This window comes from Anguilla anguilla, chromosome 1 (assembly GCF_013347855.1).
Source record: "Anguilla anguilla isolate fAngAng1 chromosome 1, fAngAng1.pri, whole genome shotgun sequence".
NCBI lineage: Eukaryota > Metazoa > Chordata > Actinopteri > Anguilliformes > Anguillidae > Anguilla > Anguilla anguilla.
Window position 1 is genome coordinate 42713152 of NC_049201.1, and position 72089 is coordinate 42785240.

General features: G+C 37.8%; 1 protein-coding gene across 4 annotated transcripts; it reads left to right on the forward strand.

Moving 5' to 3' along the window:
• The first annotated feature begins 22592 nt into the window (after positions 1–22592).
• On the forward strand, positions 22593–59495 carry slc6a3 (solute carrier family 6 member 3). Of its 4 annotated transcripts, none has more exons than XM_035403225.1 (16): positions 22593–22704; positions 27025–27063; positions 28662–29016; positions 29923–30054; positions 37595–37814; positions 40186–40324; positions 41002–41136; positions 42003–42106; positions 42869–42993; positions 44215–44327; positions 44690–44818; positions 48677–48776; positions 51623–51723; positions 55694–55861; positions 56963–57034; positions 59046–59495. In XM_035403225.1, exons 3-16 carry the CDS (start codon positions 28731–28733, stop codon positions 59067–59069), a joined length of 1848 nt encoding a protein of 615 aa, XP_035259116.1. In that variant the 5' UTR covers positions 22593–22704; positions 27025–27063; positions 28662–28730; the 3' UTR covers positions 59070–59495. The 4 variants fall into 4 exon arrangements, with proteins under 4 accessions (XP_035259116.1, XP_035259126.1, XP_035259108.1 ...); XM_035403235.1 differs by lacking the exon at positions 22593–22704 and adding an exon at positions 26784–26937; XM_035403217.1 differs by lacking the exon at positions 22593–22704 and having other exon boundaries at positions 26784–27063.
• The last annotated feature ends 12594 nt before the right edge of the window (positions 59496–72089 follow it).

Below are 72089 nucleotides of genomic sequence, written 5' to 3' on the forward strand. Positions count from 1 at the left end.
CACAGACACACACACACACAAACGGGAGGGAGTGAGACAGGTTATCGTTACAGAGCCATCCTTTGAAAGGTAACGCACTGCTGTCACCATGGTGAAAACACGGAATCTGCGCCACACCTCCGCAGATTTTCCGCAGATTTTAAACGAATAGAGATTCAATACACTGCACCTACCATTACCTGTGGCTTTCCGCCGAACTCTCAATGGAACCACACTTTTGAAAACATGTTGCTTTCTCAGCCTTCCTTGTCAAAGCTTCCCGACTGTAGAGGTAGATTCGAGAGGTGGCAGGACTTGCATGATCCAAACATTTCCAATAACTTGCGGAGAGTTGTAAAGTTCAAAAATCAAAATTTATTGAAAAAAGACGGATGAAATCATTTCCAAAATTCAAAACATCTTTTTACCAAACAAAATACTCAATCTTTCAATCTTTTCTGTTGGCATTTAGCCTTTCAAAATCATTTTCAAAAACACATTCACTGCAGTCAAAAAACTGTATGCTCTCCCGCTTCCCCAAACGGAGCCGTGCACCTGAATTAAAGGGGCGGTCTAGCAGCCATCAAACAGCACCTATCGCTCTACCGATCCACAATGCTGTCATTCAAATAAAAAATAACTAAATAAATAATACTTAAATATCTCGACCCATATAATGTCTGCATGCAAACAATATAACTAAATTAAATTACATTTACATAACCACAATAGCAAAAAATCTATTTTGGCTCTTGTCGAGATGGCCCAGCAAATAGAAGACGGAATATCCACTTTTCCTCATGCAATGACGAAGCTGGAAAACTTTTCTTTGTGGCTGTCTCTTTATTCACGCAACAAATGCAGTTTTACGCCATTTTTCCTCACCCAAGTTTTTCTCTCTGTCTAATGTCTGGCGCAGTATTTCCCTTCTATTTAAAGGGCACATTATTCAGATAGTAAGATCTCTCTCTCTCTCTCTCTCTCTCTCCACAATTAATAATAAATACAAAATACATTTCCCAGTTTTAATCCTGTGTCCCTGTGTTAATTTTTTATCTCTAGTTACATGCCAAATATGTCAAAAAAATCAGTATCAAAGTATTTTTTATAAATGTTTCTTTTTAGTATTTTTATACACACACACACACATCACATTCAGATGGACAAGAGTGACACTGTGGAGGTCAGTCCTGTGCAGTGGTGGGCCTCCAGGGAGGCCAGGATGCCCACTCTTTCCCCGATAGCAGCTTTGTACCTCCACCTCCCTACTACCTCAGTGGATGTAGAGAGACTTTTCTCCCACTACATGATGCTGCTGACACAGTACAGACGGAGCCTGACTGAAAACAACATTAAGATGATGCTGATTGTCAAGTTCAACTGTAGACACCAAGACTAACCCACCACAAGTCAAAACTCATTCACTCCGTCACATCACTCACTGAGTCATTTGTTCTCTTACTGTACTCTACTGTTGATTCGTTCACTTACTTTTGACTGAATGAATTTTGTAGGATAATTTGCACTTGGATATGTTGATATTTTGACTATCCAAAGAGTTTTTTAATTTTAAGCAGATGCATTATTTTAGAGCATCTGAGAAAGTTTTATGTTTGAGTGTCATGTTTATTTATTTATTTATGTATTTATTTATTTATTCATTCAAGATTTATTTGGCAGGGACAGTACACATCAATCAACATTTTAGTTCACACTTCAATGTAAATGCGTCAGAGTTAGCTAAGAAGCTAATGTTTTCAGCTTTTATTTATGTATTTGTTTATGTGTTGAAGTGGTAATTGTTTGGAAATAATTAATGGTTAATGGTTTCACAAATTAATTTTTGCTGCCTCTCCTCCCCATTGAATCTTGCATTTTAGTGGCCATGTGTCCTACATTTTATCCTGGTTGACTTTTCCAACAAATGTTTGCACTTTGTTTTGAACTCTTGGTGATGAAATAAAATCTCAAATTCAAAAGTTCTACTGAAATCTACTAAATATTTCTTTCAGCCTGCTTTTTTGTGGTTTTAATGCATCGTGTGTGCTTATTTTTGCTCAAAAACTATCTTTGTTATCTTAAATGAATATTATCTATCACATTACAAGCAAAACTTTCCATAGAACTCTGCAGATTTTCATTCTGGATCACCACTGAAAACTGTAAAAAAAAAAATCCACAGATTCCATTTGGACTTGCTTATTACCTATACATTACATCCATTCTATCTTTACATTATACATACCAAGCCGGCCAGCAGAGGATAGGCTCCCCCTCGATGGCGGGTTCCGCCAGAGATTTTTTCCCATCTGGGAGTTTTTTTCTCACCATGGTTAAGGGCTTTTCTCCCCATTGGGGAGTTTTTTTTTTTTACTTCAGGTAATTGCTATATGGGGTTCAGGCCTGGTTTCTGCCCTTTTTTGCCCTTCTGTTACTCTGTAAAGACAATTTTCTGTAAAAAGGGGTATACAAATGTCCAGCCCTGTTTGGTAAGATTGTGTTATTCTCTTTAGGAGAATAACACAATCTTAGTGTTGTAAAAAAAAATAAACAATCTGTTCAGCAGTCAACAGACTCTGTTAGCCACAGTTTTCTAGGACTGCTCTCAAGCTGAAATTTAGTTTGGGAAGCTCATATTAGTTGTGAATTACAATAAAAACATACTTGTTCATGAATACAACTCTTGGTTTTTTTAACACAAAGTTATCAACATACAATTTTATACATGAAATGGTTTTTCCTAGAAACAATCCTCCAAGAAGAAATTTTCTGTGCACTTATAATAGGAGTCAATTATTATATAAAGCCAATTTTGGAAGCGTGTGCTGCAAAGGACTGTCATGACATAGGTCAATCAAGAGTGTTATGATGCCCTAAGATGAACTACCCTGCTTTTTATCATTGTAAACTCTTTGTGTGCGCCCGTTTATTCCTAAAGCACGGGCCACATAGAGTGCCCCCTGTCTGCCCCTGTTTGAGTGGCGGCTCATATCTCGGGCCTGCCTGTGGGTTTGTGGAGGGTTTGTCTGGACCTGGCAGGGCCCAGGAGCGTGAGTACACCCCATCACACGGTCGCATCACGCTGAACTGCTGTCAGACTCTGCAATGTGCCTGACCTACAGGCTTGGTTTGGGCAGAGGGTTGACTTAAACTCCACCTCCCTCATGAGTGTCCTATCTGACAAATTGTGTATTAAAGTTGCCTCGTGTTGCTGGAAGCAGAACTATGATATCATTATCAAAGGATTCATTGTCTTACAGTCTTTTTAAAGAGACTAAACACAAATATGTTAGGAGTTAAACCAGCTCAGCTTTTGATTATCACTTTTTGAATTAAAACAAAAACAAATGGAAGTTTATCTAGTCTGTTTCTCAAAGATGATAAAAATACATATCCCACAAAGAGTATCAGGCAGCTAAACATGAACACGTGTCTAACCATGTCCCTGCCCCAGCCTGTTTTCAGGAGAAAGAAGTAATACATTGACAAACTTTAGATATGATTCCAAGCAAAACAAAACGCAATGTAAGCCATGTGTACTTACTCCTAATGTTTGGCATATTGCAAAACAAGTCTTACTGTGACAAAACACTGGACTTACTTTCCTTAGTTGTTTGCAATCACAGATAATTTCAGTTGTGCCGGCAGTAATTAATAAAAAAGTGACCTATACACAATTTACATATATGTAATGAGTCAGCCAGCTGTGACTGGTTTCTTGTATTGCAGCCAAGTTAGCTTTCATATGAAAACATGACAGCTGGAATGTTTGCTGTATATGAATCAAGTGGTGCTGTTATTCAATTTAAACTGACCTAAAATGTGTGCATGTGGAACAGACATAAACTGGACATTAAGATAGACTAAGGGGGTGTTATAGTTAGTCAGTAAGACATTTTTTGGTAGTTCAGTTGGACATATGCAGGTTATATACAGCAGACCTTTCTTTAAACACCATGTGTGAGGCACAAGTTAATTTGAAGCTGCCTGGGGTTTTTTGTTCTTTTCAGTCATTGGTGATTTCATTTAATATTTTCTGCATGAGAGTGTGTTTTTTTCTTCTTCATATTATTCTATACGATACGTTAGTCATGTGATACTAAGTTATTAGGTGGTACCTTGCATCTTTGTCTCAACCTCGGCAGAGAACCAAACTGACATACTTAGGATGTAGTAGTAGCCTAAATGGGACTTCACTTAACTTCATCCATAAGATTGAAGTGAACGATACAATTTTACATCAGTATGTTTTAATCGAAAGATCCAAACACCTTTTTGAGTCTGTCACTAGATGCAATGACTATCTGACAGATAACTTTACGATCTTTCTTTACGGACATGGCATAAAGCTGCATTACTGAGTCGACTTTGTGCCATTGTGGATCTAAGCCACGTCTTAAGCCTTTTCAGTGTGCTGAAGCTTCTCTCAGCTTCAGCAGAGGAAACAGGGATGACTAATAGCAACCTGACAAGAGCTTCAACGTGACAAAACAAACCTCGAACTTCTACTAGCATGTCTTAGAATGTCAGCAGCCTCTGCACTGGAGTTGTATGTGTATTTTGAGAGACACATGGGCAACTCAACTTTAACCCCTTAGCGCACATTCCAAATCTTGCCAATCCTTGCCCATTTAGGGGGTACCCTATTTAAAGCTTTGTAACTCCAGATGTGAACACCACAGAGACTTGAAAAATGGCTTCAATGAAGCAAGACATTTGTAGAATTTACAATACTAATGCATATTTCTTTATATTCATAATTTTGGAAGAAATAAAGTGCCACAAATGCAATTGTCTAGACAAAAAATCAAAAATGAATTTGCACTTTTTGAGTTTGCAATGAAATACCGAGAGATTGCATATATACAGCAGGTTAAACTATACATGCGCTGGATCAAAATCTTCTTGACCACAAGTTCATAAAATCTAAGGGTGGATTTGTAGAACTACTATAGATTTATGAAGCAAAAACTAAGCAGTGTACCCAGCGTCTCCAAATCTATCTGAAATTATGCATTGCTGTAAATTTTATTTATTTATAAAGCCTTGCCTGGCAAACTTCCTCTCTACCTGACCAGGCTTCTGTCCATCCATCTCAAGATTGGATTACGTTAGAGGCATCCAGAACTAGAACGAATCTTGGTAATACCGCTTTTAGCGCATTTGCACCTTATATGTGGAATAAATGTCAGGATACACTAAAGCTAGATTGCCTTATCACGATCGAGTCCTTCAAGAAACTAGTGATGGATATGATACTAAAAGAGGCCGAATGTACTTGCCTTTAGTGATAAATTAGGACAATCAGATCATTATTCCCTGTTTTTTTGTGTTTTTAAAACAATGTTTTTTCCATATATTTGCGCTTGGTGTATGTGAATTCCTTAGATCTAAACTGTAATTAATGTTTTGTAAAACTATATTGTAATCAGGGCTCCTCTGAAAAAGAGACCTTGGTCTCAGTGGGACTTCCCTGCAATAAAGGTTTCAATCAATCAATCCACAACATATTCACATATTTCACTAAAAACCAACTGTTTTGACTCAAGAAACTCACTGATGCATAATTTTCAAGTGGGAATTACAAGCTTTCCATCAGAACAGTGGTCTAAAATATCTAGGGGTCCAGAAACACATCCAAAATCTCTCCAAAAATGAATAAAATACTTTTTGTCCATTATAAAGCATATAACTGAGCCCCTTATCAAGGTTTAAGATGAAACATTGCTATCAGATTAAAAAATAATGTAAAAATATTGTCACACAATGCAGGGTACAGTACCTAAATGTGTATTATTTAACTCTTGTATGTATTTCTATACTCTGTACTCTCGTATGTTTTTTTGTATGGGGATGGGACGACAGGAAAACAATTTTAAACCGTCCACCACGTTTTCGCAATGTTCCAACTCTCATGTCATCACTGTTGCATGCTTCACAAAAACTATTATACTAACTAACGCTTACATTACAGTGTGAAATATCCACATTATATAATACCACTAACCTATTTAAAAACACTCAATTTCAAAAATAACGTATAACCGAAGTATTTTGAGCAGTAATACTTACATAGCAATGATGAAATCTTATATGGGTTTAGTAGATAGAGTCAGAGATCAATGATACCGTTCTATTCGCTTTGTGCCAGAAAACGATGTCAGCTAGGTCTATCAACATATGGCTTAGCTATGCCCAGAAGTCCTCAATAATAATAGTATTTTCTGTCATTGTTCTGTGTTCCTGTCCGTGTTTCCTTGTTGGGCCGCCAGATGGCGGCACTTCTGTTGTGTGTCCTGCTTGTACCATGTCTAATTGTATTATTATTTTCAATTGTCCAATTATTGTTTGCTGGTTGTCTCGTTTCCCCTTCCCTCTCTGTGGCCTGATTGTTCATGGTGCCCTCCTGTGTCTCGTCAGTGTGTGTCTATTTAAGTTCCCGTCTCCAGGGGCTGGTTCCTAGTTGGTTTGTCGGTGTTGTTGGTCGTTTGGTTGCGTGTCTTTGATCGTGTTCCTGCCCAGTGTGTACCTGCCATGTTCGGTTTCCACGCGCTTTTGGATTTTGGATTTTCTTTGTTCTGTGTTTTGAAGTTTTCCTTTGTTTGGTGAGAGTTGCACTGCGAGGCCTTTTGTTCCCTTGTGTTCCCTTTTTATCAAGTAAAGTCTTTTGTTCTACCCTTTTGGAGTTTGAGTTTTTCCCCCTCCGCATTTGGGTCCTAACCCCACGCACGCACCCTGACAATTTTCCAAGACATTATGAAAAATCGCTGACCACGTTTCGTTAGGTGCAGCGTCTTTTCCTGCTGCGCAGAGTGAATGCGTAAGTGAATGCGATGATAAGAAAACATTTGGTTACGCTGACCTAAAAAATGCTATTCCAAAAGCAAAATTAGACATGTTATACATCGTTAGAAAGCATATACTCTCACCTACTGAATAAGTGAATTGTCAATCAAGCCAGACTGTACTAAAAAGGGCGACAATGTCGTAAACAACAGGTGTGGTATTACACACAGCTATTTTCAAAGGTACCCAGGCATCACAAATGCGCGTATATTTCACAGATTGTCCAAGACAATATATGACCACTCAGTCTCAAAAGGGACATCTCTATGCATAAAACCAACGGTTGGTTGTAAGGTTGTATATTTATTCAATATTTAGTCCCAGATATTGATTGTAGAATGACATGGTATCATTTTTAAAAAACTTTTTCTCGTTTATTTAGTTATTCAGTGAGCAGCGGTTTCACTGCTGTATAGGCATATCTTAGGGCTATTGTCGGGTTTATCTTGTTGCTATGACGGAATATGATTTTTTAGTGGTGAAAGAATATTTTTATGAATGCCAAGATAGACAATATTGTCCATTATGTCATGGGGGGTGTAGTTGTAGATGAGACTGCAGGGAGGGGGTGCGTGTTAAGGGCATCCCTGTTCAGTTCTGAGCATTGGTCAACTGTCTTGTCAATTTCACCTGTAAGGAGAACTCGCTCAAGCTTCTGAAGCACCTCAAGGCTTTCTTGGTTAAACCGATCCCTCAACTGCAAATCTACAGTGTCCAACATCTTAAAGTACTCTATTCTGTAGTAGCCTACTCAATTGAAGATTCTGGCACATGCATAACTGCTCCACCACAGAAGCGCTTGGGTGGTTTTCTGAGATGGGCCATCTGAATTGCCTCAATATTCAGGGAGGTCACCATCCCTGCTGCCTTTTCAAACACATTTTGGAAGGCATCATCATCTCTTTTATGCTGGAGTGTACTTCTTACACATTCGACAGCTGCCTGCATTCCCGCAACTGTTTGTGTCCTCTGTTGCAGAGACATATTGAGACATTCCAGTTCTCCCATTACCTCTGATGCAAGAAGAAGGCCTAGCACAGTTTTACCCTTGTTAAACCTTTCCAAAAGACCATTTGCCTTTGCTGCTGTGTCTGATGAACCTGAGGAGAACCTCTTCTAGACTAGGCAGCACATATTCATACTGACCAATGGCTGAAATAAGGGCCTTGTGCCTTACTATCCACCTTGTTGGGCATAAAGGCTTAAACACTTTGTAATGCACACTTTCTGCTTTTGCTATGCTCTTGAAAACTGTCTTGAATTTTCCTGATTGGTTGAACAGATTTCCCAGCTCATGGACCCACTGTAAGGAATCACGAATCAAAGGAGAAGATGTGCAGGCTGCCTGAGTAATATATTAATACAGTGTGCACCACAATGGAGGTACAGAGCTATGGGCTGATGTTTCTTCAGAAGTGCCTGTGCCCCTAAATTCTTCCCTGCCATGTTGGCTGCCCTATCATATGTCGGTCCTCTCAAACCGGATATCGGCAAGTTTAATCTTGTGAACACATCTAAGGCAAGTCTACAAATGCTTTTTCCTGTAGTTGATGATGTACCATACATCCCAATGAAAGCCTCATGCGGCACCAAATCATAGTCTTCGTATCTTAAACAGATGGATTCCTGCTCCTTTCCGGAGACGTCCTGTGTGCCATCAATTATTACACTAAATCGAAGCACAGGTAGAGACCTGATAGTAGCAGCAATGTTTCGCACAACTGTATTGCCAAGTAATTTCAGAATCTTATTCTGTGCTTGTGGACTGATGTAATCGTGGTTCGCCCACCTCTCAATATTGAGGAAGACAAGTCCCCCCCCCCCCCAAATCTACGCCTATGGGCCTACGTCTAATTTACTCCAGGTGGTAACTGTGACTTAAGTAACTTAGGTAGCTTACAAGTGAATCTAAATGTAAAAAGAGACATGGTTTTAAATCTTACCGTTAGTGTCAGGCATAGGCCTAGCCATATCGTCACCTACTGCAGCAGCTTCTGGTTCATGGCAGTCGCTGTCCAGGGGCACATCCTCCGTTGAAACACCTGACAGAGCCACCTCTCCATTTATGGCACGTATCGTTTCATCGGTCAGCGTAACTGAGACTTGCTCTTGACCCCCTCCTGTAGCAGTCATGCATCGCCTTGCTTTGGCAAGACATTTTTTGGAATCCAATTTCATATCAAACCTTTTTTTGTTTTTTTATTTCTGTGCGGGTATGGACAACAGATGATCCTGCGTTAACAGCATTTGTGATGTTTTCCCATTCCTTGTCTTTAGCAGGTCCCTTTATTCCACTGTTGATGCTGCTAAATAACACATGCTTTCGTTGAGTTATTTCTGACAGCAGGACTTCAATGTCCGAACTTGTGAAGTTCTTCTTTTTGAATCTTGCGGGCAAATGGGGTGGGATGCATTTCCTTATATAGTATCACTGGGCCATTAAGTATGTCAATTCACAGTTCTCGGGAGCGTGCGCTCAATTATGAACGGGTAGAATTCATCATGTTTATGCAGGTGATTTACACCAGTTTTCTGAAGTTACGAGCGTTTGCTGAATCCGATGTGGCACGCTCGTACGAGCCCATCTCACTAAAAAAGTAAGACAAAGTTAAGATAAAAATATGGACATGTTCTTGCATGAGTTGCAATCTCAGACAATCTGAGAGACTCGTCCATGCCTTTCAATGATGTAAGTCTCAAACAAACCAGGATTATAATAATGAATAAATGATTGTTTTTTTTCTTTGTAAATGTGAATTGCTTTGCAATGCTAATAGGGAATATATCATTTATTGATTACTAGTAGTGATTACTACTATAGATCTGTTAAAAAGTCAAGTTTTATTGTGGTTGGTTTGCTGTCGTCAGTAGCCACAGTTCAAAGTGATACCACTGTGTTCCTGCAACCTTGCCATCAATTTCTCCAAATATTGAAAATATAAGGGTAATGAGAGAGCATGACACTTCGATATTTGTTTGTTGAGTCCCAAATTTGTATCTGTATGGATGCAGGTAAATTGTTCTACCAGTGTTCTAACTATTGATTCCATAATATTTAGTTTCTCTCCTTTTCAATATTTAATTTCCTGTTTAGTTCAATATATAGCTCGAAGATGGCGCAATGGACTTCTGCAGGTATGCGATTAGATTATCAGTAGTATGCAAACCAACAAAACTTTTGAAGTAATCAAACTGGCCTTTAAGGTAATTTTCATTTCACACAAATTCAGTTGAGCCTATTAAGAACTTGTATAGGCTGGACTCAATTCAGTTACCAAAAGTTAACCATCTGTGTACTCTTTTCCTAAATTAAATCTATTAGAGCATTCCCAGTACAAACACCATTAGAATAAAATTGCATTATCAAAATTAATGGCAGGGCACATGACAAGATCCAAACAAATAAAAAATAGGCTTTTTATGTTCTTGGATTGTTGGTGTTTATGAAATTGTTTATTTTTTCATCTGGAGTGTTAAAATGTATTTGTATGGTATGTATTAATATCCCGGATGTACATTGCAGTCATGTGTTTGCGAACTGTGGATGCATAACTAAAGAACTTTTTTTTTGTCAGCTTGATAAATTGGGAAAGTAATGTCTGACTGTAAAGTGAATGCTCAAGTGACTGCTGTATCACCTCAGTATATTTAATGCATGTCTTAAGCCCTGTCCAGACAGGATTAGTTTCAATAGGGGTGGTAAAGTAATGCAATTCTTACCAGCATAATTCAGTAATTTTATTTTTGCATCGAAAGACCATGTCAGTGATTTTTACCAGGCACACAAATAACAATTCCGGCTGAAAAAACCTACTATTTTTCAGTGAACTCTGAGTTCCTCTAATAATTCTATTACTGTCCTTATCTACTTTTCAGTATTTAATGCAAATTATAACTATTTTGAGTGGTACATTTTTTTAATACTACCAATTTTTTTTTTTCTGGTAGGTGGAAATGTGTGATGAATACATCCGGGAACAGCCAAACAGACGTGCCACCTGTAATTTTGGCAAGTAATAAAGGGAAAGACTTTTTCCGTGAGGCTCGGCCATTGAAATCACAGGTGTGCAGTGCTAAAAAAAAACATTACCGTCATTGTCCTGCAATACTATTCCCATCCAGACAGGGCTTTACTGTATGACCCATTTTCTATTTTCCTCGTGGAGGTAGTTGGGCACTGGTGATGAAGGAATATTACTGGTTGCCAGGCTTGTCAGTCTTGGTGAAAAATATATAGTTTTGTACAATTGTTTTCATTAGACTTTTTACACATACATTATCAGACAGAAAAAGGGAATTGTTTACCTACTTCCTGACATTGTATACCTAATGTTAATGTTATGTTAATCGCAAAAAACAAAAAATCCAAGTTGACATCAAAGAATGTGAAAAAGAAAAATCAATCAATCAATAGCAATTCCCTAACACAAATACATCTACATCTCCCCATCGACCCCTCCCCCACCACCAAAGACTCACTCATCCACTCACAAATAGACACTGAGCTCTTGACAAACACTCATACCAACACACATATTAAAAAAGGGGGGGTGGGGGGGGGGGGGGGGGGGGCAATCCATCATCTATACCCACTTATCCTGGGGAGGGTTGCGAGGGGTGCTGGAGCCTGTCCCAGCATGCATTGAGCGAGAATAAACTCTGGACAGGCCTCCAATGTATCGCAGAGCACACACACCATTCACTCTTGCACTCATACTTTAGAGTCGCCAATTAGCCTACCTGCATGTCTTTGGACTGTGGGAGGAAACCAGGGTACCCGGAGGAAACCCTCACGGACACAAGGAGAACATGCAAACTCCACACAGAAAGGCCCCAAGTCGAGATTTGAACCCACAACCTTCTTGCTGTGAGGCAACAGTGCTTATTCATTTATTTATTTCAGGAAACTGAAATAATCATTACAAACTGATTGTTTCAGGAGCGTAAATGTTCCAGGTGTAAATCTGCGCCTGCAGTAATAGTTGCCTTTTTGCAAACTACACGTACTGCTTGTAGTAGCTTGTAATCAATAAGCAGAGAATCCCGAGAGACAAAACTGTAGCAGTTCAATTACTGTGTGTGTGTGCATGTGTGCCTGTATGTGTGTGAGTGCGTGTGAGCATGTGTGTGTGCACAATCCTAAGGGTGGTCACTATGTCCGGTGGTGAATAGATGAGACACACAGGAATGTTTGTGGCGTACTGCCTTTATTTACTCCTTCTGTTGGGAAGAACAAAGACAATCCACAGAATGGCACTTCCTCAGTAGCAACCAAAAAGCCACTGAGGCTGGTGGGTCAGGACCACATACGCGGTGCTTGTGTTGCAATAACCCCATCCTCTCACCAGGCCTAAGGGCTAGGCCTTTATACAGCCCATCAATTAGGCAACAAATAGCAGCTGTGATTATTGGCTGTGAGCTCCAACTGCCACCCTGCCGGTGAGTGGGGCCCGGCGCTGTCCATGGTCCTGTAGCATTCCCGAGTTAGTGAAACACCTGAGGTGCTCCATGGACAGTGCCCTAAAACACAGGAGCACCCTCTTTGCTCCTGCTCCACACTTCCTGGCATCAGAGTGGTTACAGCCCTCCCCTTTGGAGTCCCCAAGATGTGCATTTTGTCTGTAATGCAGGCTGTCAAAAGCGTGAGTTCAAACAAAGAAGTGTATGTGGAGTGATGAAAAGAAACTAGACCAAGACGGCTTCCACACTGCTGTAGGAAGCAGTAGTACTATTACCAGACATCACTATTGAACAGTATCAACAAACCATAAATACAACAAATAAAACAAATTTGAACTATATAGTACAGACACTTGAAAGTTAGTTTTATATCCTACTAAGGACATAATCACACTTGAGCGTAGGTAGTTGAAGTGAGAACTGAGAGCATTTACTGCTTTAACAGAGGAGAACAAGAATGATGCAGCCATTCAAGGGAATATTGAAAGTGTCCTGATTGTCCAGTGTCATTGAAGTCACACCCCACTCTGAGTGAATCCATAAAGGCACAGGATAAATTAATGTGGATAATGCAGGCACAGCAACAATGATGCCAAAGGTTTATATGCAGTTAAGACAAAACATGGACTAGACCTGCCTCTCGCACACACAAACCAGTAATTAACACCATCTTGTTTCATGTAACAGTTTTTTTCCTCCTCAGCATTCATCTACATAGGTTGTACCTGTTCTCCCCTTTTTTCTATTGTAAGAGCTTGATATGAAACAGTAGTCTGCCTCTTAGGGTGAACGCACTCGTCAGATGTCTCTTGTGGTTAAACAGTATGACTACAAGTGTAATTTACGGTGTAAACATTGGTGCTCCTGGATTGTGGCTATATCCTTTGCCACTTTCAACTACTACGTGTATTTATCAAAGTCAGTATATTTATTTATATTTTCATGCCATTTTTTTCTCCTTGTCCTTGGTCTATTCTGTACTGGAGACTAAAGACTGACTGAGGATGAAGTCTCATACAAGACCATTTCAAAAACAAACTAAAAAAAAAACAGTCAAGTAAACTGTAATCAATACTCAATCTACTTGCCTTACATATTTCACACTTTGTCCCATTATGTGCAATTTCAGCATCTAAGAATGTATCCAATCCTTTGACAGGAAATAGATATTCTGATGTAGGCAAGTGAAACACACTCACGTTGCACACCGTCTGAGTGTCTGTTTCAGGGTTTTTGGAAAACAAGTCGCTTTCCAGGTTGGTTTGATTGGAGGTAGGTTCAAGTGGACAAAGTCTGAACAAACCTAACAATCGGAGAATAGAACAATCAATTTTATTAGACTGAATGCAATGTTTTATTAGAGTGGCACATTCCACTATGATATTGATGTGCTTCCTCTAAGGGAACCTCTGCACATTGCTACTTTGAGCAGCATTTCAGCCTTTTAAAACAAATCAGGCATTAATGAAATCAGTCCCTTGTTTTTAACCCCTTTGAGCACATGCCAAATCTGGCCAATCCTTGCCCATTAAGGGGGTACCTTATTTAAAGCTTTATAACTCCAGATGTGAGCATCACAGAAACTTGAAAAATGACTTAAACGAAGCAGGCCATTTGTACTATTTACAATACTATCTTAGATTAGTTTATATTCATAAGTTAGGAAGAAATAAAGTGCTCCAAATGCAATTTTTAGTTTGCAATGAAATACTGAAAGATCACATATATAAAACAGGTAAAACTATACATGTCCTGGATCATAAACTCCTTGCATAAAATCTAAAGGTGGATATGCAGAACTACTAAAGATCTAAGAATCAAAAAGTAAGCAGTGTACCCAGTGTCTCCAAATCTATCCAAAATGTCTAAATTGTGCATTGTTGCATTTATTTCACTACAAATCAACTGTTTTGACTCAAGAAACTCACTGTTGCATCATTTTCAAGTGGGAATTACAAGCTTTCCATCAGTACAGTGGCCTAAAACATCTAGGGGTCCTGAAACATATCCAAAATCTTTCATAAAATGCTTTTTGTCCATTGTAAAGCATATAAATGTGCTTGTGAAGTTTTAAGATGAAACATTGATATCAGATAAAATATAACGCAAAAACATTATCACACAATTGTGGTACAGTACCTAAATGTGTAATAATTAACTCTTGAATGTATTTCTATACTCACTACTCTCGTATGTTTTCTTGCATGGGGGTGGGACGATATTAAAACTATTTTTAACTGTCCACCATGTTTTGGCAATGTTCCAGTTGAGGTCGCATCTGGTGCGTTAAACACAAACACTACCAACGAACGCTTACGTTACAGTGTAAAATATCCTCATTAATAAATACCACTAGCCTATTTAAAGACTCTCAATTTCAAAAATAACATACATAACCAAAATGTTTTCAGCAGTCACACTTACATTTGAACGATGAAATCTTATTTGTCATCAGTAGGTAGAAACAGAGACAGAATCAATGTTGTCGTTCCCCAGTTCTGGCTTAGTCCAGAAAACAGTATATCAGCTAGGTCTATCAGCAAACATATGCCTTAGTCATGCTCAGACATTCTCAAGAATAATAATATTTTCCAAGAAATGAGGAAAGTCATCGATAAAGTTTCGCCAGGTGCAGTGTCTTTTACTGCTACCACAGACAAAATGTGTAATGCAGTGATAATGACACAAAACCTTTGGTTATGATGAGCTATAAAACGCTATTCCAGAAGTAAAATTACACATATTGTACATTGTTACAAATATTATTCTGTCACCTATTGATTGGATTGATTGTCGATCAAGCCAGATTGTACTACAAAGGGTGACAACCTCGTACAAAATGTGTGGTATTACGCACAGCTATTTTGGAAGGTACCCAGGCATTTCAAATTATTGTATATTTCATAAATGGATTGTCCAAGACAATATATGACCACTCCGTCTGGAAAGGGACATCTCTACGCGTAAGACTAATGATAAGGTTGTATATTTATTCCATATTTAGTCACAGATATTGACAGTAGAATTATGTGGTATAATTTTTCTTTTTTTATTCTTGTTTATTTCAGTGAGCAGTGTTTTTCACAGCTGTACTGGCATAGCTTCGGCTATTGTTGGCTTTATCTTGTTGCAACGGAATACAAATTTTTAGTCATAAAAGAATGTTTTCATGTATGCCCAGATAGACACTATTGTCCAGTGTGTCATGTGGTGTAGTTACAGATGAGACTGCTGGGAAGGGGTGCTTGGTAAATGGACGACTAGCATGACAGTGGTGGCGCTTATAAACTCCATCCTTGGCATAGTTGTCGTGAATCGTCTACCAATAAAGCTAGAACACAGAGTTTGTGTTTTCAACTCATAATTTGGTCGCAGGAGCACAGAATGTCTAAATTGAGCCATCTAGGCGTGCCATCGTGCCAACCACTAGGGGCACTGCGCAAAGGGGTTAACGAACGTTTTTAAAATTTTGGAACTGCCAAATGTGTCTCTTTCGTCACTGTACCGCCATTAATGCCAATGCAAGAATGGCTGCAGCTAAAACATTAGTTTTATGATGCACTTCTCTACAATCTAAGGAATGCAGCAGTTTGTTATTTGCTGCTCACAGTGTTAATGCTTAAGGCTTTCATACAGCACTATCTGTATATAGAGGAAAAGTACACTTGTTGCAGCTGAAGAATTTTAAGGCTGCAATTTTGGTCAGAATCAGTTGATAGTCATGCTATTGGGTGAACAAGGATTAGACAGATGGATGAATTGATGGATGGATAGATAAATGATAAATCAGCTTTCTACATAATTGCTTGAATTATATTTTAGCTAACTCACTAGCTTGAAAGATTCAACCAATGGGACGGACATGCCTTTGTAATGAATTAAAAAAAATAATTCTTTAATGTCATCTTTTGCTCATTCTTTTCTTTTAAAGAAGGTAACTACCGGTTCAGGTTTCAAAAATATTCTTTTAGCAGGGGTATTACATTTATTTATTTGCCGTTTATTTATGGTAAATTAATTTGCAATCCATTTATGGTAAAGGAAAAATGACTGAATCCATGCCTATGTGTTTCTTTGAGCTAGAATGTATGTGTGTTTGCATGTATGTCCAGTATGAGTATGCATGGCTCTCTCATAGCCTACGTTTATATGCATTACTATTATCAGTTACTCATAATACAGAACAAAAAGAAATGACATCTGAAGAAAAACACATCAAAAGTTACTCACACATACAAAGCACGGTCAATAGGTCATTCATTTAAACTTACAAAATCTGTTTTTCTTCAGATAAAAGATTACCAACAAGCTAAAAACAGGAATAATAAATAATAATGACACAGACCCCTCTTCAGACTGTTCCACAGCTTTCCTGACCCTCTAAATCTAAATAAGTACACATGAATGTGATGCTTAGGTGAAATGTAGTGTATACACATGTATCTATACACAGCCATACCTATAACAATATTATCATAGAAGGAAAAGAAAAGGCAAAGATTTGTCCATTAGACTGCCAGATAGTGAAGCCTGAATCAGTCAAAAAAGTTGTGCCACGCACAACCTACAAGTGGCAGCAGCTAATTTTCGGCAAACGTAGAGGAACCATCCAAGCCTATTGACGTAAACAGAAGTGAATGAGAGCGCCTGGAGCACGAGAGAAAAGGACATAAATGGGATAGTGTGACAGACTGCACTGTTAAGCAAGCCACGTTTGAAAAGAAATCGGTTGACTGGAACATAGCTTATTATATAACTTAGCCTACTTTATGGTAGGAAAGGACTGATCCAGCCAAAACATGATTTGGCTCTCATTTTGCCATAGTTTTGAGTTAATAAACTCAGCCGTGTGTTTTTTATAAAAACGTTTTCTTTCTATTTTAGATCACTTAGATGCCAGCTAGCTAACTTGCTAGCACTGAACCCAATGACGGAGGGCTAGCATCCAAGGATTTTAAACACATTTTGAAAGAAACAATAAACGTTGATCAGATAAATACTAAAGCAAATGTGTTTCTTGGTCACTAGCTCATTATGTGCACCAAAACAGTAACCAAACCCTGATTTTACATGTTTACGCTCTGATTAAAAGAATGAAACTCAGCCTACCTTACAATTAAAGATTGACTCTCCTGGTCCCTGTTGCGTCAAACTGCCTCAGATCTCTCCGTATCGATTTCAAAGTCTTTATGAATACTCATTAGAGCCAATCCTTGATTTTTTTTTTTTTTTTTGGCGTTAAAAAGTTCTATTAAACTACATTGCTTTCTTTTTGGAATTTTAGACATTTCAACTAGGGCTGCCCTGCCCCCTAGTCGACCAAATTGTTAGTCGATGAGAAGAGTCTCGACCAAGTTTTCATTGGCCAGTTAGTCGCAGGGAAAAAAAACCCCTCAAACTCAATTCGGGAGCTGCGCCTTGTCGGTAAAAAGTTATTAGACTATGTTGGGCAGGAAATCATCCAAAGTGTGGGATCATTTCAAGTGTGTAAAGGATGACCCCAAGAAGGTGACATGCAAACTCTGCATGCAAAGATGTGTTTGCAATGTAGGTGTTTTTTTACTCTGTCTCGTAGCTTCAGTTCGGTCCCTGGAGTCCGGTTTGCTGGCAGATGTCCACTCGCCATGTAGCCTACAAAGCATGCGTGCACTTAACGTGGTAGTAGAACGAATTGAAAAACCAGCAATCTTCTGCACGGCCGTCTAATCCACAAATGACATAGGAAGACTAGGAAAATCTAGGAAAATCTTTGGTCGGGGGCAACCCTAATTTTGACTTTATTTCAATTTACTTTCCACTAATTCCGCTTAATCAAATAATCAAAACCGATCAAACCTGCCAGCCAGCCTTGTGCCACTGCTAGGGTACGCAGTGTGCGTATTTGACATACAGGTGGGGGTGCCACTGGCATGAATCATCACTCCAGAGAACATGTTTCCACTGCTCCGGAGTCCAGTGGTGGCCTGTGTGGCCTACCATTTCATGGTTGAGCTGTTGTTTTCCTCCTATATGTTTCCACTTCACAATAACAGCAATTCCAGTTGACTGGCGCAGCTCTAGCAGCTCTTGAGTACAACCCATTCTACTGCCAATGTTTGTCAATGGAGATTGCCTGACTGTATGCTTGATTTTATTCACCTGTTAGTAATGGGTGTGACTGAAACCACTAATTAGAAGGAGTGTCCACATACTTTTGGAAAAGTAGTGTATATTAGCCGTGTTGTGGCATTGACATTTACAAAAAAAATGTATTTACTTATTTTAAATAAGCTTTCTATGCCTTATTGGTGTTATATCACACTTTGGTATTCCTGAATACTGAAATGCTCCCTTTTGAAAGTCTTTCTGAATAAGAATGTATTTTAACTGAGTTTTATGTAATCTAACAAATAGGCATTTATCTGGCTAGAAAGTCAAGGTAATAAGAATATGGGAAACCTTGAAGAGCTAGTCTTTGGTTGTTACTGTAAATGAAAAAAAGTCCAAAGCAGCCAGTCAATCCAGGAGGCCCAATTAACAGTATTTAAAAAATAAAAAAAACCTTCTGTGTGTCTAAGAACACCTCATGGGCTGACTGGGATGATATTAGCCAACACCTCTTCCATCAACATGTTTGGCTGTGGAATTGCAAAGGCCAAACAGATGATAAAAAATTGCTGAAGTCCCTTGTCACTGGTGAATGTCATAAAAACCAGGCCTGAAAGGCAGCCTATAAATTGTTCAAAGCTATAGCAAGTTGAATCAATGGGATCTGCCTATTCTTTTCAAATATTTGTCAGCTTGGAAGAGGGAGCATTACCCATTTTGCAGTACTTCTGTAGTTTTCTACAGTCTACATATAAATGTGGTGAAATACTGTCACAGTACAGTTTGAATTATATTTACCAAGTGATTACATCACATTGCCAATGGCAGGGTAACAAATTGTGAGTTTTCTTCCAATTGTTCCATGTTCTTTTTGGGTCTTTTACTTCACTACTTAATTTTTATATAAATTTGATATGCTGACTAATTTCAACAAGTGTTCACAAATGTACAGATACTGTATTTTGTGTGTGTGTGAGTAACTTTGAAAACACTTTTCAGAGATATACACCTTATACTCACACCTTAGAGCTAATGATAAACACCTTATGAGTTATCCCATTGTATCTCATTCAACGTACAAAAATGCCAAGTTACTCTCATATACAAAGCACTGTCGATAACTCATTCATTCAAACTGGCAAAATCTAGGCCTGCCGTTAAAGGTACTGATACCCAAATGACACCAAGTTACTGTACTACAAACAATATAGGCTATCTTGCCTCACAGAAATTAAAGAAGCTTTATTCCAAAGTAATGCTACCCAATGTCTCCTAAATTGTTTCCACAATGCTGAACAAATCCTGGTTTAAATGTGATGACAATTTTGCCAAGAAATTAGCATTTTGCATGTTCTTTTCTTTTCTTTTTCCTGAGCTATGTTTTGGCAGGTTTCCAAAATCCATTTGGAGACATCAAAAGAACAGCTGGTAACCAAATGATATTATTGGTTATTAGAGGTGTAACATTACATATACTTCATACTACAGAATACAGTATGCTTATGGAAGAAGAAGTGGCTTGCTTTCCCCCTGCCTGTCACCCTCCCCTCCCTGTCCCTTTCCTTGCTCCCGCCTTGCAACCTCTGGCAGCAGCAAGTCGGAAAGACTGCAGAAAATATATATATAGCTATCTAGTTTACTAATCCATTGACTGAGGTCAATTGATTGAAGTTTATGTTCAATGCCCCGCCCCATGAACATGTCAAAATATTTTCAATTCTCAATATTCTGAAAATATTTTTTATCATTATTCAGTATGCCTACTCCTTATTAATAAGTGTACTGAATAATACTATATAAACTATTTTGAGAATGTATGTAGATGCTCACTGATATACAATGGGATCAAGTCCTTCATTGAACATGCCCTCTGCTGTGGAGTCAATGCCATTTTCACTGTACTCCTACAATATTCACTCAGACCAGTGATTTCTTCCAAGACCTCCAAATGCTGAGTCTTCTGTTCAACTTAGGCATTGCAAAATGCATTTCTGTTGTAAAATAATCTTTGTAGGAATAAATCTGAATGACTCTATCCTGGTTAAATAAAGGTAAAATAAAAAAATTTAAACAATGTTTTCACAGCATGCGCACTGAAAAAAATATGGTTTCTTTACACAGGAGAAACAATGTGTGTCCTTTTATGCACATAAAACAATTGATACAGCCTTAGAAATGTCACTTCATTATCTGAAATGCTTCTCAGGTGTGATTAAAACAGCATGCCGCTGGCTGGCAGTGTACTGGGCAGCATTCATACTGTCTGTGTTGAGTTGTTGTGGGTCCCTTTGGTTATACTGAGGGACTGTTTGGCCAGTACTGGTCAGAGAAGCTTATAGGTGGGCTCGTTTTGTTCCAGAGAATCTATACAAATGGCGATAACAACCTTTTTTGTACACAATACTTTCGGCATGTATACAATGGTAAAACAGACAAAAATTATCCAGAGCAATTGTCACTGTTAAGTAAACAATGGACATTCTGTCGAGGTTTCTCTGAGTTAGCTATGGATTTTGTTCACTTGCCGTGGCAAGCATACCAATTTTATTGTGATGCATATCATCTGTGGATTTCCAAAAAGCAAAGAAAGTGAGGGCCCCCGAACTTGTTTTGCCACCCCACATACTACAAAATAAGAAACTGTTATCACTAAAACATTGGCATTGCAAAATACTTTATAGATATAGAACCATGAGATTCTTAACACTTTCAAATAGTGTATTGTGTGACCAGATTGACTGAAAATTTCACTGTGGAAAAAAAAAACCTAGAATGAATGCAAATAAACTCACTTAATTTGTATTTTTGTACATAGTTCAGCATGTTGCCTTGTGCCCTTCTTTAAGAAGGCATACGTTTTGAGCAACATAGCACAGATTGTATAGACACATTATGTTTCTGCTTTTAGCCAACCAACCTTAAAATAAAGAAGCAGTCTAATTTTGATCATGACAGCATAAAAAGAGAAAGTTCTCGAGGCTTGGCTAGTTTCAGAGACATGCCTCTAAGCATGATAGCTCTCATTTAACTCTTAAGCCCAAATGTTCCAGGAATGCTAAGAACTTTTCTCACTACATTAACAGTTTCTCAATATTCCAGCAGGTCTGAATCAGAGGAGATGGAAGGGAGAGATGAGTAAACATTTGTCTTGTTTGGTACTAAACAAAATACTGTCAAGCCCCATAAAAATATGCATATAAGATTATGCTTGAAATTAATGTTAGCTCAGTGAAATGGGGTGGGAAAAAAGCCAGCTAAACAAGTTCTCTAGCAAATGTCGGTTAGCTTCTCATTACGTTTTCCGCTTCCTGCATTGGGAGAAGCTTGCTTCTGCAGTGTTCTTTGTTCTTGTAGTTCAGGATTTTATAGTTTGCTTGCTGTCAGGTGCTGCTGCCAGGTACTTCAGCACATGGTTCTGTCACCAGGTGAACAACCATCTGGTCAAGATGTGTCTGAGGGTTGCTGGAGTTGAACTAAAGGGGTGTGTTAAATATTTTCTTAGTGACTGGTAGAGATTTAGGGGTGATAGCAGCACCTAATTGTTTAATCTGATGAGAAAGCTAACTCTGCTTGCTCCCATACTCCACAGGTGATTCCAGCTGATTTTTCTCCTTTCTGCACTTTCCTAGGTCATTCACTTCCCCTGACCAGCCTAGGAAATTGCTGTGGGATACCTCCTCCCACTTAAAGTTAATTTCAAAACCAATATAACTGTTAATTTTGCATACAACAATGGGTGCTGCTTCCAGAAATGTGCAATCATAGTCAATGTAGTTCCAACTATGGCAAACATTGTTCTCAAGCACCATTTATAGATCCGGTGATCCACATTTAACATTTTTTCACATATTTTTTTCCACGTTATTCCCACACCACACTCAATGGGGGGAATTTGGGTTCTCCTCCTGTCATTACCCATATATTCAGTTGTTTGCAAAGCTGCACCCTTGTGTTCTGTATACATGTGGTGTGACCTCAGGATTTATTCCTGTCCAGCTGATTGTATGATTACAAGCTTGTTGGTTGATCAGTCAATCAGCAAAAACCCATCAACAAGTGTCAGCTGTATGTTGTTCTAATTAAAATATGAGACTGCGGTGTCTGTCCAATTATGAAATGTTCAGATCCTACAGAACCTTTGGTCTGCACTTGTGGACCATTTAAACCATACGTTTCCAATTTGGTTCAATTATGGATACTAGATGACCATTGCAAAGTGGTGATTTTGTGCCTAGTTAACCATTCTCTTCTCAGTAGCTTTTCAGAAATAAGTCAAAAGGATTGAGTTCACTTATGATCACTTTTCTGCTAGCCAACAACCTCACACAAAAGGTAAAAGCTGTCTTTGTGAGAAGAGATCTTGCATTGGCAGGAGGCACTAGCCTTGCAATGACAAAATGGTGAAAGAATGTGTGTTTGTTGAATTGTGGTTGTAGCAACCAATTTTTAAGTTTACGTTAATCAACCAATTGTTGTCCCCATGTTGTGAGAGAACAATACTGACTTTTATTTCAAAGAGTGCTTTGGACATATGGATGTTGTTAGTTACATAACATTTGCTGTAATATTAGCCAATGTGTGACATTGATTAGTGCCCATTTAACATATCCTCCCCTCAACCATATGTGTTGCTTCGGGAAAATGCTTCACACAACACAGTTTTAGCTATCATCAGTCATAGATACTTTTTGTCATACAATGTATCTGGATACCCCTTGGTCTGGGGCTGTTTTCCATGGTTTGGGTTAGGCCCTTAGTTCCAGTGAAAGCAAATCTTAATGAAACTAATCTGTGCTTCCAACTTTGTGGCAACAGTTTGGGGAAGGCCCTTTCCTGTTTAAGCATGACAATGTCCCTAGGCATACAGCATGGTCCATATAGAAATGGTTTTGTTGAGATTGGTGTTGTAAATTGTAAAGCCAATTGCAAGCCAGGCCTAATCACCCAATCAGACCTCCAATGCTTTTCTGGCCGAATGGAAGTAAATTCTAGTAGCTATGCTCCAACATCTAGTATAAAGCCTTTCCTGAGAAGGTTGTTATAGCAGCAAAAGTGGACCAACTCCTTATTAATGCCCACACTTTTGGATAAGATGTTGGATGTCAGGTGTCCACATTCTTTTGGCTATGTATTGTATAAATAGAATACATTTGCAGGCCACTACTGTCAATTAAAAAATCAGTTTATCCCAAAGAAAGCAGAAATTACTAAAGAATTAGATGTTGGATTCCCCTTTAAGGTTTGGGCACGCCTCAATATTCAAAAGGTTCTCAAGCAACATGTTTGTTCTGCTTTGTGTACATGACAATATGTTCATAAGCTGTTCTGAACATTTTTATTTTTCATTAATCACAATTATGTTTACTTTATAATCAAAACAGATTGAAGTCCCCAGCAGTGCAGTTGATTGAATTATGCCAGGTAGCCTTTAAACATAATGAGATTTCTCCAAAGGGTAGGTGAGAGGGAATGAGAGTGAAAAGGTGGTTGCTCTGGTTGTGAAATGATGAATGTAAACATGAGATTCAATCTGACGTCAGCAAGCTTTGCCCTTAATGGTTTGGAGGATCTTGCTTGTCTCTCTCACAAAAACAGACATACATACTCAGCTTCTCTTTTCTTGTTATGGTGAACACCTTGATGCAACATGCAGGTAATTATCTTCCTTAATTATGTGATAAATGTGCCATCACCCCAAGGAAAGGAGGAGATGGTGATGGAGACAAATTTTGTCTATTGTCTAGTGGTGGCAGTTTTGGAAACCAGTTTTTATTTTATTCCAGCTACATTTCATGTGCAATTAATGCTATTAGTTGAAGCCAAGCTCATAAGTGCTTCATTATATGACAAAGGGGTTCTGGTAACCATTTTATTGGAGGAGCTGGAGTTTCCTGAAGATCAAACTGCTTAAGGGAGTCTGCCATCAAAGATGCCTGGTTGGTCCACCCTACTGGACATGTGACTAGTGTCTTTTAAATGGAGGATCATAACAATAACCTGACTACTGCTCAAGGCCAGAATTGCTAACCATTATATAAAATACATAATAATAATTTAGTGATAGGCAATATATATATATATATATATATATATATATATATATATATATATATATATATATTGCCTATTACTAAACTCGCACAAATGCATTTGGTTTCAATTAGTTATTATGTAACACTGTAAAATATGCAATTGCATCAATGCCATCACACAACTTACAAAGGCTAGTTGCAGTTGTGGAATAGATATTGTGTGGGTCCAGCAAGAAAGACATTTGGGATACTTGAAAATTTGGCAGAATTTCAGTAGCTATCCTCAGATCAAAGATTGTCAGTAAGGCCAACTGTTTTTCTGCCTGATTTTTAGTCAGTAATTATGTCCTCCAGTAACAAGATGCAGATGTATCCTCATTATTGAATTTCCTGTTCAGTAATACTGTAAATACAAAGCAGCACATTTCAGGCTGCCTGAATCATTATAAAATAAAGTGTAGGTGATAATTATGATAATTATGTGTATTCATAATTAGCAGACAGCTAGGGTATGAAGGAAATTGATCAATTATTGATTTATATATTAATACATACCAGTGGATAAATCTGCACAGGTGTAAAGAATAGATGGCTTAAAGATTTAGGAACTGAAATGAACGCATGGTAAACTGCATCTAATGCATGTAGAGTTGTAGAGGAAGCAAGCATCGTTTGGGACAAAGCCATATTTTATTCTTGATTTAAACTGTATAATGCATAATTTTAGATGTTTAGTGTTATTAAACAATTCATATTTGGTTCAATTGCAGATTATCAGCTTTTATAAAAATATATTTTAATACATTTTGGTTTCACCATGTAGAAATAACAATGTTTTTATACATAGCCCCCGGATTTCAGGGAATCATAATGTTTGGGACAAATGGCTTTGTGTGTGTTTTTGATTAGTCAGGTGTGTTCAAGTGCTTATTTACTGAGATCTTTCAGTATCTGGTCTTGACTCTTTGATGGCCTTTTAAGTCTGTTATTGGCATTTGCCAGTATAATGGCCAGAGTTGTGCCAATGAAAATCAAGGAAGCCATTATGAGGCTGAGAAATATGAACAAAAAAGAACAGTCATAGACATAGGGCAAACCTAACCTTCGGCTTATCAAAATCAACTGTTTTGAACATCATTAATAAGAAAGAAAGCATTGGTGAGCTCAGTAAGGGCCTGGTAGGCTAAGGAAGGTCTCTGAATGAATGGAAATGTTATACTCTTTTATACTAATACAATTGTTCAGAGGACAGTCTTATAACAAGCATTTTTCTCAATCAAAAATATAAATGTCAGGATTATTTTATTCCCATTTCAAAACTTTGTGCTCACTGACTTCGCAAGGATGATGTACTAGATGATGTAAAGAGTCCTCTTCTGTAGTGTTTTATGAGATCACAGTGGGCAAGAGTCCCTATAGGGACCCATTCCTTTATTTAGAATATCAAAATTCTTCCGGTCCATTGGTCTGTACTTATTGATCAGTTTCTAGTCTGGAGACTGAGATTGAGATGGGCATTGCATATCAATTTTGTGGTCAGTTCACCATGTCTTGGTTGATTTTGAGGTATAGTTGAGATTATTGTCTTGTGGACGATCAACTTCAAATAGTAAAGAGTCAAGTTAATATTTTCTTTGTTACAAATCTTCAGATCCCATTAGAAATCATTTTAGCCTTCAAAAACTAACAAACATACTGCACATGATTTTCCCCCATATGACCACCATCCCATCAAAAATCAGTAACTATTCATAGAATTAGGATATTCATTAAATAAAAAATACAGTTGTGTTCTACTGGTTATAATTCAGTTGCACAGTTATTTTTTGAGCTTCAATATTTGTTTTATCTGTGCAGACTGACATGATTTCTGTTCCACAGTTCCCGATAGCCATTACAGAAAGCTATAATGAGCTGCACACTGTGCAGCAATTTTGTTTAAATGCTAAAACAATAACCTGCTCTTTGATCTATAATTGCCCATTCGCACCAACTTCTTTGCAGATCCTCTGAAACAAGTGTCAGCTTCAATTCGTTACTATCATTTGCAGCTTTTGGTGTGAGGACAGAGATGAATATTTCATAATGTTCATTTGTAATCACTTATCCAGAAATCTGAAAACTGGTGAACTATTTTATGCTATGTCATTTGAAACATGGAATATATTGTATGATGTTTTCCTTGTTGTGTATATATCTCATATGTACAAAGAAAGGGAATGTAAGTATAATATGTGATATTTACTGAAAATTTGAGAGAGAGAGAGAGAGAGAGAGACAGGGAGGCTTGGCGGGGGGAGAGAAAGAGGAAAGGGGGAGGGTTCACATGCCTCTTATTTCTAGGGTGGTCCCACAGGTTTCCCTTGCAGACCTCCAGGGTCCAGTGGTCCCTCCATAACTTACCCTTCTGCACCTCTGTGCAGGGCACCCCACTAACCCCCCATCATCCCCAAAGAGTCCCCGTTTTCCAGTCTTCTATTGCAGGCTTGCCAGTTATTCAAGAGTTGGAGACAAGAGTTTACAATAATTTCAGGTCTGCAGAATTTGGCTTCATTTTCGGTATGATGGGGATTGGGAAAGAGCCTCAACACAACTGGAATTAAAACAAATTTTATTTCAGGAAAGACAAGGAACGGAGACTTCACCATTTTGAATAAAGGTGAGATGTTTTAAGAACTTTTGTATGCCATTTTTTATATTTATGAATTTTACTCCTGAAAGTGTGTTTTTAAATGCATAATGAAGAAAAAGATGTTATTCCCCCCATAGTTTCCCTTTGGCATTTTCAGCTGTTTCCAATTTTTGAAATGGATTATACTGTCTTTAAATATATATATACACACACACACACACAATGTACTATGATTTAGTCAGGAACACAGTCATGTTTATATAAACCCATTATGTACTGTCAATTTTATGCTCCATACAATTTATACAAAATATATACTTGCTCTTGTACAGTATTTTTACATTTTGTATGATATGTATATTGCTCAGTAATTGCACAATTCACCTCTCATGTCGAGCTCCCTTCTCTTGCACTTGTTCAGCTCTGAATAGCCTATAACTGAATTGCCTTATAGCAATGGATATTTCTCCCAGCACAGCTTAACTTTTTTTTATTTCTTCATGAGAACACACATATTGTTATGGTACTATTACTATTACAGTACTATTATTACGGAATTATTATCCTTTTAGAATGCTACATTTTATTGTTTGTTTGATTTAATTTTAGTTATTTGTGTAATGTTAGTTTTTTATAGGACTATAAGGCCTTTTGTTTTATGGTGCTACGGTGACATGAATTACCCTTGGGATGAATAAAGTATTATTCATCTATCTATCTATCTATCTATCTATCTGTCTATCCATCCACACACGCACTACGATAAAGGAGACAGCTTAATTTCTGATGGATCAAAGCATTAATTGAGGGGGGAGAAAATACTATGTAGCTCCATTTAGTAAACTTGGTTATAGCAAAATATTGGTTATAGTATAGTATTAAATCTTTCATAAATGACCTTGTAATGTTTAAAAAAATACATATGTTTTTGTATATTGTATATTTTATGAGTACTTAATATCCTGGATAAAGTAAATAAAATATATATTTTATCTGTTAATCTTTTAAATACATCTTTTTTATTTACAAATGCTGTTTCTTGAAGTCAAAAAAAAATAGATCACATATTACAAGTGTATATATTTTATATATACACTTTTATACACTATAACATTTCTTAAAATGTATAAAACAATTTTATTATACAATTTGTTTCTGCTTATAGAAGAGCACGCTCTGACTATTGCATCACCAATAATGTACAAAAGAAATCTATTAATGCTGCATTTATTTCAGGTAATATGAAATCTGTTTTATGAGTTATTTCCATGTTTATACAAAATATTGTCTGTCAGTGTATATCGTTACGGCAATAAAAATAACAACTAGACACCGATATACCAAAATGTCCACCAAAAATGTAACTGCGTACTTTTATTTAATGTGCTCTGAAATGGGAGGAGGTAGCCCTTCATTTGATCTCAGAATAGACACGCTAGCGACTACAGCTGCTGAGGTGCAGTGTTTCCCACTGGTGTTAGGTAGGGCTGGGTTCTGACGGGGCCCCTATCCCCCTCCCTCTCAGTTTCAGGCTTTTCTGTTGTCTGGAGAAGTCTATATGCCCCTCTACAGTTACAGGGTTTTCTGTTGTTTAACAAGTCCCATGTCCTCCTCTTTGGTTTCAGGTGTTCTGGGGTGAATCAGTAGCGACAGGGCGCTGAGTCTCAATCCTCCTCCGTGGGACTGATCTCCTCATGATTAAAGGTAGACTGCTGGTCGGACAGATGTCTTCAGTCGTAGCCCCAGCCACGTCGGCCAACACCATGGGACCCAAGGAGGTGGAGCTGATCCTGGTCAAGGAGCAGAACGGAGTCCAGTTCACCAACTCCACCCTGGTCAGCCCCGCGCAGATTCACCCTTCCGAGGAGGAACGCGAGACCTGGGGAAAGAAGATCGACTTCCTCCTCTCTGTCATCGGGTTCGCCGTAGACTTGGCCAATGTCTGGAGGTTCCCTTATCTGTGCTACAAGAACGGGGGAGGTGAGAGGCTGTATCTGTGTGCGCAGAGAGAGGAGGTCGACTGCTGAATGGCCGGTGCTTGAGAGAAATTAGATTGCACAGCTGTTGAACCGAGAGCTCCTTTTTCTGCGTCAGGGCAGTTGTAAAATGAATCATTGGTTTTTTCCCTAACCATCTTTATCAGATTATCCATTATACCAGCTAAATGTTCAGTGCTCTGTCGGATCTCATTTTCATTTTACAAGAACTAAGCACAAATTTTACCCCTGACATAGGCTGATCAACAATTGCAGTGATCTGTTTAATATTTTCAGAATCATAAACATTTAATTTTTGGATAGCAAGATTATGAAAATACTCACTCTTGAGCACCTGTTATTTAACTGTTTGAAATTTATAATTTGCATACTGGCCTCAGACGTCAAGTATATTTTATCCCAATCAGAGGTGAATGTGTGCAATATTTTTCGTCAAACTTAACCAGTCCATTCTTTAATTAAAGCTACATCCCATAATATAATTTTTAAATTGTTTGATGAAATAATATAGCAGGCTTACCAAAAAATAACAAAATAATTCACTCTGTAGGCTTTTAAGAAAAAGAGAGGAATTATTCCAAAACTTCAAAGGAAATCAGTGAAAACTAAACACAAGACCAAAAGGTTCTGTTGACACTAAAACCATATTGACAGTCCTTTTCACTGTTCAGATCAGCCGGTTACTTCCAATTGTGACCTCGACAACTTTGCCAAAAGGCTCCATGCGCTGATAAGCATTTAAAATGATACACTGTCTGTTTTAATACTTGTGATTGGTGTAATTGAGCCATCCTTTTCTAAATTGAAAAAAATTACATTTACCAACTCAAAAATTGTGGTGTGCATCTTCTGTAAAGGTCTGATTTTAATGTCTTTTTCTCTGCCATAGGAGCCTTCCTTGTACCCTACCTCTTCTTCATGGTGATAGCTGGGATGCCACTCTTTTACATGGAGCTAGCATTAGGACAGTATAATCGGGAAGGAGCAGCTGGGGTGTGGAAAATCTGCCCAATTTTTAAAGGTACATACCCCCTCCTCTGGTCGCAAATTTTCACGCTGTGACAAATCCAAACAATTGCTATTTTGCATTTTATACGAGAAAATTATAATAAAATTATAATTTCTATAGTTGTTTTCACTAAGCCTTAAGTGTCACAATTAAAAATGGGTTGTTTGCAGTAACGGTGGTGTTTTCGCATATAATCTTTATGGTAAGAATGAGTTGAGCTTGTCTTGTTTGGATGAAGGAAATTGGCCATGTTTCTGTACTGTTTCAGCACACAGAAATCCACTTGAATGGGTTATACCTAATTTCATATGCAAATCAACAAGTAGTATTCACACTGAATGTACTATATCAAAAACTATGGGAATTTACTACAAGCTGCCATTTCATGGTGCTTGTTTTCTGAAACTAGTACGGATTGACTTTTAAAAATATAAATATATATTTATTGTTACACTGATGTTTAGTAATTAAAAAATATTATTGGACATATCAAAGCATTAACCAGAGCTGTAAAACAGGTGATTTTGTGTTACTTTGAAATAATGGTATTTCACAGTAAATATAGCAGGAACCTTTAAATTGTGAATTATTATTATGCTGTGTTTGATAATCATACTACAGCCTAACCTTTTATAGAAATTTTGCCGCAAATGTAATTTTTCATAAATTCTGAATGCAAAATATTTATACCAAACCATCTTTAAAAACTATGTATACAGTATAAGTGGCAATCCTAGACATTGAGTGGCCCTTTGATGACTGATAATTGGTATTTTGCACATGCATATCATGAAAACAAGCTTTAGTGGCAAAACATTTACAATACAATTAGGACAGCATGCTACGTGGATACATTACGTATTCCTCAATTGAGTCATCTTTCTGGGTAGTTTTAATAAGCATTAACTGGGGTACGAATGGGCTAGGGTTGAATTAGAGGTAAAAGAACGTGGTTGTACTGCCAGAAAAGGGGACAGACCAGCTGAATAAAATAAATAAACTAACTGGCCACTTGAAGACAAACATTTTCACTCCTGAAATACCAATATTTATGTGTTTTCAAAATGGTACCAGAAAATTGGCTTTCAAAGTGCCTGCTGATTGGTGTCTCCAGTCTGAGGACTCTCTGCATCCCTTCCTGTAGTTTTCAACACGTCAATAAGCAGCACAGTGGGGAAACCATAGGATTAACACGCTATAAGAGCATGTCAGATGAATGTAACCTTTCCCATCAATTCAAAGACGCATCCTTCACCAACGGAGTGCTGTTATTTAGGAGTCCTGATTCTGTCATTAGATATGTGCGGTGAGATGTCCACTCAAAATGAATGCACCAGACTGCTCTACTTCAGTAGCGGACAGGGACTATTATACTGTAGCACTTAGCCTGTGGTCACATTTCTCCCTATCATTTAGAAGGATTTCGTATTCTGAGCAATTCCAGCATCAGTTTGAAAATGCATTAGTTGGAAAAAATAGTGTGGTTGTATTGACCTTTGAAATCATTGATAATATGCAACAGGAGAAAGGACAAGCATATTCTGACTACTCAAGTCAAACTGCTGAAGCTAAGGAATGTTATGCTTAGTTAGAACTGTTGCTTGGTTTGGGGAGCCAGGAGGGGGCAGTCCCAGTAGACAAAATATAAATCATATGCTTCAGCAAAGTGATGAGTGGGGTGATGGTGATGAGCTTCTACAGAACATTGTCTACAGTTAAACCAAGGTCTTGACTCACTGTAGTCATTAACGCTAGAATGGCTTTGGGTATGGTTTTGGGTACACTGGAAGGCAAAACTTTGCATTTAAAACAAAATGTTTTTAATGAAATTCTATAATGCCATTATACACCAATACGATTTATAACAAATAATGAAAACACTGATACATTCTTGCTGAGAACAGCATAATAAATTAGTAAAAAGAGAAGATTAAAAGTTTATAGAGAGAGAATAAGTGCAGATTTTACTCAATTTCATCCATATGTTGAAGCAGCAGCAATTATACTTGTACATCCATTCACATTAATGGTAAAGTGGTGCATGCTTTCTCTCAAAAGGGCACAGTACTTTTAAATCAACAAAGTTTGTTTGAATTGTAGGCCTTGGCAAAATAAAATTACAGTTGACTCTGTTAGCAATATAATATATATATATATATATATATATATATATATAATGATTTTATGATACATCACCATGAATTACTACATTATATCTCTCACAAATATTCACAAATAATCACTAAGCTCTTGATTATAGCAGTGGTTCCGAGCCAATGTCCTGGAAGGCCCCTGTGTATGCTGGTTTTCATTCCAACAACTGCATCCCAGAATTTTAACAAGCTGCAATTTTTTCTTAATTAGGTGCTTTTCATGTTGAACCATTATTTACCCTCTTAAGCCACTATATCAGAAATAGGTATACATTTCATGAAGAATAAAAGTTCCGTATTCACATTGTACTTATTCTGCTATATTGAAAACAATTACATAAAAAGAGGTAAGAAAATTATTTAACTGATCAAATTAAAGACTGAGGACAATCAATAATTGGTGTCTTGACACACACTAAAACTATTGGTAGATAATGAAAAATTAATAGATGAATAGACAAATGAAAATTCAGCCCACAGTACTGATTCACTTAAGACTTTAATTTGTGATCTGTTTTCATGCAATTGTTTGCAATATAGCATAGGACCGAGGTTGGGAACCACTGGATTACAGCTTTATTCCACACATTGTCATCAAAATGGCTTTGTCTAATAGGTTTGATGATGTCATCACACACTGTCATGAAACATAGTTTTTCACAAAAATAGCTTTTACATGGTTTCGATGGACTTCACACCCCCAAGTGAAAACATCCCAGTGCAGCCTGGCTCAGACGGTTGGGTGAGATTGGAAACATTTGTTGTTTAATTTCTTCTCACCATTTTTACTAAAGCTTTAGCAATAGCAGTTTTTTTTAAGTCACATATTTAGGAACCCTCATGAATGGGGAAATGCATAGTTATAGAACATTTTTGAAATTTGATACATTCAAATACCAAAACAAAATGTGCTGTGACCACTCTAGTGTTAAAGATCCCATGACACTTTTCAAAAGAGTAAGGGTCCTCGTTTCACAGACATGGTGCAACTGTAAGATGCTTCCATTAATTGATGATGTTATATATACGAAGGCATGCCAACTCAGTTCTGGTCATTTTGTGATCGAAGGTGCAGTTTCAGAAGCACTTTGTTTAAGAAAAAATTAACTGTGGCCCACACATAAGGGGAAAAAGTTTTCAGGGGCTCTGTCACTGGATAGGGCTAGTGGACAGCAGTATTGGTAAGGCATGTGTAAATTAATAAATTAATATATGTGCATTTACTTGCTTAGATTTTTAGTGGAAGCAAGAAATACTCCATTTTTTTGACAAAATGAGCAATTCCACTGACACGTATGAGTGTTTCCATTACTGTACCCATCAACATAGTCATGGGAGTGTTAGGCCCCATCTCCTACCATGTCCTTTCTGACAAAAACTGGTTGTCAACATCCAGAATTTAATCACCCTCTATATCTGACTGGCTACATAATCCCTTGTATTCTCTATCCCAAGGTCCAATTTTTTAGAAGGGCCAGTGTGGGTGCAGGTTTTTACACAGCACTATGACACCTCATTCAAATAATGAAGTAATGTTTTTTTTTTTTTCCATCAGGACCTTAATAAGTAGAATCAGGTGTTTTAGTGCTGGGCTAAAACAGAAACCTGCACCTAAACCAGCCTTTTTTGGATAAGAATAGACACCCCTGCTCTACCCACATTAGTTCCCCAGGTTGCCACGACAAATGAAAACTGAGTTCCCAGTTGATCGGGATAAATATCTGATAAAATACATATAAATCAATGGTGTAGATGCCTTCCTACTCTTTGTGTGTGTGTGTGTTTGTATTAGATTGTTGTCATTCTTGTATTGTGTAGCATGTTCAAATCTGGCCTATGTCAGTGTTGATTGAGGCTGGGGGCTTCACTGGGCTAATGCATAAGTGGCTATAGTATCACCCAGGGAAGGTAGCCTAGGTAACCCCTCTCTTAGTTTCTAGTTGCTTAGTGCCTTCTTGTGATGTCACTTGGGCCATACTTTAATCCTGTTTGGTAGCTTCGGAGCCTTAGCTGGCAGCTCTGTGAGTTAAAAAGAAGTACTGAGCTGACTTATCAATCTAATAACCAAAGAAGTAAACAGACATTTCAGTGATCAAACACACCCACTATGCTGATTTGTAATGTGAAATTTTATTTACTACTCCAAACTTTTGAATTATCCACCATTCTCAATTAAAGTCTTACAGTACCTACTTATTTACATCCAATCCCCAATAATATCAATGGCTCAGTTCCGTTCACTACTCAGGCTACTACAAGCTTTTTAATCATTCAGGCATAAACAGATAAACAATTCAATGCATCTTAAGTCTTATAGTTTGGGGATTATTATTATTATTATTATTATTATTATTATTATTATTATTGCAGTGGCCACTTTATTAAGTACACCCACTCATTAAACCAAATAGCTTGCTCCTCCAAACAGGGAATCATGTGTCTGCAACTCAATATAAAAAGCAAACAGACATGGTGAAAAAAACAACCATTAGAATGGGTGATCTAAGCGACTTTGACCTTGCTATGATTGTTGGTACCAGATGTGGTGGTTCCAACATCTCAGAAGCTGAACTCCTGGGATTTTCACGCACTATAGTTTCTATTGTTTACAGAGAATGGTGCAATAAACAAAAAACATCAAATGTACAGCAGTTCAAGTCAAGTAGTCAAGTCAAGTAGAACTTTATTGGTCCCCAGAGGGGCAATTGGTTGTGCAGCAGTGAAAGCAGTACCACTGTAGATTGGTGAAAGCACCTTGCTAATCAGGGAGGTCAGAGGAGAATGGGGAGACTTGTTTGAGCTAACAGAAAGACCATACATGCTCACATAACAGCTGGTTGAAGGGAATCACTGAATACACAAGTTAAACCTTGAAGCATTTATGGTGTAATGGTGTGACCATATACATCCCTTTATGGTCACAGTATACCCTTTTTCAAATGGATACTTCCAGGAGGATAAAGTGCCATGGTGCAAAGCATGTATCATCTGAATCTTACTGCAATGGCGTGCACAGTCCCCAGATCTCAATCCAATGGAGCACTTCTGGAATGAGGTTGAACGTAAGGTTAGCACCATAAGGTTCGCACAGAACTGCGTGATGCTATCGAGCTGGCAAGGACCAAAAACTGAAAGGATTGTTTCCAGCACTTTGTTAAATCCATGCTGCAAAGAATTCGGGCTGTTCTGGAGGCAAAAGGGGGCCTACCCAGAACTTGATTGTTACCACTAATAAAGTGGCCACTGAGTGTATATTATTATATTCCTATGTTCATCTGCAGAAAGATTAGATGAACAAACTTGCATTAGGCTTGTTGTTTAATTTAAAAAAACTGCAGCAATATTTTCAATGCAGCTCCATATAAATTGAATGTATTCAAAATAATTCAAATTTCAATCACAAAGGTTTGTACTCAGCCTTGTAAAAATGTTGCTTGTCCTTAGCTTTGAATGACACATTTAAGAATTCATTTTCATTGTACTGTCAACAAATGCTTTGTTTTACTACTAAAGCTATGTACATTTTTGGAAAACCATATTTTCTGAATATGGTCTTAATCACAAAACCAACTTTTGTTTTCTTTTTTTTAAACTTGCCTTGGAACATTTATTATGTGTATTGTTTTAGTGAACTGTTTCTGTACCTTTTTACAACACAGAACAAACAAAAATGTGTATCCTTTTCATTTGAAATATCTAAACTTAATCATGAACCAAGAGCAAAGCATCCGTTTTGCTTGCTTCCATTTACGGCAATATCTCTGTCATTCCATCTCTTCGATCTGCCTTTCTGCTGTCTTCACAGCACTGTCGGACATTGAGAAAGCTCACTGAGACAGTGACAATTTTGATGGTTTAATCACAAGCTTGGCTTCAGATTGCCTGTCACTCTTCAAGAGGATTACAGTAATTATGTTGATAAACATGTTTGTTTCCTTGAGACCAATGGCATGAATGGACCAAGGACCACACATGTGGTGCTAATTGACCTCAGTACAAATATCAGTTCAGGTTTAAAATACTTTCTTTGGGGAATTAGATGCATCTGTAGTTATATTATGATTAATGTGAAAGGGCTGGAACAAAGGCAAATTTGATTTCACTAATGATTTTGGCAGTACAGAATAATTTTGAATGTAGGCTTGGCCTAGTACTGAAAAAAATTGCAATTTGTATGGTTTCAGAATATCAATGCAGCTGAATATAAAACTAAAAATAAAAAGAGAGCTTCAGGGTTTTTTTTGGCACCCACTTTCACATTTTATTCATATAATCAACAGCAGACTACACCTCTAAAATATTAGATTGATTTTAACATATAGAATTACCAGCATCACTCCATAGAGGTCAGGTTGTAAATATGGTGACCTAATGTTTTTCTGATATGGACCCATTTACAATGTAGCTTGGAGCTTGTGGTTTGTGGGTGGAAGAAGAAAAATGTTGTTGAATAACATTTGTATTCACCAGAAGCTGGACTTTTTTTTTTTTTTTGATGGCTCGCAATGCAGTGTATTGTTTAGTGGTGTAATTCATAGTGGTGGAGTTGTTTTGTAAACTAATTTGTATCACTTATAATGGATTACTTAAATTGACCCATTCGGGTTGAACAGACGTGTCAGTTTCGCAATATGCTTATTTAATGTAATTTTATTTTGTGAAAGGTAGACATTTTCTTTTAAACATTACATGACACAGAAACGCTCAAATGTTCAGGTTTTCAGCATCTAGTTAAATATCTATCAATATAAACAAACACTGGAATAAAGTCTACATTACCTTTTTAAAAACATGGATCACCTTTCTCTAATCTTACTTTTATGATAAAATGCAGTAAAAAGCCATGTGTACACTAATGAGCACTAAGAAAGTAAATTTCACTAAACAACCAAGCAGATTGTGAAACAGACATACTTTTCCTTTTAGCCTGAAAGGTACTATGCCACCCTTGGGAATGACAATGGGTTGTCAGATTTACCTGGAGGAGACAATGGCGCAATGTCTAGGTAGCTAGCAAGCTAGCGTCTTCCACTGTCTTACTGGTACACTGTACTGGAGCATTCTGGCTTACTTTCACTCCTGTTTAGCAGAAACAGTTATCATAATTGCGGGTTAATCTCCATAATGTAGATGTATATGTGTTTCCATTTACACTGTATATCTCACTGTCATCAGTGCACATTGGAAATAAGGCAAATTATTTGCTCTAGGAAATGTGGAATGCATACCTGGGAAATTATTGGAAGTATTGGGGGGTGGGGGGGGCGGACCATACCAACATGTAAAGCTGTTGTAGTTTCAATGAAACAAAGTTTCTCAGGTCTCTCCCAAACCTACCCACCAGTGAACCCCATTGCAAAGACTCTTCATTTAAAGTTATCTGTGTTTCTTTCTGATAGGCGTGGGGTTTACAGTGATCCTCATATCCCTCTACGTTGGGTTCTACTACAACGTTATCATTGCATGGGCTCTCTTCTACCTGTTCTCTTCCTTCACTGGAGAGCTGCCCTGGGTCCACTGCAACAACAGCTGGAACAGTCCCAACTGCTCTGAGCTGTGGGCTGTCAACACCACTTTGAACCACACCCACAAATTCACCCCAGCAGCTGAATACTTTGAGTGAGTTTTTGCATTGCATTACATTACATTCCAATCACTTAGAAGATGGTTTTATCCAGAGCAGCATACAAAAGTGGAGAATCAGTCTAACTCTTATAAATACAAAGATTCACTATAACCTGGAAGGGACTGAGGCCCATTAATGACACATAAGTCTAAGGTAAACCTAACACATAACAATGTATATCATAACTAAAGCATGTACCATGTATAGATAACCTTTACACAACAATAACTGTAACATTATAAAAAAGGAAATCCAAGTAAAGAAAGGGCAGGTGATTACAGCCTGATGATCTTTTGACTGTATAATGCAGCTGTCCCTTTAGCTGCCTGATAGATTGTATCAAATTCAAATCAAGTCTAATATATGTATCCAGTGATGGGAGATTGAGAGGGGCTTGACATGGGTGAGTCTGGGGAGCATTCTGGATGAGCTGCACTTGGGTTAACGGCAAAGCTAGGGAGGCCAGCAAGGAGGGAATTGCAGTAGTCCAGATAGGAGTGTCTGGAGATCATAGGAGATCAGAGCTGAGTTGAGTAGAAATTGCAGATGGAGCAGATTCTCCAAATGTTTTCCATGAAAAATCTGCATGCAGGACAGTTTGTTAAAGAATAGTACAGTGAGAATCCTGGCAGATAACAAGGGTGACCCTGTGGTGCCATTCAGGGTAAAGGATGCTTGCAGCAGGGAGCTGGAATGCTGAAAAGTAAGAGTGTGAATTTTAGCCAAGTTTAACTTGAGTAGATGTCATTCAACTTGAAATGGCTTGTAGGCAATCTGAGATGTGTGCCAAGACCAATCTATTGGAAGGTTGGGCGAGAGACATCTTCATGTGTCATCAGCATAGGAATGCTAAGCAGGCCATGAAAGAATATGGCAGATCCAAAAGATGTGGTTTAGACAAAAGATGAGCGGTCCAAGGACTGAGGTCTGGGGGACACCTGGTTCATGAGGTCTTAAAACTGGAAGGAGGAACAGTCCAAGTGAGAAGCAAACCAGTTAAGAGCTGTTCCACAAATCCTCAAGGTAGTCAGGGAAGATAGCAGGAATTGTTAGTCAACCATGTCAAATGCTGCAGCGGGGTCATGGCGGATAAGAACAGAGGGGAGAGAAGCTGCACTCGCAACGTTGAGCTCCTCATTGACTGCAAGGAGGGATGTTTCTGTTGAATGGTACCCCTGAAGCCAGACTAACAAGAGTCTAGAAGGTTGTTCTGTGATATAAAATACAAGTTGTTGAAAACAGCACATTCAAGAGTTTTGTAGAGAAAGAGAAGAAGACTTTAGCATTTTGTTGATACTTGATAACAGCTGAAGTTTAAGGTAGTTTCCTGCCATTAAATTTTCTTTTGGAGTAATATGTAGAACATATAGAATGCATGGTTTATACCAGGTTGTTGATGGTACCAGATGTATACCATGTGAAACATGGTGGCTAACTCCCAATGCACAGGAATGATGTTCAGATGGGAAATGTGGTGCTGCAGGAAAAAGTTCACTTTGCAGGATAAGAAATATACCAGTTAGAGAAAAAAGAAAACAATCTGCTGTTCTATTAGTTTTAATAAATCATTTTGTTGGACTAAAATGTTTGTCATTAGGTTAAAAAAATTCATAATAATGTAGTCTTTCATAGGGTTTGCTTTCCATATGGAATAAATAACAGGCTAAATTGCAATTAAATCAGTTTTTTTTGTCCTCAATTAAGATTGTTAGTTTTCTTTTAATGAACCAGAGAATGCCCATGTTTATGCATTGTGATGGTTGCAACTGCAACATATGTATGCTAAGGATTAAAAAACATATTTTCAAAAGGATAACTAACCTCCCTTTAGCTCAAGCTCCTCTTTGACTAATGACATGAAGGTGTGCTTATGAGACAGTCAAAGCCACTTAAGCATATCAGTTTTGATGAATAATCAAAACTGACATTAAAAACAGGTATCCAGAATTAGCATTGCTTATTTTTCAAATGAATAAACAGAACATTTCTGGCATATTTTACAGTGATACTGCATTACAATAGGGATAAACTAGAGGATTTTAATTTTGAATGATCATTGCAATTACCGTAACATACCTCTGTTGAATGCACATGTTTATTAGTGGTAAACACTGTGCCAGTTCTGAGTTCATATCAAATAACTTGTTTAAAGTGAATCGATTGGCAAAACATGGCCCCACTTCACTTTTACTTACTGCATCAAACTCAAGGGTACAACAGTACTGTCAAACCCAAAAGGGTGCCTTCTCTTACCATTACCCCAACACTGCATCTTACTTGCTTTTCTATGAGAAGATCCTCATCATCATTTATCTTCAAAATCATCACCATCATCATAAAATATAATCTCACTGGGATTCACAGACGAGGAGTGCTCCACCTTCAGGACAGTGAGGGTATTGATGATCTGGGACTGCCACGCTGGCAGCTTACTTCCTGTCTGGCAGTGGTCATTGTGGTGCTGTACTTCAGCCTCTGGAAGGGGGTCAAGACCTCAGGAAAGGTATTTCCTTTGTCCTCCAACTTTGACCCTCTGTTTTGGAACTGCCAAATTCAGTAAATTTACCTCAATTTTCATTTTAATTTAAAAAAAGCAATTGTATTTTGTATGAAACTTGCTTTGATAAATCAATTTGAAAATGTTAAATGTAAGCAAATTTAATTACATTAATTTCTTAAATCATACTTTTTTGCTCCATCTTAAATTTTACAGAGTAATATTATAAATGCTACAATATACAAAATAGTTTTTTTATTTTAAAACTCAAGTTGGTATGAGTCTGGAAAAATAAACTTTTTAATGGCCATAATCATTGTATTAAACATAGTCATTATGATTGGCTCATAACAAATGGCATACGGTTATGAAGCATGCAATAACATATAAACAAGCTGGTTATAATATTTCTGTAAATTTATGACAACAGGTATAGCACTAAAGGAAATATGACTTAAGGCAATATAAAAATGAATGCTACGTAATAGGCCCTGAATATTGCATGATGCTGTGTTGGACTGTACAGGTTAGATTGTACTCAGACCTCAGCTGTGCGTTTGTGTGTGTGTGTGTGTGTGTGTGTTTGCCTGTGTGCACGTGTGTGTCCATGCCTGTGTGCGTGCATGTGCACCTGCATTTCTGTGGGCATGCCTGCGCATGTCTTGCTGCATGTCTCACTGCAGGTTGTGTGGATCACTGCTACCATGCCCTACGTGGTCCTGACCGTGCTGCTCATTCGTGGTGTCACCCTTCCGGGGGCCATGGATGGCATTAAAGCTTACCTCAGCGTTGATTTCCTGAGACTGTGCGAGCCCAAGGTAAGCGAAGCCACTTTTAACCCTGAGGGTAAAATCACAAAAGGCAAGTAAATGCCTGATAAGCAGCATTTCAGGCACATTAAGGCCTAATCTTTACCTGATTTCCAGATTTAAAAAAAGAAGAAAAAAAAAAAGAAAAAAATGTCCCAAACATTATGGAGCTCAGTGTATAATATATGCACACACACACACTCATGTAATCTTTTAATACAGATACTGAAGAACAACTAGCTTGAAAACTATGCTGTGCCCGCTGTGAGTGTCTTGTGGGCACAGTGTATGGTTAAGTTATCATTCTAAATCTCAATGCCTTATCATATTACAGTTAAATCAGTTTGCAAATAAGTAAGTAAAAACCTTTCAGGAAAAGTGTCTGTTTAAGAATTTGGGGATATTTGAACACTCCATGCTTATTTGCTCAACATGAACCAGAAAAATTCAGCCACTGTACCACAGAAATGAAAAGAAAAAATCAAAACCCCGACAAAGATCTCAGTTGGAGACAAGCAAGTTCACTTGCCATGTGTCAACTATTTTGTCAACTTTTTTACTTTTGATTTTTTATTGAAGGAGCTTACATTGTTTCCATTAAATCCTTTTCGCCAGCTGCTGAAGTTGTACAAATATCTCATTTGCCTTAAGAAAGACAAGGGAACATGCAATTTCCCCTGAGCACATATGACTAAGGACTCAAAGCAGCAATTTGAGAATTAGATTAGACACATGCAAGCAGCAGCAATTTGCAAAATTACCCTGTATTCAGAAGTGTCTTTCATCTTTGTGTTGAATGAGTTTCCTGCAATTATCTCTAATAACAGCCTTTTTCCTCCGTCTTTTGTGCCGATCCCCGGGCGTTTGTTTTGTAGGTCTGGATAGACGCTGCCACTCAGATCTGTTTCTCTTTGGGAGTTGGGTTTGGTGTGCTAATAGCGTTTTCAAGCTATAACAAATTCAGCAACAACTGCTATAGGTAAGGCAGAGCACTGTGTTGAGACCCTAATCGGGCAGTTGTCACATGCGCTGTTGAATTACAATACCTTTGAAGCTTCCCACAGGCACTGTTTTTATCACTGAGCTGGCCTGCTGATAACATGTCAAGCCCAGTGTAGCAAAAGACTTTCCCTAAGCATATTGACACAGTGTGGTCAGTCGAGTTTAAAATGTCTGCAGGGTAATTAGGCCATCATGTCATGCCAGTACACAATAGGTCTCTCCTTGTATTCATACTACACTCATGTTCTGGACTAATGGCAGGTAGATCAGATAAGCTCATGAACTGCGGCTGTAAAATTCTGCATCATTCCAACCTGGTTTGGACCTAACCATGCACCACTGTGGTCGCTAATGTCAAACTATCACTAGTACCACAGCTGTTGTGATACCTGTTGATGGTTGATATGGCTGACCAGTAAAGTTCTGCAGTGTCAATTTTGTCAAAACCTACTTCCACTTCATTTTCTTCTGAGTAGGTACAAATTTTCAGTTGGAATTTCTGCAAAAAAATAACAACCTGGTCTCATGGCCTTCAAAAGGATAATGTCTTACCATAGTGGTGTGAAGGGCACAAAGCAAGGCCATTTGTAATTAAAGGCTGCTTGTAATGACAAAAGCATTGCCAAGAGACAGCTTGGGAAGGCTACATCAGACATAGAATTTGGACACAGTGAGTGCTAATATTAGCTGGCTGGGTGCTCATATTAGTTTCTGACACAGCGTTGTTTCAATTTTTCAGGGACGCCATCATCACCAGCTCCATCAATTCCCTTACAAGCTTCTTTTCTGGATTTGTCATCTTTTCCTTTCTGGGAAACATGTCCCAGAAGCACAATGTGGCCTTAGATGAAGTTGCCACCAATGGTAAGTACCCACAGGATCTCAAAGCTCACAGAAATCGATTTTCTTTACATTGAAGGCTATTTTTCAGACCAATTACATCCTTCATTTGATTTTTACCCCAGAGAATAATGCCTTTGGAATATCAATCAATACGTAATGGCAGTTCTAAAGACCTGGCTCAAGCCTTCTGATATATTCTTTGGAAAATTCTAACCTCTCACTTGAGATGCTGGGTGTTGTCAATGATTGAAAATCAATTGAAAATAGCTGGGACAAAGAGTGATGCATATTCAGTCAATATGCAGTGAAGGCCCTGAGCTAAAAAATGGAGCAAAAACATTTAATACATGCTTCCACTACTTCATCTCTCTGAAAATTGTTTTGTTGTTATCCTTATACAATTCTTCAGAGCTCAGATGGAGAACTGTACACTCCAAATGCTAAGCTAGGTTGTAGATATAGACTTGTGTTGACATGGCCAGACGCATGACCAGTGCATTCTAAGAACTGGTGACAGAAAAGATTTAAGATTAAAGAGCAAGGTAAGTTTCAGCTAAATGCATAATGTCATTATTATTTAATAAGTAAATAAGTTCAAAGGCAACCTGCACACATTGATGGTCATTTTGGCATAGTGAATGAACGTTTCAGAGATACGATGGGCTCTATTTTCCTGAATCAATGTCGCATGACGCATGGACACAGTCAATGGCGTGGCTCCTGGGCGCACTGGGTGTGGTTAGTGATTGTTGGTATCCTGTTTGTGGGATTTATATCAAAATCTAAGTGAAGGGCACAAATGGCAGACTAGCTTGACCCAAAAATTCAGGTGAGCTGCACTAAAATGCACTGCGCTATGCAATATCGCTTGACACACCCCCAGCAGTGGCTCCTCTTCCACTTTATGGGGGCCGGCCAAAAAATAGCACCGGTAGTGTCTCTCCATCACTTATCACTCGAGTGAACAGTTCAGTGTTTGCATCAGTGACGTAACGTGAAACTGATTCCTGGTTTTTTTTTATTTTTATAATTGTGCAAACTGGGTTCCAGATTAAATTGTAATGTGAGGAACTGAATGTTAGTGTGTGAATGTCAAAAAAAATGAAAGAGACTGTTAGTGAATGTAAAATGTTCAATGTGAAATGTTTAATTAGAAACATTGCAATTGCAGAAAGTGCTGGATCATACCAATTTAATTTTGGGTTTATTTATTTATTAATTGTTTTTTACATGTATACACAGGACCTGGACTTGTGTTCATCATATATCCAGAAGCTATTGCTACCCTACCTGGATCCTCTGTTTGGGCAGTCATCTTTTTCATTATGTTACTGACATTAGGCATTGACAGTGCTGTAAGTATGTAATCAACATTCATCTGATGCTTGCATAGGGTGTGGGGAGCTTGTCTGCAGATAAATAAATCTAAAGCCCAAATTATATTAATATTACAGGACATGCATATGTTCCATCTACCATATTAGTGTTGTGTTCTGTAAATTTTCTGTAGGGTTTAGTAGTATTGATAATAGCATGTGGTTGTGCACATGTTAGGCTATTACTAATTCAAAGTTAAGGTCACTGTTTAACTTGCTTAATTTGGTCAGTGTAGGCAGAAAAACCTTTGGTTCAACTATCAATGTCATGGAAATCTTGATTTCATGCATTATTTGCTAAAGGTGTGACTGTTTGTATTTTGGTTTTGTTTTTTTTATAGATGGGTGGGATGGAATCCGTGATTACAGGGCTGATGGATGAGTTCAAGTGTCTGCACAAGCATCGAGAACTTTTCACTCTCTTCATTGTTGTGTCCACCTTCCTTGTATCACTCATCTGCGTGACCAATGTAAGTAGACCATTCATAAATTCTGCAAAGTGGAAGTGGGAGGAGAAATAGCTGGTTGTAGTAATGTGCTTGGTGCTTGGTCTTCTAGCAATGCTGTGAAACATGGTGTTAGAAAGACTATCAATTTTTGTTTGGCACACACTATTTAGATACACACACAGCATGTGTGCTGTTATCATCTGACAAAGCATGTGGCTATATAGCGTCTGTGAATGGCGCTCTAGGTTACCTAGCTAGCTAGCTAACTAACAAGCTAGCATGCTGATTAATCGCTACCTTGTCAAATATAATCCGCTTTCACAATTATAGCTAGCTAATCATGGTTAACATGACATGCTAGGGACATGTTTTGGGCATTATGGCAAGTGATACTTCTGGTGTCCTTGACACATTTCTGCAGTGAAGTTGAATATAAGTGAAAACAGTGGTGTCCAAATTGCTGAACATCATAATTTCTGTTCACTGAACCTCTTTGTGGATAAGGAAGACTTCAAAATTGTTATACTAAAATGTTTTTAAAAAGCTTTGGAATAACTGAAAAGGCCCTGTTTTTGTGCATGGCCCTAGCAGAAATGCGCCTGGCAGAAGCGCAATTCAGCTGTTGCAAAGAGATCATTTCTTGCCTGTGCTCAGTTTGATAATTTCATGGTCTGCAATGAATGCATTTGTGTCACAATGCATTGGCGGGCAAAAGGAATCGTGTCAATTAAAATTATATAGCTTTTGTCAAAGACTTCCTTGCATTTTCGCTGACTAAAACCACCTGTTATTGAAAATGCAGCCCCATTTTGTTAGTTTTGTGATGGTGTTTAGGTGTTAACACGTGTGAACAGTAAACGTATGGCCAACCATGAAATCTCACATCACACTAGAATATTTTTTGGAGGTCCGGCATTTCCAGGCTAATCGTAATCAAATCATTGCTACTTGCAATCAACTAAGTAAATCAAAGTATTTAAGCATGGGCACTTAAGAGTGGTCACTGAATGTACTTGACTGGGGGTAGGGAAGTAACCTTATCATCGCTACTCCCATCAAATCATGTAAGATACTGTTTTTTCAGCCAATTAACGCATAAAGTCTCCATACTATTCGTGTCACTACCCAGTGTGGAAATATGGGTGTGTTTGGAATATCCATAACTGAACATGAATGTTGACATGGCAGTCACTGCTCTGGTTAGCTGGCTAATAAGCTAGAAAAAATTGCAGGATAGCACCAAAAATAAACCTCACTTACTTTAAACTTTTATTTTAGTAGCATAATACGCGGAGGCTTTCTGGTGCTCAACAGTGACGTGCATTCCAAGGAAAGCTGGGTGACGAAACACATCCCAGGATTATGAGAAAATATTTTAAAGTGCTTACCAAAGGACTACTTAAAAATGACAATTCTAATGCTGCCCTCTTGACCTTTTTGCTTTAGCAACCCACTAAAGTCCATAAGTGCCATCTTTTGCCCCTGTTGACAAACTAGGAAAATACAGAACAAATGGAGTCCCATATTAGTTTGACAGAGAATGCAAGGTTTGCAGAATTAATCTCTGTATTTGTAGCAATGGTAACCATGTCAATGTGCAATAATCTATATTCATGCTTCCGACTGCTAGCCAGACACCAACTACTATATCCAGTCTTGTCAGCCTGCTGTTTTTCGTCATCAGGTTGTTAACAATACCATCTCAATGAGTTGGCATCAAATAAATGCTAGTATTATGGATCAAGTTTGTTTTAATAATCATGCTCTTTTGATATCAGCGGCAGGCAGCTTAGCTAGCTTGCTAACCATCTATCAAATCAAGCAGCTAGCTTGCTTTCTTGCCTTGGCTGGCAGTCACTATTCAACTACGCCATAACAATGACTCAAGGACACCAGAAGTAGCAGTCTCCAGTATACACAAAACATATCCCAAGCATGTCATGTTGACCACAACATTGGATTATATTTGACAAGTAGAAATGCTAGATAGATAGTGAACTAGCTAGCTTGCCAGATGATTAGTGACTTCTGACATGTTACATAATTATAGCAGATGAACTCTGTGTATCAAAATAGTCTGTGCCAAACAGGAATTAATATAGTTCTAGTTGTAACAGAGTTTTACAGCTTCACTGGAATACACTCAAAAAACCCCATCACTAAAGCCAGACATTTCTCCTTCGCCGTCCAGTGGATATCAGTCACCAAGGAGAGGGGCTAACTGGAATATCTTTTTAAAAAATATTCAGATTTCATTAAATATTTATTTTACAAAACAAGAGGTCTTACATCTTAGATACAAATGTCCAATCTGGCAACCAAATGCTTCAAAGAAAAAAGGAAAAGAGAAACCAAGCAAAAAAAACTGGCACACCACACTGTGCATAGCCCGCACTCCTCTCACTAGGCCTGGAAGCTAGGCCTCTTATAAAGCCCATAATTAGGTAATGGGCCGCAGCTGATGTGATTACAATGAATCACAGCTGCGGCCATACCTGTCTGTGGGCAGCACACCAATTCCCTTCCTGGCATCACTATATATATATATATATTTATATATATATATATATATATATATATATGCACACACACACACAGAAGGTTGACAAATTAAAGGAAAAATCTGAATAAATGAGTGGACAAACATAACAATGATTCCATGCAGGTGTGCTGCATGATACAATTAAGCAATTAACATCCTATCATGCTTTGTACCATGTTTAAAAATGCTCAGCAGGTCCCGTTTACCTCAATTTTGGATCAAGGTGGCAAGAGGAACAGATCTAAGTGACTTTGAAAGAGGATTCATTATTGGGGCACGGCACGGAGCTTCAGTCCCAAAGATTTCTGAGTTGGCCAGTGTTTCAATAGGAGCAGTGGCTGAAGGTGACCTGCATTTAGATCTATGAGAAAGTCATCAGTAAATTGGGTCAAAAAAAGTTATTCTGAATGATCAGCTTTATCCTTTGATGAAACATTTCTATCCAGGATGACAGTGCCCCCATCCAGAGGGCATGAAGTGCCACTGAATGGTTTGATGAGTATGGAAATGATATGAATCACATGCCATGGCCTTTGCAGTCACCAAATTTCAACCCAATTGAGTAATGTGATTGATTGATTTTTGACTGACATGTCTGACAGCGCTCTCCACCACCATCATCAAAACACCAAATGAGAGAATATCTTTTGGTAGAATGATGTTCCATCGCTCCAGTAGAGTTCTAGAGACTTGTAGAATCTATGCCAAGGTACGCTGAAGCTGTTCTGGCAGGCCGTAGTGGCCCAACATCTTATGAAGACACTATGTTGTTTTTTCCTTTAATTTGTCACCCGTAAAAAAACATTCCAGGCATGTTGCTAACAACTTTACTGGTAACCCTTATAGTTATGATTTAATCATGAAACATATAGGATATGCATCAATTGGATTTCAGGTTCATGATTTACATTCCTGTCTTTTCTGATAAAATTAACATGAATTCCATATCACAGTTAAATTCATTTTTTAACTGGATTAACAAACTTGTGTAAGAAGATTATTCCTGCAATGTTCTTTGTAAAAAAAACAAGTTTACATGGAACAATTAACATCACATTCTAGAACCATTATAGGAAAATGATTTGCTGGGTGTCACGTACTGTTGGCTTTGCACAGATCTTTTTGGTTTGGTTAAGCGGAGAATGATCTGATATCACCACTCAATGTGAGGGGGAAAAATAATATTGAAATTCTGCAAGCTTAAGTTTTAGACCGAAGGAAAAGCAGGAACCGTCTGTGTCCCAGTGCAACCGGTTGTAACAGGTCCTCCCTGCCAGCGGTGACTCTGCGAATCGGCTGTGTGTCAGCTGTGTGCCAACCGTCTCATTTCTCCTCAGGGTGGAATTTACGTGTTCACTCTGCTGGACCACTATGTGGCCGGGACATCGATCCTGTTTGGAGTGCTTATTGAGATCATCGGCATTGCCTGGTTTTACGGTAAGACAATCCTCGGGCTCTTCATGTCCAGCAAATCCAATGTCTCATTAGCCCTTTGATGGGATATTAGGTGGGACAGGGCTACCCTGCTTCAGAGGCACCAGACGTAATTAAGGAGCTTCACAGAGCCATGACTGAAGAGCCTGTTCGGCTTTTTCTATTTTCCCACTCATTTCAGCTATGCATTAGCCCTGTGTTGAAGATCTGTGTGTGAATCTGCATCATTAGATTCATTTTAAATGAACTATATCAATGACAAATGCACCAATCATCAAATTGCCCCTTCAGTTAATGATCTGATGATTTTTATATACACACTTCAACTCTGACTTGTGTGTCATCTTTATTATTTGTACAAGTTGAGTTGTTGGGATTTGTGTTTCTCTTGCGATAAAGTTTGCAGTAATTTGTTCTTAAACGGATTTTTAAACGATTTATTCCATGGTATGTTCTAACATAAACGTATGAGTTTTATATGTATGGTTTTATGTTTATATTCAAAAGTATTCTGAAATGTACTCAATCAGTTAAAAAAATTAAAATTGGGCCTTTCTTTTCAAATGTGTTAAAGCTTAAAGGTCCCATATCTTAGAAACTGGAGTTTACCTAGTTTTGATTTTGCAGTGTGGCATTATACTTTAGTGCTGGTAATATATGAATCCTGTCCTACTTCACATTTTGTGTTGCTTTGCAAGAAAATAATCACCAGGCTAAACGATTCATTAAGAAATGGCTGCACTTTCTACTTAACAACTGGGTGAAAACAAGCAATAATTTTAAACTATGCAATTAGCATAAATCTCCCCTTGGTCAGCCTCTTCTAAGAACAATGTAACGCCCACATTTTTGTGATTTAGCATGTATGACCACAGAGTATAATAATTAACAAACAAGGAACCGAGATTTCAAACATGACTAGCAAAACTGGCCATGGTAAATGTGCTGTGTCAAGGCATTTTGAATCTTTCCAGCTACAAGTATAATCAGCTACAATTGTAAGAGATTTGACAGAAATTCTCAATGATCTTTACAGATCTGTAACTAAATAGCTAGGTATGCGATAGGTAAGCTATAATTTGCAATTGGATATAACAGGGTTCCTGGTCTTCCTCTGTGGCTCTAAATTTGAGATGCAACTCCAGCTCGATTATATATGTTGGACCGGTTGACTTACAGATGCCAGTTTGTTTGATTTTCTGGAATGCGAGAGGGAGCAAGATATGGAAGGGGCACTCGTGTCATTCCCAGCCAATTAACCAATCAGAGAGCATATGAAAAAAATGCCCTTTTCAGCTCAAAGAATAATTAACTCACTGGATTTATGTTTATTAAAAATGTACTGGATTTTTTTTCCCCTTAAAAACCTTATCACCATGTTTGGTAGACCTTCTGTAATAATATAAAATAGCAAAAAAATAGTGTCATAGGGGACCTTTAAGAGCATTTTCAAAGAGATATATATGCTATTTCTTGATGGAAGTATTTCAGATAGTTCAAGCATTGTATGAACAATTCTGTGGATAGTTGTGCAATCGAAAAGCACATGTTGCGAGACAGAATACAATATCATACGAAATGAGGAGTTATGGCACAGTGTGATTTTTAAATGAATAGGAAGGCAATTTTAAACCCACAACAGAAAAATCGATAGCGGGCTTCACCGTTTCTCGGGTCAGGGTTTTGCCATAGGCCTGTCGAGCACACAGGGATGCCCGTTTGCACTGGCCATACAGCTCCACCTCGGGGCTCCCTCGACCTTTAGCAGACCTCAATCACTGCCGACAGAGAGTCGCGGCACATGCCCTCCTCTGGCTTGCAGTCGCACTGATTCTGCCTCTGCCTTTGACATGCGCCTTCAGGGCACTGGAGCACTGATAAAGGATATAACAAAGCAAGCCCAGTTCAAGGGAGTGTACTTGTGTTCACCCTGCAGAAGCAAGAACTATATGCCTTCAACAGACACACACCCACATGCAGATATGCTTAGGTCCAATCACATATTATTTAAATCATGTTTAAAGGTATGGGGCTGGTCAATGGTAATTGTTCATCAGGAAATTATATATGGGTGATTACTAAACATTTGAAATTTTTATAAATCAATAGTATTATAATCTGCCAGAATGCACTTTCAGAACCTTATACAATGGCTCAGATTTAAAAGCGATATGCTTTTGGAGTGTTTACTTGCTTACTTGGTTGGTATATCATAGCATAATACATAAATTCATTTAGGGCCAAGAATGGATTTACTCTCCAATGCTGAGACAAAGGCAAGGGTATGGAAGGAAATACTTGCACATGACACAGCTTGTATTAGCTGCTGTTTAAGAGGTTTATAAATCATGAAAATATTATGCGTAGCAGCTGCTTATAAATATAGGTACAATATCCTCAGTTTGATTATCCCATAACAAGGCTTAACAAACTCTGATCTCTTCCTCTTGTCAAGGTATCCTGCAAACTTTTATTCAGGTGGAGGCTGAAAATATCACACATGTTGACTTATTGACTATATATACACACATTGACTTATAGCAATATGCACAGCACAACTGACAGGTTTCTGAGAAACTACAAGCTAACAGTATGCTGAGATTTATATTAACATACTGTATTATGGTTGGTTAATCTAAATGTCACTCAGTGACACACCACAGAGTAAACCCAGCCCATCAATCCTTAGCCATAATACTAATTAATCAATAATTGAATTATAAAATGAAATGCAGCCCTTGAAAATCACACTACGATATCACCTCATTTCTGATCCCACCAGACACAATGAGAGACTATGGAGCTATGTGCTTCTCTGTAAAACATTGCTGATGAATGTGTGGTTTCAGGGGTGGACCGATTCAGTGATGACATCCAGGAAATGATTGGCCACAGACCAGGGTTGTATTGGAGGATCTGTTGGAAGTTTGTGAGCCCATGTTTTCTTCTGGTAAGTTAAAACGATTAAAGAAAATTATCTTTAATTTACATTTTACATACTGAATTTACAATGACAGTCATTTATGAACATTTCTCATGTGCAGTACACATTTATTCTCAATTTAGTGAATTTAAATTTGCAACAGGTATTGAAGCCCTTTGATCACTAAACTACCTCAGCTTAGCTGCTTTCAGCTATTTATGGCATCTTTTTATGAGCGACAGCAATGTGGCGAGGTAGTTGTGGGAAATCCAATGGAAAAAGCCAAAAATTGTATTGTACAGAAGTGCAAATATCAGCACTACTCAACTCCCGTTCCTGCATGCTGGCCACAGTGTACAAAAAAGATACCCACTCTGTTAACTAAACGTTTGCTTTCAGCACAACCTTCAATAAAGGCTACAAAACCTGATCTGCAAATTACTCATCTTTGTCATGAATATTCTCCCAGTGTACATGTATCCACAATTTTAAATAATGTTGAGAAAATGTGCACAATTTTGTGGTGCAAATAAAATTTATTTTATTACTAACCTAGAAGAACTGGCTATATCTGATTTTGTGAACTAATTGAAAACAGATTGAGACGAATAATCTGTTTAAGAGGAAGTTTTCCGCCCCGTCAGTTTTCACCTCAGCAGCTGCCACTACTTCCTGAAGGAAGGTGGTAAAATAAATGGTGATATCAGGTGGTGTAGTACATGGTTGGAGCATTGCCGACACTGCGGCCAGCGGGACCTGGAGACAAGTAGGGCTTCTATACAAAATTTGGATGCCGACATCCCTCCACAAGTGGGCCACAGTGGACAGGGCTACAGAAATAGCAATTTGAGATCTTGTGTACCCTGGAGATTTGTTCAGTGCTTTGTAAACCTACAGGGGACCACCAATGACCATGGGACAGAGTTAAACAGCTAAATAACTAAATAACTGTGTTCTGTAGCAGTACATTGTTTTTCAATGATTTTCTGTTTCAACTATGCCTCAGGTGTTTCAAATCTTACTCGACTCTCATTATGGGTCCCTTGAATTTTTTTTAATAAGGTGCTTGACTTTATCAGTCTAACATTCATGTGACTGAACTCAATCTGAACTCAACTTTAATTGGACTGTTCATGGGACCACCTGATTTTATACTGAAGGATCTATTATCAGCACAGTGTAAAGCAACAGGAAACCCAAACAAAAGTTTTTAGTCTAGGTCATTTTGTCTGCTAAATGATATAATTTATCTAATGCACTGGCCTGGCCCCCTGGCATATGCAACATAGGTAGATACCTAGGGCACCATTTGTCAGACAGTTGGAAATGAAGGAAAAAAGTTTTTAAAAAATATGTGCACTGCATTCATGACAGTTAGCGAATCCCCCCCCCCCCCCCCCCAGTAGTAAGTTAAGAAAATGAATGGATGGATGGCTAGATGCAGGACTGAGATTTACTTTATGTATCATTTTACAGATAACAGAGCACTTGTTTGTGAATGTAGTGCAATCAGTTACTCAATGCAGTTACCTTAATCTGAATACTTCCTATTTCTTTTATGAAACCTCACAATACATTTAAATCAATCTTTAACTTCCTCATTATTTTGGGGGATTTTTGCCTTCAGTCTTGTCTTCACAAAATGAAAGGCATGTACAATTTCATTAAGGTCAGGTGAATGACTTGGCTGGTCAAGAACATTCACCTTTTTGGCCGTGAAAATCTTCTTATTTGCTTTAGCGGTGTGTTTGGGGTCAGCATAACACCACCTCCACCATGTTTCAAAGGTGAGGTGGAATGCTTTGGATCAGGCGATTTTTTTTCTTTCCCCAAATTTGTCTCTTTCCATCACTTTGGCACAGGTTTGTGCTAATCTATCCATGAGTTTGTTCCAGAACTCTACAGTTTTCAATGTACTTTTTAGCAAACTCTAATGTACTTGAGCAAAGCAGACCTCTGCACTTTGTTGTATACTATTAAACAAACTATGTTCTTAAGGCGTACCTGTGGTCTGCATCATGCTGCAGACCCTCTGAGGTCATGTTGGTGTAGCCTTCTCTTTAGTGTTTTAGCTCTATTTTCCAGCTGGTGCTTGTCATGTTGAGAGCTATGGTATTGGTGAAGTGGTATTTTCGTCATAGATTTTCACACGTCTGAGCCATTTAATCATTTTGCGACTCATTGTGTGCCAAAGTGGAAGGAGAGTGGCTGCTGGGGGTGTGTCAGTCAAGATAGAGAAGCGCACTGCAATTTTGGTGCAGCTCATTGCATTTTTTGTGTCCGCCTAGTCCGCGATGTGCCCTCACCACCCGCCAGCTCAGGCCTGGCCTATGATGTAAATCGCAGCCCCGCGTATGGTGTATTGCGAATTTGAGGGCTTTCCCATGCAATGTGTGCATGATCATAGCACATATCAGTGTTTTTTGTGGATCATATGCTGTCCAATTTTACTTTGATATAAATCCAACAAGCAGGAAAAATGCATGCATTTATTTGCATTTATTGTTTATTGTCTTCTTTTAGAATTGTAATTCATGCATTTATTTCTGTTTGGTTCATGTACAATTTAAAGAAATGTAAATGTAGTCTGATGTTACAATCGTGAAGCATGTTATGACAGGACAATAATAACAGGTCTGGTTCAACTGTACAACATAATATAACTGCATAAATTATTAATATCCACAATATTTTCAGGACAATACACTGGTGGTTTATAAGAGCGAAATGTGCATGCAACACATCCACCTTTAATATATTCAGCCTAATCCAGCCCATTTTCTACCTGTGCCACGTGCTTTGAACATGTACTCCTCCCCTCTGGTCAGGAAAATACCAACATTCAGTTGCCATGCCCATGACACATCAATGCCTATATCCTGGAGAGTGTTCTTGATCTGTTTGAGAGTTGAAAATGTTTTTTTTTTTCTTTACAATTTAAAGTATTCTTTGGTTATCCACGACAGTGGTCTTCTGTGGCCTATCAGGTTGTTTGCTATTGTTGAGCTCACAAGTGCATTATTGCTTCTTTACAACGTACCAAACAATTTATTTTGACATGCCCAATATTTTGGCTATGTCTCTAGTTGATTTATTCTGATTTCTCCACCCACTGATGGCCTGCTTTAGTGGCATTTTAAGAGGCAACTGAAAATCCAAATGCAAATTTCATACCTAGAATCAACTTCAGGTCTGTGAGCCTTCTTGTGCATGAACTTATAATGCAAAGCTGGCCAAGAAGCAGCTGAGCTGTCAATTGTCCAATTGTGTTTGTTTTCCCAAAATGGGGGAATATATATAAATATGTATAAAGGTCTGCAATTCATACATGGGTCACTTGATATGGATGTTAAAGCTGACGGTCTGAGTTTGAACGTCATATTCATTGTTTTTTTTTTTTTTTTTTTGTGTTTTATTTTCAAATCCAATGTGCTGGAGTACAGAACCAAAACAACAAAAATTGTGTCACAAAAATACTTATGGGCTGCACTGTATATGTTTTGTAGAAAAAGGAAAAGTTTATTTGGGGATATTTTTCTGTTCTGAAAATTGTTTTGAATTTAAATATAATCCTGAGAGTAATCAACAGATTTTTAACAAGATTACCTGTAATTTTCTAAACTCTGCTCCATTATTTAGTATTTCAAAGATAACTCCTTGTCAGAATGAACTGGTGCAAACACAGGTTTTTTAAAGAGTAAAAATTGATTATCTAATTGGCCATAATGATGCACCCTCACCACTGAAATGTAATATAATCTATAAATTACCAACTCCAATATAAACCAGCCTCTTTCACAACTGCATAACAATGCTATGGAAATTGAATTTTGACTCCCCCTGCGCTTGCACCATTCTGTAACTTTATGAATAACCACAGTGTTTCTGTTGCTGTAAATAGAGACCTTGGAATGTTTAATTAAGCCAGTATCACAGTCAGAGGATATTGTGATTAAATTTGTTTTTTTTTTCTTCCCCCCATTTTCATTTGCCTTAGTTTATGCTGGGCGTCAGCTTTGCAACATCTAACCCTCCTGGTTATGATACGTATGTATTTCCAATGTGGGCCAACATACTTGGCTGGTGTTTAGCCATATCATCCATGACAATGGTTCCCCTCTATGCCCTATACAAGCTCTGCACCCTACCCGGAAGCTTTTGTGATGTAAGTACGAGTTTATCCTCTTTCAGTATATATTTTCATATGTGTGTGTGTGTTTACTATATATATATATATATAGTAAATGCATATTTATATATAGTAAAATATTGCCTGTAGGGGGTGCTTTTTGCAAAATACAAATTTGCATAGGCTCTATAAAGGCAAATTGTACAAAATGAAAGGAATTTTTAGAAAGCTTCCCTCCAACAGTCCTGAGAAGCACATCTTGCTCAGCCCAAGATTCTTAAAGATAATCACACAGATATTCATAAACTGTGGAAAAAATGTTTGACCACACCTCCTTTAAATCCACCTTCAGTTCATATTTTGGACAGCCTGGCCTTTTACCTCTGTCATCCATGCGGCTTCCCTCCTGGAAATTCACACTCTGAGGTTCGGTGATAACAGGCTCTAAAAGACCACCACCACGACCCCCCCCCCCCCCCCCCACACACACACACACACACGCAAATAGAACTCCAGTGTGCAGTTCCTGAGCCTTGAAATAAAGCTAGATTATGTTTTATGCAAGTATGATGGTCTTGAAAATTATTTCATTCTTAATTTCTTCATTTAATTAAAAACAAAATTGCCCTTTCTGAGGTAAAACAGTGACCTCTGTATTACATCAAAAGAACAATATAGACATTGATATATTAATTAGGCCATGACATTTCATAAAACACTTCAACATAAGGGTATAATTTCATACCTAAACATGTAATAATTTTTAATCTACAGTCATCTGTACGCTACAGTATGCAGTCTTTTGGTGCATGGGGATGAGGTGACTAGCTTTTGTACTAGCTTCTCGTGGTAAACTGGTGCATCAAACATAACACATGTCTGAGCCAACTATGAATGTTTACATTACACTACATTAGGTGAAATGCTCGCATTAGAGAATAGCGCACACCTCAGCATAGATAATTTACATACAATGCATTTGCATAGCTGGATCATTTATGAAGCATTTCAGGTTAAGTACCTTGCTCAGTTGGTGCACAATGACAGAGCCCCATCTGGGATTTGAACCAACCTTGAAGATATAAAACAAATTTCAATTGAGCTACGCTGCTGATTATTTACCTTTCGTTACTACAGAAAATTGCTTATGCTATCACGCCAGAGGCAGAGCATCACTTAGTGGAAAGTGGTGAGGTTCGGCGATTTACGGTAGGTTTTGTTTTCTTGATGTTGTGTCTGTTTTCATACATTTTTGCCTTCATCGATATAAATATAGTAATCCATTAACTTTTGAATGTCTGAAATAGGTGCATTTTATAGTTAAAACATATTTTCAAACAGTATTTTGTAAAAATGTTTTAATTTTTGTTTTCATGAAAACATTTAATGAAAAACTTTAAAAAAGAAAGTTTTATAGCTTTTCCATTAACTTATAGACTGGCTAGGTGCCATTATTCTAAAATAATATTTCATATTTTGTGTTATAACAGTTGATGATTTGATTTGAAACCAAGGATTCAGTTGAATGCAGATATGTTTATACAAATCAATGACCATAATATGTAACCAAAACCATATGACTATAATATGTAACCACATCTCTAGATAGCAAGAGCTTCCCTATTGCTTTGTTGTGTTTACTGACAATGATAATGTTTAAAAAAGAAAATAATCAAAAGCAAACTGGAAACAAGAGTTATTCATTTTCCATTCTTTGCATGTTGAGTTCATGTTTTTTTTTCCAGTGTTCGCTTTAAAGCAGTCTTGGTAAAATGTATTTTTTATGCATTGTGCTTACTCTTATTAAATGTTGAGTGTGTGTTCTTGGGTATTTTGTACTGTATTGTGCTGTAGTACTACATTATGAGCTACTGTGTTCAGGTGTTTGTTTTTGCTTTTTTCTCTGCCTGTATAGGGCATGCAGGTAAAAATTAATTCAATAAAACCTAACTCTGCTACAACTGACTTTGACCTGACATGGACCCTGTTATATTAGCATTCAGTAAAGATACAGCCAGTGTCCAATTTATTGGAAGATCAGTGACCTGTCGGGAACCTCTAATCAACCATTTGGCCATTCTGGGCCCTTGAAAACTTCAAAGAGATAAAACGCAGCGACCCGGGACTGGGGGGTAGCCATTTGAGGTGTGAATGTACGTGGGTGCGTGAGGGGTGCGTCCTTGTGTGTGTGTGTGTGTGTGTGTGTGTGTGCGTGCATGTGTTTGTGTGTGTGTGTGTGTGTGTGTGTGTCAAAAGGGGTGGCTGGGAAACCCCATGCTGGCTTTATTCATATTCATCCGATTCTGTACATTAACAATTGGTTAATATACCTACAGGCACTATGTTGGACATTCAAGGCAGGCTATACAAATATAGAGCAGATGTCAGAGTGTCACAGCTGGCTTTGTAACTTGGTTTAATTATTGTGTTAGTGTTTAGTGTCTCCACATAGTACCTCACAAACATTCTCATAATAACCAAATCTGTCCCTCCCAAAAAGATCAGAAAATGTAATGTCACCGTAATGCTCACTAGGACAGAGGGTTAATTTACCAATAATCATAAAAAGATGTGTTATATTGTAAATTGACCTCCATGATTATTAATTAAGTATGCACAGGCCAGAAGAAGAGGGGGTGTGCCATCCCTCTATTTCATTAGATAAAATGTGCACATTTCATCTCTAGTCTTTTCGAACACTCTACTGTCTTTTGGTTTTTAAATTTCCAGCTTGGTACAACTTGGAATTACTTTGGGACAAACAAGCTGTGGTTTGGTATCTTCTTTCATTAATTTATTGTGTGACTGTGACCTGTCCATGTCTGTAACATTTGTTTTTCTTTTAAGGCAGCTGAACCTCGTCTATAGATTAAACGTGAATATTTGCTGTAACTTCATACAACTTCAACTTCATTTTAATCTGGTTGTGAGTTGTACATTTTGATAAAGGTTAATCCAACAGGCTGCTCTGCCTATCAACAAATTCAGCTATTTAAATGATAATTGATATATTTTATAGTAATTACAAATTAAATCAAATAAATATATTTCAACTGTTGGAGGCTGTTGGAGTGAGATGTTTTAACTGTTGGTGTTTGGTATTCAGAGTGCCGGATGCCAAACAAAGGTCTTAATGGTGAAAATGATCCCATTATTATTTTCATGGTTCCTCTTCCAAGTCTAATTTTTGTGCATTTTTTCTTGATTCCTTTTTTGACAGCGCAAGCACTGGCTAGTCATCTGAACTAGGAAGGCTAGAGGGGTGTCCGTCTCTCAAGCTTAAAATGAGGAGGCACAGCAAGCTCTCTATACTGTGAGTTCACAAGAGTGGAATCTGTAAGTGCCAACAAAGGCATAAAAAAAGAAAACTTTATTGATGTCTTCTCTGTAATTGGAACTGTGGCTGTGCAGTGACTTTGATCACAATGTTGTTGGCTAATGTCAATATCAATCTTGATTCTATATTCAATGACTGTTATGATGGGTAGTGTTGTGACCCAGTATTTTATTATAACCTGAGCCTAAAGGTCCTGATTGATGCACAATGTTAAAGATCTTCATGAAACATTAAACATCAATACACATTTATTCCTCACTGGTGTTAGGTGTACGCTATAACAAGTTAGCAAAAAAAAAAAGAGGCAGCTTCATAAATTGTTTCGTGGTTTGTGTATAAAAACGTAAACAATCACAATTTCAAGATTAATAATTTTTAATAATGCAGTGCATTCATATTATGTTTTTACAACAGCAGTGCTATTTTGTACAACGGTTTACAGCGTACTGTCCAAACACATTATTCTGAATCTTCCTCAGCAGCAGTTTTGCTCATTCAGCAATCATCTTGCCCACTACAGTGATTCAGTACCATATGCCCTCCATTACAGTTCTGCATTTCATTGCTCCATATTAGATGTGTTTGTGTGCTACATTTAGATTTGTTGTGTTTTATTTTACTTTTCCTTTTTGTTTTTAATTCCATGCTGCCATTATTAAAACTACAGAAGATGGAGTACCATATTTCTTAGGTTTAATGTTAAAATTGTAACCTCTTGATATTATCATTTCTTTTCCAGTAACAGACTGGTGCAGGCAAGCCTGGTCTAGGCCAGTGACCCTGTGAGTTGACACAGCCTGTTATGGTTGTGTTCCTATTAGTTTTTCAGAGCATGGTCATTGCTGATTAGAAAGTCAAAGAGGACACAGAGAATGGACAGAGAGATTCAGTGCTGCTTTTTGTTGTTCAGTTTTATTTATTTATTTATTTATTTATTTCTTTATTTATTTTGAGGTGTCCCAGAATTTAAAATCCCATTTCCATCATAAAATTGTTCTTAGTTAAGGAAAAGGTTGACAGTCATGCACTCTCTTTCTCCCCCTCCTTCTCTTTGTTCTTCTGTTTTTCACATTGACAGTCTTTGACTTTGCAACGCAATTGTATTGCCATGACGATATTGCGTCAGTTGTATGATCTTCAGTTTATGGGAGTGTTAAGTAGATGTGAATTACTGCTTCAGAGTTCCTTTCAGGCAACCAGGATAAAGTTGATTAAGTTGATTACCCAGACTGCACTGTCAGATAATTGTGGTTATTTCAGATTTTCACCCTAGAAATAACTAACCAAGAAAACTGGCCTGCAAACACTTCATAACTCCAACAATATATTTTATGCTCAAAAGGTTTTTAATCATAAATGTTTCTCACAATGTTAATTCTCAATGTTTTGAGAGTTAACGGTAGTCTGTTATTTTAATTTGAGTTTCTTATCTGCTTTGGCCAATGATCTGCATCTCATTACTTAGGATTTATTATTTTTCTCATTTCAAAGAATGTATTTAATAACTGCTGTCTTAGATATTTGAAATTTTGCTAGACACCAAATATAGTTTTAAATTCTACTTCTATTATTTCTTATTTTAATGTGTTAATCTGATTTTTCCTTCAAAATAAGCTATTAATATTATTATACTAATAAAGAGCATTAGGAAACATTGCTATATGCTATTTCGGAAATTAACAATCTCTTTTAAAAACAAGAAAAGGCCATGAGGGCATCTTGCTATTCACAGGACATATATACAATAGCCAGTATGGATACATAATGAAACAAAAATTGTTAAAAACAGTTACAGATATCCTATATTGCTTCCTGGATTCTTGACTTTCAGCGAAATGGAGTCCTCTAAATCACATTCTCTAAAGGTTATTCCAGGACCCAGATACAAGGAAATCAAAAGCTTTTCTCCCAAGCTCAATTCTTACCTTTCATATCTGCAATTTAATCAAAGATTGAGAAAGGAGATTATAAGAACTATGGTTGCTTTTATTGTACAGCAATATCATATCAGACTTCTGACAACAGCTTTTAAATGGAAACATGTTGATTGACTCAATTTATGATACAGTAGGCAGTGATGAGTCAGCATTTTACAACTGGTAATAAATCTTAAAGCCCCCTGATATTAAAGTCCTAAACATACAAGAATGATGTAGCATTTTGCATTTAAAGTATGTCACAAAAATCAAACACAGGAATACATTACATACAGATTGTTTCCCTGCAATGAAGGAAAACATGATTTATGCCAAAGTAAAAACATTTCTGCAAGCTAATCATTATAGACTTAAAATTGATACCAACCACTAAAGTATCATGGCAAAGTACAAGCCCACCATGCAGTCCAGCAACAGGGAAATTCCATGACTGTTCAGTTGGCTGCACAGGAGCCGAAAGCAACCCATCGCCGATGTGCTTGTGGCTCTTTGATTACTGAGAAGGAAAAAAGTATTATTCAGATGCATCAAAAAATTGTGACTGTGTCCAGCATATCTCCCACTAGCGACAGAATAACAAACAAAACTATGCATATTAGAAAAATGGATCTACTTTGTTTAGTCATGTGCAAAATACATCTCATTTATTAAAAATTATATAATAGGGAAATTTGTGGCCCGTATGCATCACCCCCACCCCCCACCCCATGTGTCATTAGGACTCTTGTCCTCTCTGCTGTACTCAGATGTCAGACCGTGTGCATGCATGTGTTTGGAGGGCGGAGCTTTGGAGGGAGAGCAAAGGGGAGGGGGGTTTAACATTTAAAAAAAAAAAAAATCTAGCTCTCTCTTGATCATTTCTTCAAACTTATATACTGCACCTTTCAGAACAAAAGTAAGGCGAATGTAAGAAACGTTTTGTGAATTAGGCCCAATAAGTGTATTGTTAAAATAACAAACAACAATTTGTATTGTAACTAAAGAAAGCACTAGACCAGTGGTGCCCAATTGTGCCATGGACAGAGAGTATTCGGGTTTTTATTCCAGACAGTCATTTCACCTGCTGTTTTCACTAATTAGTTCCCCCTTTCAGGTTAAAGGTGTGTTAATTAGTGTAATCAGCAGGTTTAGGGATACTCTCACCCCTCTACAACACATGATTGGGAACGTCTGCACTAGACAGCTAACCAATCTTTACAGTTGTGCAGTGTGAAGAGGTGAGTCTTCAGTCTACGTCGGAATATAGGCAGGGAATATGATAAAATTTGATGAAAACTGATATAGGTAGTCAGTGCAGGGAAATGAACAGAGTATTGACATGGCTTAGCCTGAGGAGGTTGTAGATCAGAGGAGCACCAGCATTTTGGATGAGCTGCAGAGGTCTGATGGCCGGGTAGGGAGGCCAGCATAGAGGGAGTTGCAGTAGTTTGTTCAGTGCCTGGACAAAGAGCAGGGTGGAGTAGGTGTTGGGGATGGGGTAGACTCAACAAATGTTGTAGAGGAAGAATCTGTATGTCATTAGCCGCGTTTCCACCGCAGGAACTATACCCCGGAACTAGGAACCTTTTGAGGAACTCAGTGCGTTTCCACCGCAGGAACTAGGGTCTAAATTTAGTTCCTGGGGCTTTATTTTACCCCCCAAAAGGTTCCTGCTCGGGGGGTAGTACTTTCCGAAAGTACAGGAACCTTTTGGGTGGAGCTTGCAGCGCTGAACATTTCTGATTGGTCGAGTACTCGCAGCATTTTTTTGTGTTTTTTGTTTTCAGGCGCCATGTTTAAAGATAAGCAGGCGCAAACCAATTTAATTTCATAATAACTTCAAATCAAACTTGTATGTTATGCGGTGCAGTAGCCTACTTTTGGTTATAGCCTGCCAACGTCTTGGAATTATAACGTGTGCTCTTCTGCTCTTTTCTTGCTTTAGTATTCGTTTTATAAAATGCTAAGCATTCGTGCTGGGACAGCATATTACGTACTAAAACATTCAAACGGATTAATTTGGTTGCTGAATATTTTCTTCCGGATTTTCTTTGTTAGCCCGTTGTAATTGACTCAAAACATTTGATGCAGTTACGTGAGGTATGCGGTAGTTCTGCGTAATTAACATTGATGATACAGTAAAAGCAAACTGGAAATCACCTTCCGCACTTTTTGTCAGGGTAAAATAAAAGGTTAATTCTAGTAACCGTCCCTTTAGCTTTTTCAGACTGCCGTAGTTTTACTCCATTTTACTGCCATTCTTCAATTCCACGAAAAGACCAGGAAGACTATGGACTAATTTATGGTGCATGGTTCGCATCTGGAGGGCACACTTCGCTGCTCGGCTAGCAGTAACTTTGAAGGAAAGCAAACGGTGGCTGTACCACTACTAATTAACATTTTCACGCAAGTCCGAGTTTTCGTTCTATTCTTGTCATTTTGCGATTAGCCTATATGGAATTGACGACGAGAAAGTAATCAAACAGCAACTTGTTTACAACGTGTGCATGTTTTCTGCTGTTGTTGCCAGTTATACATATAAATGTGAATGCATTCTGTCGCTTCGGATGTCAAGACATGAAAGCGAATGTTCGCATAAAAACATAATGAATGTGTTTGAGAGGATATGAAAATCAATAAATACAAAAGTAACCATATATAGTCATTGTTGGTAACCCGCTGTATATAAGTGGAATAAACCCCTCCGGGCTGTCCCGGTTATTAGAAAATAATGTAGGCTACTTCGGTGGCAGTATGGGGTTACAGAACAAATCATATGACAGATGGACCGACGACAACGTCGCTTTTTCATACGTCAGTGGGCTAATTTGCCTAATCTTCGCGGTACTTTAGACCCCGGTGGAAACGCAGACAACCATTGGCTGAAGGAACCTTTTAGTTCCCGGTAAAGTAGTTCCTGGGACTGAAAGTTCCGGGTAATTTTGGTGGAAACGCGGCTATTGAGTACCACTCTGAGATTCTTGTCTGATGAAAAGGGTGGCACTGTGGCACCATCTAGGGGTAAAACTTGGTCTAGCAGGGGGTGGATTTAGCTGGGAAGTAGATAATCTGAGGTTTAGCCAAGATGAGCTTCAGCTGATGATTTGTCATCCATTTTGAGATATCTTGTAGACAAGCTGAGAGGGGGCGGGCAAGACGGGGGGGTGGGTGGGGATGTGGAGGTGTGGAGGAAAGAGTCCTGTGCCATAATCAGCATATGAATGATAAGTCAGACCATGGGAGGAGATGACAGAGCTAAGAGAATTGGTACAGAGAGAAAATAGAAGAGGGCCAAGTACTAAGCCCTGGGGAACACCAGTTAGGAGTTTGTGAGGCCTTACAACTGTACCCCACCCCCCATGAAACCTGGAAGGAGTGACAGTTGAAGTAAGATGCGAACCAGGGGAGAATTGTGCCACAAATCCTCAACGCAGTCAGGGAAGACAGCAGGAGTTAGTGGTCAATAGTGTTGAATGATGCAGAGAGGTCAGCATCTTTAAGAGGAGACAAGGCAGAGAGAGATGGTAGTGGTATTGAGAAGGGAGAGGGTTGTCTGGAGAAAGGGTTGACTATTGTATTGGAAAGGATTCTTAAAAAAAAAAAGATGTCACCAAAACGTCCTGTCAAAGAAGGTGGCAAAGGCATCTGCAGTGAGGGTTGAAGGGGTTGGGGGGTGGGGCGTGGGGCGTGGGGTAGGGGGAGAGTTGAGAAGTGAGGTGAAATCTGCTCAGGAGTTTTGAGCTGCTGAACCTCTGGTGCTACCACTTACTGTGATAGCACAATGTGTTTGTTGCCAGGCACAGAACAATTTAAACTGAACTATTAGCATTGGTCATAGATGTGCTGTTATTTTACAAGAACTATGTTAGCAATCTGAGGCTGAGTGGAATTGCATTGTGCAATTATTTAGCTTTGTTAGGTTATTTTGTAAAAATGAATGGCATTGTGCTATATTTTAATATTTAATATTTGAAAAAGAATATTTTACCCTGACTGACCTCAATTCAAGGTGAAACCAAAATATGTGGTGTTAGTCTAGGACAGTGGTTCTCAACTAATCAACCTTTGGAGTCTTTGCTAAGGACCTTGATTAGTAGAATCAGGTGTGTAACTGCTTGGTTGGAACAAAAGCCTGCACCCACACCAGCCCTTTCTGGCCCAAGTTGAGAACCACTGGTATAGGAGGAAGTATGTGCAACACTCTTGAAAAGAAGAACATAAATTCAATTCAAGTAGACATAGAAAATGACAAGTAACAGAAAAGTTAAACCTTTTTGAACAGCTTCCATTTTATTTTTATTAGGATTGTGTAGTACAAGCACTGTATTTGATGTTAGAATGCACATGCTCTTCAAGAATAAACAAAAAGGAATGGTCATATGGTGGTACAGTATCATTGCCAAGCACTGTATTATTTATTAGCTACTAAGCTACTGTACTGTCCAGTAGCTCAAAACTGGCAGATTACTTTGCAAATGCATTTTTATATAAGAACCTTAGGCTGTGTTGCTAGAGAACATATCTCCACATTTGTACGTTTAGCGTCCACGGCTAGGCTATGAATGCCTCACTGTCCAGAGGAGTAAAGACTGTGTTCAACAACTTTGTGGATGTGCTTTGTCTATTTCTGGAACACATGGCTCATTTTGTCTGACTCATCTCTGTCTAGATGTGTATGATAAATATTTCAAAATAATTCCTAAAAGTGCAAATGTTAAGAATGTCCAGTTAGTAAAAGTTTTCCATCCTGAAGTTACAATATCAGATCAGGATACGCTCTGTCTACTTCAAACCAGTCTCATTGAACTACAAATATTGGCAGTATCATAGGCACTATGCAGCCTGAAATTCCCTTTGCTGCCATCTAAACCTGACTCTCAAGCTGCCATTGCCATTGAGATTTTGCCTGAAGTGTGAGTTTAGTTCAAGTGAGTTTATAGGGGAGTCTTGCTGAGACCTGTATTTTTAATGATCCAGACTGTAATTATAGTGTCATAAATATACATATATTTGTCAGAAAATAATCTATGTATTTTTCATGAGCTGAATAGCATTTGGCTGAACATTAAATAGTCACATTAAATATACTTCACAAGTTTATCTGGTTGAACTAAACCCCTAAGTAGCATTTGTGTACTTAATATACCTGTGCCTATCATCTGCTGCTGCTTTTGTATTGTCTTCCATTTTACAGTCTCTCTTCAAATGTCTACGTTTTTCATGCATCAGTCAATGTTTTCCACATTGTATAATGTCTCTACACATTTTTTCCCAATAGATCATCCACTAGTCCTTCCAAGAGGTTCTTAATTTTATTTATTTATTTCTTATTTTACAGAACCACGTCAACTCACCATATATAGCAATTCACATGAACCGTATATTTATCGAGAAATCAGTGTTAACTTACAGTTATTTAAATTTACATTGGATTTATGACTTCTTTTATATTTATTTGTAAGGTTATATATATATATATATATATATATATATATATATATATATATACACAAATTTATATATACAAATATATATCAGTGTTATGTATTTATAGAGCAGCTACTGCCATATACTCCTTATATTATTTGGTTTTCCTTCTATATAATATGGTCTCTGATATGTCTCCATCATCCCACATGACAAAAAAAAAAAACGCTTTGTCGCAGATTGCATTTGCAAAGTTAAATTGTTCATTGAAATGTTGCCAAGTAATATTGACTGTTTCAAGTATCATTTTCAAAGCTGCTTAAAATATACTGTGCAATATAGAGAGCTGTTATGTAATTCAAATATCACATCAAAGACTGTTTACAGTATTCTGTGTCATATGCTATTTTACATGCTGACATGGGAATTCTGTTGTTGCTAGCTTGAAGATACATTCTGTCATAAAAGCCATGACACTCTCACATAAAATGAAGATAATCTATTTAGTGACCTCAACTCACTTTCATCACGGAGTCCACCTCTCAGAAGCTGTGTGAAAGCAAACTGATCACAGGAAGCCATCAATATGCATCACCTCATGCATCACACATTTACTGTGAGATGAGAATTTAATATGGCAGGTTCTCAGCCTGCCATTTTCAGGTACTTTTGCCTGTATGAAAACACATATTTCCCTCAGTCTATGAAGACATACAGTTTAGAAAGCACATATTTGAAATGTAAAAACTACCTGTGGGGGCTTATTATAAAACAGTATCTTAAGGCATATATTTTTGTAAATCTGGTCATAGTTTAACATATAGATGCAGTATGATAATATTATATAGGCGTACATTTTTTTTTGCTTGTGTGTATGTATGTGTGTGCATGAAAGATGAAAGATAACATGAAAATGTTTTCATAGATTGAGAATGAGAAAGAGAAAAGTTAAATTGCATTTTTTTTGGTGTGTTTTCTGGGACGGTTTCCTGCAATTAATAGTTGTTCTGTTTAAATATATTGTAATGTATGTGTATGTATGAAATAAAGTGCAATTTCTAACTGATTCCTATCTAACCAGAAATTACAGATATTATAACTGTTGTGAGTAGTATTTGTCATATTAGCCAGTACATGTCTTAATAGTTATATGAACTGAAAAAAGATGTTCTCCTACATCATTTGAGTGACTACTCTACAGTTGTTTTTTAATGTATGTTTTGTATAATGTATTATATAATTTGAACACCAAAAGTGTGGTTTAATAAACTCAGATGAACTGAATGCTTATTCCATTGGTTATACCACAGCTTTCAACTGCACAATAAAATCAAATAAGCAACACGTGTATTTAAAATTAAGGTCAAGATAGTTCTTCACTGACCCACTGCAATGTGGGTCAGTGGGTCAGTCACCCAGTGCAATGTGCCAAACCAATTTTTTTTTTTTTTTTTACATGTACAATATTATGTTTAGCCATGTATGTACAATTAAACAAACTAATAAAGTAAAAAAAGAAAAGAAAAAGAAATGCAGGAAAGAATTTGTTGATTCATGGTTTTTCTTTGTGCAGTCAGATGCAGGACATATTTTAAACTTCAGAATGCAATGGCATAGTCTGACTATTCTAGGGGACAGTACAACACTTGTTGGTTAAATAAGATAGCAGATTTCATGTTCAAGTTGTTTCAAGTTGTTGCATCTGTTCTCTGCTTGGAGCTCCAGTCTTTAATTTAACTTAACGCTAGTGCATTTACACACCAGAGATGCTGCCATTCATCCATAATGTAGTATTGGGCCATGTTTATATTTCAAAACATACAGCCAACAGCCATACAACTCCCTAAAAATCTTTCTGAGAGAAGTGCAGCGCTGTATGTGGTGGAGAAAAAAAAATCCATTCAGGGCAAGAAACAAGAGGACTATCAGTACAGCACACCTTTCTTTGACATCTCAGTGAAGTGTCAACATCATTAGGGCACAATGCATGGCCTTGTCAGCCAACTGTTTTTATGCTACCAGTTGCTATCAGTTACAGTTGTTAGGGGCGAATCAAAGTAGATGTGATGTTTATATATCTTTAGACAATGCGCTGAGAGCTACAGAGTTATTCTGACTGATCTACATACCATCACTAAATTATATGATATTTTAATCCAACAATGGGAAGCATAAATGGAAATGAATTGTGCCATTAATTTTGGTCACGCATGCAGACTGCCTGTTTGAAATGGCCACACATTCCATTAAACCTTACCAAATATTTAGACCTTGCATCAAATGATCTCTAATTTAAAGCTGATATTTTACAATGAAGGGTATTTTACAAGAACTTATGTTGAATTGGTTGACTGAATGTCGACAAAACGCGTTTCTTCTGCTTATTTTTATTTGTGAAACTAGTTTTGAGAAAAAGGGCAGTAAATCTCTTTAAAATCCCAAAATCTCTACAAAGAGCCAATTGCAAAATGAAATACCAGTCTTGTTTTTTGCTATTATGTGTTGAAACAGCATTGAAAATGCAATGAATCCAGAACAAAGAAGACTTGTAACCAGGGTTGGAACATAATTTTAAAATGATCATTTGTAGTCACTCTGGAACAGCTGACAATGGGCACAAATATATTTCTTAATGTAACATGACACAGAGCATCAGCTGTACTTTGCACTGAAACATTGTAAACATGTGCCATCAAGCTGTGGAGAATGGCATGGGGAAATAATTTCCCTTTCTGCTCCCATGGAAACAAAAGCACAGGTCCCTTACCAGAAGAACTGTTTGAACACATACACCTCTGCCTTTTCCTAAGATAGCGCTGTACACAATTATCTGGATAAACAGAGCAATTGAAGGTCTTTATTAGTAATGTCTAGTTATGACTTCCTTTAGCAAGTATGTATAGCAATTGTACAGCTATCTTAAAACAACAGTTTTATGTTTCTCAATATGAAATCCCCTCCTTTTCCATTGGTTCCAGCGTTGTCAAGTATACATAAAGACTGCATAATTCCCCTAACTATCCATTTATGATTTCCTGTACCAATACAGCAACATGGGCCTATTAAAATGTGTATCCTTTACATCATTTTCACAGTACTTGGTCCCAGAACAGAAATGGTCTCTCCTCTCCTCCATTATTTATTTAAACCAGTTGCTACAAAAGATGACAGACAAACCAAACCTTCCTAGTGTAAACAGTCTGGTAATCTCTGGAGCATTCATCCATTCAGGAAGGGATCCTCATCAGACTCCTGGAAACGCTGTCTTACCCATCAATAAATTGGATGGCAGTTTATTTGGTCAGACAACAGAGCTGACAAATATCTATGGATTGAGTGCAAACAATCTTTGAAATTCTTTAGGGGTGTGTGTCTGTGCAAACATAACATTGATAAACTCACCAGTGTAAGGTGATATACAACATAACAGGTGCTAAGGAACATGGTACTGGTGTACCATTAACCCAATATGTTTTGTTTAATATCTTTTGTAAGGTTAAGGTTTGATATATCTGCTATCCTCAAAATTATGAATAATTTGAGAACTGTCAAGTTACTTAAAAGAGGCGAAAATAATTATCGCATGGCTTAAAGTTCTCTGGCACTGCACCGGATTTCTGGTGTACGGCTGAAATATAAATAAATATAAATATATTTTTGGCTTGTAATGCAATTTCATTAATGCAGCAAAAACCGCTGCATGTGGTCTTTTGTTTAGGGTGTCTTAACCAATCGTTCAGCCGTTCAACACAATATTCCAATGTGAGGGGACGGCATATAGATCACTGTGACACACCCAGGTACTTGAATGTTAACGCCTCCTTTTGGGAGAAAACAATACAGAGTGTGTGGAGACACAGCAACACAAAGAATCCCTGTATGAATTTAAAAAAACAAGAACAACAACATATATTTGAATAAATATAACTAAAATGTCTACAGATTATTACATTACTACCCAACACAGAGCGGACCAGATACAATGTCAAATTAAATTTGATTGGTCTGCCGTGATACTCCTCTCCCTCATCTACCTAGCTGGTAAAAAACACCAACATGTCAGTGTGGTACTGAGAGTCCAAAATAGTTATTTCTTTAACTATACATACATTTGCTACATATTGCAATTTTGAGGAGTGTAAAACAGATTTTTCATTAGCGTTTCTACGCTGTTTTCCATTATTGTTAGCATTAAGCTATTTGGTAGTACAGCAGTAGAAATAGAACAGCTGTTTAGAGGACTCTTTCTCTGTAGATTGATTCCTGAGACTAGGCATAGCTGGTATTGTGTTGTTTGAAGTTGTATGCCAGTAATCAAGAATAAAAATGTCACCTGGATGCTTCTTTGAAGACAGTTCGCTATCTGCCTTGCAGAGGGCAGATTAAGCGCAACAACATATTTTCCTGTCAGAAAGTGCTTTCCGCAGACATAATGAAAGTGTGTGAAGATGCAGGATTCCATAGCATTCCTTCCTTGTTCTTTCTCCTATAGCCTGTAGCTAGAGGGCTCTTGTTTTGGGATCTTTAATCGGCCGTGGCAAATAAAACACAAATTGAAAAATGCAAAAGTTGCCTTAATGAGGGCACTTAAATCATTTTATGTCAGTTAAACAAATGTCACTGTCATTATTAAATATAATGTTATTTATATGGATGGTGAAATAAATCTTTAATTTGTTATCTATGAGCATTGTTGAGAGATAATGGGCTAACATTTCCATAGTTTAGCTTGCCAGCAAGTTGACTGCTTATTTTGTATCGCCACAATTATCATATTGTGATATCTCACAGTGACTGTTTTCCATTAAAACTAACTTGGTTCGCTCTGGGATAGACCAGTTAACATTATTTCAGGCACAGTGGCATCACGTGATGCTGCAAACCTGATAACTATGATTTCACTGCTGAAAAACAATCATTTGACACATCCTGTTACTATCACTAACATCTCGACATAGCTAGCTATCTTAATGTCTTTATTAACCACTTATGTCATGTGTAGATAACAGTGGCAGGAACAGAGACAGCACAGGAAAGAGTCTAAACTAGGATTTTATAAAAATTATGGGCTGAAAGTCTTGTGTTTTCCCCAGAGTGAAGTATGCTTACGTGAGTAATTATGCTTCAGTGAATAAGCAAATACAGACACCTTTGCAAAATACAAGACAGATGCTTAGATTGACAGCAGGATTGTATTTACAATCCCAAAATAATGAGGAAATAAGAGGCTGTGTACCTCCTTAAACCTTGAATTGAATTTGCTGACCAGGCCTTTAAAGGGCGTAATATAACTTTATTTTGTATCTCCCATTTTTCAATTTTCATAGCATTTATGTTCCACACATTCAGTTAATTCATGTTAAGACAAAACTGTCCCTCCCATCTCTGTCTCTCCCCCTCTTTTAACATCCTCTTCTTATCTGATTGGCAGGCTGACTAGTCTTGCAGAAAGCACGGTCCCTACAGGCATAGGCGTAAGGAGTGCAAAGGCCAGCCTATACAGGAACACGCGGAGAGACACACTATCTCTCTTGGGTTATAGCTATGACCAGCAGTTTATAACTCCAAGTAAATGTGTTTGCTA

Excerpts from the sequence above, each read along its gene's own strand:
- slc6a3 (XM_035403225.1), top strand. The coding sequence starts at position 28,731 with ATGATTAAAGGTAGACTGCTGGTCGGACAGATGTCTTCAGTCGTAGCC. Across the intron at positions 40,325-41,001 it reads GGGTCAAGACCTCAGGAAAG|GTTGTGTGGATCACTGCTAC; the intron begins GTATTTCCTTTG and ends GTCTCACTGCAG. Across the intron at positions 42,107-42,868 it reads TTCAGCAACAACTGCTATAG|GGACGCCATCATCACCAGCT; the intron begins GTAAGGCAGAGC and ends TCAATTTTTCAG.